This window comes from Agelaius phoeniceus, chromosome 22, assembly GCF_051311805.1.
Source record: "Agelaius phoeniceus isolate bAgePho1 chromosome 22, bAgePho1.hap1, whole genome shotgun sequence".
Taxonomy (NCBI): Eukaryota; Metazoa; Chordata; class Aves; order Passeriformes; family Icteridae; genus Agelaius; species Agelaius phoeniceus.
Window position 1 is genome coordinate 8397789 of NC_135286.1, and position 69927 is coordinate 8467715.

A 69927-nucleotide genomic window follows, 5' to 3' on the forward strand; every position below is an offset into this window, starting at 1 on the left:
TTTAGTTTTGGAGAAAATCAGCCAAGTTTGCCAATTTCCCACAGGGAACGATGCAGATGGCCAGGTCGAGCAACCTCAAACTGACCCCATTTTCCATGGGGAAAATGAAGTCACGTCTCCAGGGTCTGGGAATCAATGAAAGGTGGCTTTTGGTGCTCAAAGGACTTGCAGATTACTTCTCACTGGGAGCTTTATATTTTGAGAAATGCAGCAAAGATTTCAAATTTCTTGCTGGACCCGACACTATTGCTCAGGGCGAGAGGCCAGAAATGGAGGCCATTTTCCATGGGGAAAATGAAGTCATTGGCCCAGGGTCTGGGTATCAGATGAAAGGTGGCATCTGGGACCTTAAGGACTTGCAGGGTCCTCGTTGCCAGCAGCTTTAGTTTTGGAGAAAATCAGCCAAGTTTGCCAATTTCCCACAGGGAATGATGCCGATGGCCAGGCCGAGTGTCCTCAAACTGAACCAATTTTCCATGGGGAAAATGAAGTCATGTCCCCAGGGTCTGGGTATCAATGAAAGGTGGCTTTTGGGCCTCTAAGGACTTGCAAGCTCCTAGTTGCTGCCAGCTTTAGTTGTGGAGGAATCCAGCCAAGGTTTAAAATTTCTCACTGGGCACTGCCCTGTTGGCCAGGGCACGTGGCTGCAAAGAGTTGCCATTTTGCATGGGAAAAAGAAGTTCCTTTCCCCAGGGTCTGAGTGTCAGATGAAAGGTGGCCTTTGGGGCTCTAAGGACTTGCAGGGTACTACTTACTGGCTATAGTAGAGGAAATGTATTGTATTTGAATATCTGTATAGAGGCTTTGCCCCAGAGCTCCGGGTTGTCCTTGATGGGCTGCAGCTGGGACCATTGAAGAGAACTGGGATAAAAGGGGGCGGGTTAGCCATTCAGGGAGAGCCTTGAAGGAGCCCTGAACTGGGAAAGAACAGCATGCAGAAGAAAGCGTTTGTGCTGTGAAGATCTGCAGCCATAAGAACACACCGAGGAGGTATGGACTTTAGAAATCTGATAACAGCATTATGGGACTCTAGAGAAATAGAACAATAACAAGTGGCAGCAGCTTTAGATTTGGAGAAATCCAGCAACGATTGCAAATTTCTTGCTGGGCCCCACCCTGTTGGTCAGGGTGAGAGGCCAGAAATGGAGGCCATTTTCCATGGGCAAAATGAAGTCATTGGCCCAGGGTCTGCGTATCAGGTGAAAGGTGGCTTTTGGGGCTCTAAGGACTGGCAGCGTCCTCGTTGCTGGCAGCTTTCCTTTTGGAAGAATCCAGCACAGTTTGCAAATTTCTCGCTTGACACTGCCCTGCCTGCCAGGCCAAATGGCCAAAATTGAAGGCCATTTTCCATGGGAAAAATGTCCTTCACCCAGGGTCTCAGTAATATGTTCAAGGTGGCCTTTGAGGCTCTAAGTATTTACAGGGTCCAGGTTGCTGCCAGCTTTTCTTTTGGAAAAATCCAGCAGAGATTGCGTCATTCTAGCTTGGCTCCCCACTTTCTGCCAGGGTGAGGGGCTGCAAACGGAGGCCATTTCCCATGGGAAGAAGAAGTCCTATCCCAAGGGCCTGGGTGTCAGATGAAAGGTGGCCTTTGGGGCTTTAAGGACTTGCAGGGCACTTCTTACTGGCACCTTTAGATTTGGAGAAATCCATCAAAGATTGAAAATATATTGCTAGGCCCCACCCTCTTGGTCAGGGCGAGAGGCGTCAAATGCAGGCCATTTTCCATGGGCAAAATGAAGTCATTGGCCCAGGGTCTGGGTATCAGATGAAAGGTGGCATCTGGGGCTCTAAGGACTTGCAGGGTCCTCGTTGCCAGCAGCTTTAGTTTTGGAGAAAATCAGCCAAGTTTGCCAATTTCCCACAGGGAACGATGCAGATGGCCAGGGCAAGTGGCCTCAAACTGACCCCATTTTCCATGGGGAAAATGAAGTCACGTCTCCAGGTTCTGGGAAAAAATGAAAGGTGCCTTTTGGAGCACTAAGGACTTGCAGGGTCCTCGTTGCCAGCATCTTTAGTTTTGGAGAAAATCATCCAAGTTTGCCAATTTCCCACAGGGAACGATGCAGATGGCCAGGGCAAGTGGCCCCAGACTGACCCCATTTTCCATGGGGAAAATGAAGTCACGTCTCCAGGGTCTGGGAATCAATGAAAGGTGGCTTTTGGAGCTCTAAGAACTTGCAAGCTCTTAGTTGTTGGCACTTTTAGTTGTGTAGAAATCCAGCAAAGATTGCAAATTTCTTGCTGGGCACCACCCTATCGGTCAGGGCGAGTGGCCCAAAATGGAGGCCATGTTCCATGGGGAAAATGAAGTCATTGGCCCAGGGTCTGGGTATCAGATGAAAGGTGGCATCTGGGACCTTAAGGACTTGCAGGGTCCTCGTTGCCAGCAGCTTTAGTTTTGGAGAAAATCAGCCAAGTTTGCCACTTTCCCACAGGGAACGATGCAGATGGCCAGGCCGAGTGGCCTCAAACTGACCCCATTTTCCATGGGGAAAAGAAGTCCTTTTCCAGAGTCTGGGTATCAATGAAAGGTGGCCTTTGGGGATCTAAGGACTTGCAAGCTCCTTGTTGCCGGCAGCTTTAGTTGTGGAAGAATGCAGCCAAGTTTTAAAATTTCTCACTGGGCATTGCCCTGTTGGCCAGGGCACACGGCTGCAAATGGTTGCCATTTTGCATGGGAAAAAGAAGTCATTTCCCCAGGGTCTGAGTGTCAGATGAAAGGTGGCCTTTGGGGCTCTAAGGAGTTGCAGCGTCCTAGTTGCTGGCAGCTTTCCTTTTGGAAGAATCCAGCACAGTTTGCAAATTTCTCGCTTGACACTGCCCTGCCTGCCAGGCCAAATGGCCAAAATTGAAGGCCATTTTCCATGGGAAAAATGTCCTTCACCCAGGGTCTCAGTAATATGTTCAAGGTGGCCTTTGAGGCTCTAAGTATTTACAGGGTCCAGGTTGCTGCCAGCTTTTCTTTTGGAAAAATCCAGCAGAGATTGCGTCATTCTAGCTTGGCTCCCCACTTTCTGCCAGGGTGAGGGGCTGCAAACGGAGGCCATTTGCCATGGGAAAAAGAAGTCCTATCCCCAGGCTCTGGGTGTCAGATGAAAGGTGGCCTTTGGGGCTTTGAGGACTTGCAGGGTACTTCTTACTGGCACCTTTAGATTTGGAGAAATCCAGCAAAGATTGCAAATATATTGCTGGGCCCCACCCTCTTGGTCAGGGCGAGAGGCGTCAAATGCAGGCCATTTTCCATGGGGAAAATGAAGTCATTGGCCCAGGGTCTGGGTATCAGATGAAAGGTGGCATCTGGGACCTTAAGGACTTGCAGGGTCCTCGTTGCCAGCAGCTTTAGTTTTGGAGAAAATCAGCCAAGTTTGCCAATTTCCCACAGGGAACGATGCAGATGGCCAGGTCGAGCAACCTCAAACTGACCCCATTTTCCATGGGGAAAATGAAGTCACGTCTCCAGGGTCTGGGAATCAATGAAAGGTGGCTTTTGGTGCTCAAAGGACTTGCAGATTACTTCTCACTGGGAGCTTTATATTTTGAGAAATGCAGCAAAGATTTCAAATTTCTTGCTGGACCCGACACTATTGCTCAGGGCGAGAGGCCAGAAATGGAGGCCATTTTCCATGGGGAAAATGAAGTCATTGGCCCAGGGTCTGGGTATCAGATGAAAGGTGGCATCTGGGACCTTAAGGAGTTGCAGGGTCCTCGTTGCCAGCAGCTTTAGTTTTGGAGAAAATCAGCCAAGTTTGCCAATTTCCCACAGGGAATGATGCCGATGGCCAGGCCGAGTGTCCTCAAACTGAACCAATTTTCCATGGGGAAAATGAAGTCATGTCCCCAGGGTCTGGGTATCAATGAAAGGTGGCTTTTGGGCCTCTAAGGACTTGCAAGCTCCTAGTTGCTGCCAGCTTTAGTTGTGGAGGAATCCAGCCAAGGTTTAAAATTTCTCACTGGGCACTGCCCTGTTGGCCAGGGCACGTGGCTGCAAAGAGTTGCCATTTTGCATGGGAAAAAGAAGTTCCTTTCCCCAGGGTCTGAGTGTCAGATGAAAGGTGGCCTTTGGGGCTCTAAGGACTTGCAGGGTACTACTTACTGGCTATAGTAGAGGAAATGTATTGTATTTGAATATCTGTATAGAGGCTTTGCCCCAGAGCTCCGGGTTGTCCTTGATGGGCTGCAGCTGGGACCATTGAAGAGAACTGGGATAAAAGGGGGCGGGTTAGCCATTCAGGGAGAGCCTTGAAGGAGCCCTGAACTGGGAAAGAACAGCATGCAGAAGAAAGCGTCTGTGCTGTGAAGATCTGCAGCCATAAGAACACACCGAGGAGGTATGGACTTTAGAAATCTGATAACAGCATTATGGGACTCTAGAGAAATAGAACAATAACAAGTGGCAGCAGCTTTAGATTTGGAGAAATCCAGCAACGATTGCAAATTTCTTGCTGGGCCCCACCCTGTTGGTCAGGGTGAGAGGCCAGAAATGGAGGCCATTTTCCATGGGCAAAATGAAGTCATTGGCCCAGGGTCTGCGTATCAGGTGAAAGGTGGCTTTTGGGGCTCTAAGGACTGGCAGCGTCCTCGTTGCTGGCAGCTTTCCTTTTGGAAGAATCCAGCACAGTTTGCAAATTTCTCGCTTGACACTGCCCTGCCTGCCAGGCCAAATGGCCAAAATTGAAGGCCATTTTCCATGGGAAAAATGTCCTTCACCCAGGGTCTCAGTAATATGTTCAAGGTGGCCTTTGAGGCTCTAAGTATTTACAGGGTCCAGGTTGCTGCCAGCTTTTCTTTTGGAAAAATCCAGCAGAGATTGCGTCATTCTAGCTTGGCTCCCCACTTTCTGCCAGGGTGAGGGGCTGCAAACGGAGGCCATTTCCCATGGGAAAAAGAAGTCCTATCCCAAGGGCCTGGGTGTCAGATGAAAGGTGGCCTTTGGGGCTTTGAGGACTTGCAGGGCACTTCTTACTGGCACCTTTAGATTTGGAGAAATCCATCAAAGATTGAAAATATATTGCTAGGCCCCACCCTCTTGGTCAGGGCGAGAGGCGTCAAATGCAGGCCATTTTCCATGGGCAAAATGAAGTCATTGGCCCAGGGTCTGGGTATCAGATGAAAGGTGGCATCTGGGGCTCTAAGGACTTGCAGGGTCCTCGTTGCCAGCAGCTTTAGTTTTGGAGAAAATCAGCCAAGTTTGCCAATTTCCCACAGGGAACGATGCAGATGGCCAGGGCAAGTGGCCTCAAACTGACCCCATTTTCCATGGGGAAAATGAAGTCACGTCTCCAGGTTCTGGGAAAAAATGAAAGGTGCCTTTTGGAGCACTAAGGACTTGCAGGGTCCTCGTTGCCAGCATCTTTAGTTTTGGAGAAAATCATCCAAGTTTGCCACTTTCCCACAGGGAACGATGCAGATGGCCAGGGCAAGTGGCCCCAGACTGACCCCATTTTCCATGGGGAAAATGAAGTCACGTCTCCAGGGTCTGGGAATCAATGAAAGGTGGCTTTTGGAGCTCTAAGAACTTGCAAGCTCTTAGTTGTTGGCACTTTTAGTTGTGTAGAAATCCAGCAAAGATTGCAAATTTCTTGCTGGGCACCACCCTATCGGTCAGGGCGAGTGGCCCAAAATGGAGGCCATGTTCCATGGGGAAAATGAAGTCATTGGCCCAGGGTCTGGGTATCAGATGAAAGGTGGCATCTGGGACCTTAAGGACTTGCAGGGTCCTCGTTGCCAGCAGCTTTAGTTTTGGAGAAAATCAGCCAAGTTTGCCACTTTCCCACAGGGAACGATGCAGATGGCCAGGCCGAGTGGCCTCAAACTGACCCCATTTTCCATGGGGAAAAGAAGTCCTTTTCCAGAGTCTGGGTATCAATGAAAGGTGGCCTTTGGGGATCTAAGGACTTGCAAGCTCCTTGTTGCCGGCAGCTTTAGTTGTGGAAGAATGCAGCCAAGTTTTAAAATTTCTCACTGGGCATTGCCCTGTTGGCCAGGGCACATGGCTGCAAATGGTTGCCATTTTCCATGGGAAAAAGAAGTCATTTCCCAGGGTCTGAGTGTCAGATGAAAGGTGGCCTTTGGGGCTCTAAGGAGTTGCAGCGTCCTAGTTGCTGGCAGCTTTCCTTTTGGAAGAATCCAGCACAGTTTGCAAATTTCTCGCTTGACACTGCCCTGCCTGCCAGGCCAAATGGCCAAAATTGAAGGCCATTTTCCATGGGAAAAATGTCCTTCACCCAGGGTCTCAGTAATATGTTCAAGGTGGCCTTTGAGGCTCTAAGTATTTACAGGGTCCAGGTTGCTGCCAGCTTTTCTTTTGGAAAAATCCAGCAGAGATTGCGTCATTCTAGCTTGGCTCCCCACTTTCTGCCAGGGTGAGGGGCTGCAAACGGAGGCCATTTCCCATGGGAAGAAGAAGTCCTATCCCCAGGCTCTGGGTGTCAGATGAAAGGTGGCCTTTGGGGCTTTGAGGACTTGCAGGGTACTTCTTACTGGCACCTTTAGATTTGGAGAAATCCAGCAAAGATTGCAAATATATTGCTGGGCCCCACCCTCTTGGTCAGGGCGAGAGGCGTCAAATGCAGGCCATTTTCCATGGGGAAAATGAAGTCATTGGCCCAGGGTCTGGGTATCAGATGAAAGGTGGCATCTGGGGCTCTAAGGACTTGCAGGGTCCTCGTTGCCAGCAGCTTTAGTTTTGGAGAAAATCAGCCAAGTTTGCCAATTTCCCACAGGGAATGATGCAGATGGCCAGGTCGAGCAACCTCAAACTGACCCCATTTTCATGGGGAAAATGAAGTCACGTCTCCAGGGTCTAGGAATCAATGAAAGGTGGCTTTTGGTGCTCAAAGGACTTGCAGATTACTTCTCACTGGGAGCTTTATATTTTGAGAAATGCAGCAAAGATTTCAAATTTCTTGCTGCACCCGACACTATTGCTCAGGGCGAGAGGCCAGAAATGGAGGCCATTTTCCATGGGGAAAATGAAGTCATTGGCCCAGGGTCTGGGTATCAGATGAAAGGTGGCATCTGGGACCTTAAGGAGTTGCAGGGTCCTCGTTGCCAGCAGCTTTAGTTTTGGAGAAAATCAGCCAAGTTTGCCAATTTCCCACAGGGAATGATGCCGATGGCCAGGCCGAGTGTCCTCAAACTGAACCAATTTTCCATGGGGAAAATGAAGTCATGTCCCCAGGGTCTGGGTATCAATGAAAGGTGGCTTTTGGGCCTCTAAGGACTTGCAAGCTCCTAGTTGCTGCCAGCTTTAGTTGTGGAGGAATCCAGCCAAGGTTTAAAATTTCTCACTGGGCACTGCCCTGTTGGCCAGGGCACGTGGCTGCAAAGAGTTGCCATTTTGCATGGGAAAAAGAAGTTCCTTTCCCCAGGGTCTGAGTGTCAGATGAAAGGTGGCCTTTGGGGCTCTAAGGACTTGCAGGGTACTACTTACTGGCTATAGTAGAGGAAATGTATTGTATTTGAATATCTGTATAGAGGCTTTGCCCCAGAGCTCCGGGTTGTCCTTGATGGGCTGCAGCTGGGACCATTGAAGAGAACTGGGATAAAAGGGGGCGGGTTAGCCATTCAGGGAGAGCCTTGAAGGAGCCCTGAACTGGGAAAGAACAGCATGCAGAAGAAAGCGTCTGTGCTGTGAAGATCTGCAGCCATAAGAACACACCGAGGAGGTATGGACTTTAGAAATCTGATAACAGCATTATGGGACTCTAGAGAAATAGAACAATAACAAGTGGCAGCAGCTTTAGATTTGGAGAAATCCAGCAACGATTGCAAATTTCTTGCTGGGCCCCACCCTGTTGGTCAGGGTGAGAGGCCAGAAATGGAGGCCATTTTCCATGGGCAAAATGAAGTCATTGGCCCAGGGTCTGCGTATCAGGTGAAAGGTGGCTTTTGGGGCTCTAAGGACTGGCAGCGTCCTCGTTGCTGGCAGCTTTCCTTTTGGAAGAATCCAGCACAGTTTGCAAATTTCTCGCTTGACACTGCCCTGCCTGCCAGGCCAAATGGCCAAAATTGAAGGCCATTTTCCATGGGAAAAATGTCCTTCACCCAGGGTCTCAGTAATATGTTCAAGGTGGCCTTTGAGGCTCTAAGTATTTACAGGGTCCAGGTTGCTGCCAGCTTTTCTTTTGGAAAAATCCAGCAGAGATTGCGTCATTCTAGCTTGGCTCCCCACTTTCTGCCAGGGTGAGGGGCTGCAAACGGAGGCCATTTCCCATGGGAAAAAGAAGTCCTATCCCAAGGGCCTGGGTGTCAGATGAAAGGTGGCCTTTGGGGCTTTAAGGACTTGCAGGGCACTTCTTACTGGCACCTTTAGATTTGGAGAAATCCATCAAAGATTGCAAATATATTGCTAGGCCCCACCCTCTTGGTCAGGGCGAGAGGCGTCAAATGCAGGCCATTTTCCATGGGCAAAATGAAGTCATTGGCCCAGGGTCTGGGTATCAGATGAAAGGTGGCATCTGGGGCTCTAAGGACTTGCAGGGTCCTCGTTGCCAGCAGCTTTAGTTTTGGAGAAAATCAGCCAAGTTTGCCAATTTCCCACAGGGAACGATGCAGATGGCCAGGGCAAGTGGCCTCAAACTGACCCCATTTTCCATGGGGAAAATGAAGTCACGTCTCCAGGTTCTGGGAAAAAATGAAAGGTGCCTTTTGGAGCACTAAGGACTTGCAGGGTCCTCGTTGCCAGCATCTTTAGTTTTGGAGAAAATCATCCAAGTTTGCCACTTTCCCACAGGGAACGATGCAGATGGCCAGGGCAAGTGGCCCCAGACTGACCCCATTTTCCATGGGGAAAATGAAGTCACGTCTCCAGGGTCTGGGAATCAATGAAAGGTGGCTTTTGGAGCTCTAAGAACTTGCAAGCTCTTAGTTGTTGGCACTTTTAGTTGTGTAGAAATCCAGCAAAGATTGCAAATTTCTTGCTGGGCACCACCCTATCGGTCAGGGCGAGTGGCCCAAAATGGAGGCCATGTTCCATGGGGAAAATGAAGTCATTGGCCCAGGGTCTGGGTATCAGATGAAAGGTGGCATCTGGGACCTTAAGGACTTGCAGGGTCCTCGTTGCCAGCAGCTTTAGTTTTGGAGAAAATCAGCCAAGTTTGCCACTTTCCCACAGGGAACGATGCAGATGGCCAGGCCGAGTGGCCTCAAACTGACCCCATTTTCCATGGGGAAAAGAAGTCCTTTTCCAGAGTCTGGGTATCAATGAAAGGTGGCCTTTGGGGATCTAAGGACTTGCAAGCTCCTTGTTGCCGGCAGCTTTAGTTGTGGAAGAATGCAGCCAAGTTTTAAAATTTCTCACTGGGCATTGCCCTGTTGGCCAGGGCACATGGCTGCAAATGGTTGCCATTTTCCATGGGAAAAAGAAGTCATTTCCCAGGGTCTGAGTGTCAGATGAAAGGTGGCCTTTGGGGCTCTAAGGAGTTGCAGCGTCCTAGTTGCTGGCAGCTTTCCTTTTGGAAGAATCCAGCACAGTTTGCAAATTTCTCGCTTGACACTGCCCTGCCTGCCAGGCCAAATGGCCAAAATTGAAGGCCATTTTCCATGGGAAAAATGTCCTTCACCCAGGGTCTCAGTAATATGTTCAAGGTGGCCTTTGAGGCTCTAAGTATTTACAGGGTCCAGGTTGCTGCCAGCTTTTCTTTTGGAAAAATCCAGCAGAGATTGCGTCATTCTAGCTTGGCTCCCCACTTTCTGCCAGGGTGAGGGGCTGCAAACGGAGGCCATTTCCCATGGGAAAAAGAAGTCCTATCCCCAGGCTCTGGGTGTCAGATGAAAGGTGGCCTTTGGGGCTTTGAGGACTTGCAGGGTACTTCTTACTGGCACCTTTAGATTTGGAGAAATCCAGCAAAGATTGCAAATATATTGCTGGGCCCCACCCTCTTGGTCAGGGCGAGAGGCGTCAAATGCAGGCCATTTTCCATGGGGAAAATGAAGTCATTGGCCCAGGGTCTGGGTATCAGATGAAAGGTGGCATCTGGGGCTCTAAGGACTTGCAGGGTCCTCGTTGCCAGCAGCTTTAGTTTTGGAGAAAATCAGCCAAGTTTGCCAATTTCCCACAGGGAATGATGCAGATGGCCAGGTCGAGCAACCTCAAACTGACCCCATTTTCCATGGGGAAAATGAAGTCACGTCTCCAGGGTCTAGGAATCAATGAAAGGTGGCTTTTGGTGCTCAAAGGACTTGCAGATTACTTCTCACTGGGAGCTTTATATTTTGAGAAATGCAGCAAAGATTTCAAATTTCTTGCTGCACCCGACACTATTGCTCAGGGCGAGAGGCCAGAAATGGAGGCCATTTTCCATGGGGAAAATGAAGTCATTGGCCCAGGGTCTGGGTATCAGATGAAAGGTGGCATCTGGGACCTTAAGGAGTTGCAGGGTCCTCGTTGCCAGCAGCTTTAGTTTTGGAGAAAATCAGCCAAGTTTGCCAATTTCCCACAGGGAATGATGCCGATGGCCAGGCCGAGTGTCCTCAAACTGAACCAATTTTCCATGGGGAAAATGAAGTCATGTCCCCAGGGTCTGGGTATCAATGAAAGGTGGCTTTTGGGCCTCTAAGGACTTGCAAGCTCCTAGTTGCTGCCAGCTTTAGTTGTGGAGGAATCCAGCCAAGGTTTAAAATTTCTCACTGGGCACTGCCCTGTTGGCCAGGGCACGTGGCTGCAAAGAGTTGCCATTTTGCATGGGAAAAAGAAGTTCCTTTCCCCAGGGTCTGAGTGTCAGATGAAAGGTGGCCTTTGGGGCTCTAAGGACTTGCAGGGTACTACTTACTGGCTATAGTAGAGGAAATGTATTGTATTTGAATATCTGTATAGAGGCTTTGCCCCAGAGCTCCGGGTTGTCCTTGATGGGCTGCAGCTGGGACCATTGAAGAGAACTGGGATAAAAGGGGGCGGGTTAGCCATTCAGGGAGAGCCTTGAAGGAGCCCTGAACTGGGAAAGAACAGCATGCAGAAGAAAGCGTCTGTGCTGTGAAGATCTGCAGCCATAAGAACACACCGAGGAGGTATGGACTTTAGAAATCTGATAACAGCATTATGGGACTCTAGAGAAATAGAACAATAACAAGTGGCAGCAGCTTTAGATTTGGAGAAATCCAGCAACGATTGCAAATTTCTTGCTGGGCCCCACCCTGTTGGTCAGGGTGAGAGGCCAGAAATGGAGGCCATTTTCCATGGGCAAAATGAAGTCATTGGCCCAGGGTCTGCGTATCAGGTGAAAGGTGGCTTTTGGGGCTCTAAGGACTGGCAGCGTCCTCGTTGCTGGCAGCTTTCCTTTTGGAAGAATCCAGCACAGTTTGCAAATTTCTCGCTTGACACTGCCCTGCCTGCCAGGCCAAATGGCCAAAATTGAAGGCCATTTTCCATGGGAAAAATGTCCTTCACCCAGGGTCTCAGTAATATGTTCAAGGTGGCCTTTGAGGCTCTAAGTATTTACAGGGTCCAGGTTGCTGCCAGCTTTTCTTTTGGAAAAATCCAGCAGAGATTGCGTCATTCTAGCTTGGCTCCCCACTTTCTGCCAGGGTGAGGGGCTGCAAACGGAGGCCATTTCCCATGGGAAAAAGAAGTCCTATCCCAAGGGCCTGGGTGTCAGATGAAAGGTGGCCTTTGGGGCTTTAAGGACTTGCAGGGCACTTCTTACTGGCACCTTTAGATTTGGAGAAATCCATCAAAGATTGCAAATATATTGCTAGGCCCCACCCTCTTGGTCAGGGCGAGAGGCGTCAAATGCAGGCCATTTTCCATGGGGAAAATGAAGTCATTGGCCCAGGGTCTGGGTATCAGATGAAAGGTGGCATCTGGGGCTCTAAGGACTTGCAGGGTCCTCGTTGCCAGCAGCTTTAGTTTTGGAGAAAATCAGCCAAGTTTGCCAATTTCCCACAGGGAACGATGCAGATGGCCAGGGCAAGTGGCCTCAAACTGACCCCATTTTCCATGGGGAAAATGAAGTCACGTCTCCAGGTTCTGGGAAAAAATGAAAGGTGGCTTTTGGAGCACTAAGGACTTGCAGGGTCCTCGTTGCCAGCATCTTTAGTTTTGGAGAAAATCATCCAAGTTTGCCAATTTCCCACAGGGAACGATGCAGATGGCCAGGGCAAGTGGCCCCAGACTGACCCCATTTTCCATGGGGAAAATGAAGTCACGTCTCCAGGGTCTGGGAATCAATGAAAGGTGGCTTTTGGAGCTCTAAGAACTTGCAAGCTCTTAGTTGTTGGCACTTTTAGTTGTGTAGAAATCCAGCAAAGATTGCAAATTTCTTGCTGGGCACCACCCTATCGGTCAGGGCGAGTGGCCCAAAATGGAGGCCATGTTCCATGGGGAAAATGAAGTCATTGGCCCAGGGTCTGGGTATCAGATGAAAGGTGGCATCTGGGACCTTAAGGACTTGCAGGGTCCTCGTTGCCAGCAGCTTTAGTTTTGGAGAAAATCAGCCAAGTTTGCCACTTTCCCACAGGGAACGATGCAGATGGCCAGGCCGAGTGGCCTCAAACTGACCCCATTTTCCATGGGGAAAAGAAGTCCTTTTCCAGAGTCTGGGTATCAATGAAAGGTGGCCTTTGGGGATCTAAGGACTTGCAAGCTCCTTGTTGCCGGCAGCTTTAGTTGTGGAAGAATGCAGCCAAGTTTTAAAATTTCTTACTGGGCATTGCCCTGTTGGCCAGGGCACATGGCTGCAAATGGTTGCCATTTTGCATGGGAAAAAGAAGTCATTTCCCCAGGGTCTGAGTGTCAGATGAAAGGTGGCCTTTGGGGCTCTAAGGAGTTGCAGCGTCCTAGTTGCTGGCAGCTTTCCTTTTGGAAGAATCCAGCACAGTTTGCAAATTTCTCGCTTGACACTGCCCTGCCTGCCAGGCCAAATGGCCAAAATTGAAGGCCATTTTCCATGGGAAAAATGTCCTTCACCCAGGGTCTCAGTAATATGTTCAAGGTGGCCTTTGAGGCTCTAAGTATTTACAGGGTCCAGGTTGCTGCCAGCTTTTCTTTTGGAAAAATCCAGCAGAGATTGCGTCATTCTAGCTTGGCTCCCCACTTTCTGCCAGGGTGAGGGGCTGCAAACGGAGGCCATTTCCCATGGGAAAAAGAAGTCCTATCCCAAGGGCCTGGGTGTCAGATGAAAGGTGGCCTTTGGGGCTTTAAGGACTTGCAGGGCACTTCTTACTGGCACCTTTAGATTTGGAGAAATCCATCAAAGATTGAAAATATATTGCTAGGCCCCACCCTCTTGGTCAGGGCGAGAGGCGTCAAATGCAGGCCATTTTCCATGGGGAAAATGAAGTCATTGGCCCAGGGTCTGGGTATCAGATGAAAGGTGGCATCTGGGGCTCTAAGGACTTGCAGGGTCCTCGTTGCCAGCAGCTTTAGTTTTGGAGAAAATCAGCCAAGTTTGCCAATTTCCCACAGGGAACGATGCAGATGGCCAGGTGAAGCAACCTCAAACTGACCCCATTTTCCATGGGGAAAATGAAGTCACGTCTCCAGGGTCTGGGAATCAATGAAAGGTGGCTTTTGGTGCTCAAAGGACTTGCAGATTACTTCTCACTGGGAGCTTTATATTTTGAGAAATGCAGCAAAGATTTCAAATTTCTTGCTGCACCCGACACTATTGCTCAGGGCGAGAGGCCAGAAATGGAGGCCATTTTCCATGGGGAAAATGAAGTCATTGGCCCAGGGTCTGGGTATCAGATGAAAGGTGGCATCTGGGACCTTAAGGACTTGCAGGGTCCTCGTTGCCAGCAGCTTTAGTTTTGGAGAAAATCAGCCAAGTTTGCCAATTTCCCACAGGGAATGATGCCGATGGCCAGGCCGAGTGTCCTCAAACTGAACCAATTTTCCATGGGGAAAATGAAGTCATGTCCCCAGGGTCTGGGTATCAATGAAAGGTGGCTTTTGGGCCTCTAAGGACTTGCAAGCTCCTAGTTGCTGCCAGCTTTAGTTGTGGAGGAATCCAGCCAAGGTTTAAAATTTCTCACTGGGCACTGCCCTGTTGGCCAGGGCACGTGGCTGCAAAGAGTTGCCATTTTGCATGGGAAAAAGAAGTTCCTTTCCCCAGGGTCTGAGTGTCAGATGAAAGGTGGCCTTTGGGGCTCTAAGGACTTGCAGGGTACTACTTACTGGCTATAGTAGAGGAAATGTATTGTATTTGAATATCTGTATAGAGGCTTTGCCCCAGAGCTCCGGGTTGTCCTTGATGGGCTGCAGCTGGGACCATTGAAGAGAACTGGGATAAAAGGGGGCGGGTTAGCCATTCAGGGAGAGCCTTGAAGGAGCCCTGAACTGGGAAAGAACAGCATGCAGAAGAAAGCGTCTGTGCTGTGAAGATCTGCAGCCATAAGAACACACCGAGGAGGTATGGACTTTAGAAATCTGATAACAGCATTATGGGACTCTAGAGAAATAGAACAATAACAAGTGGCAGCAGCTTTAGATTTGGAGAAATCCAGCAACGATTGCAAATTTCTTGCTGGGCCCCACCCTGTTGGTCAGGGTGAGAGGCCAGAAATGGAGGCCATTTTCCATGGGCAAAATGAAGTCATTGGCCCAGGGTCTGCGTATCAGGTGAAAGGTGGCTTTTGGGGCTCTAAGGACTGGCAGCGTCCTCGTTGCTGGCAGCTTTCCTTTTGGAAGAATCCAGCACAGTTTGCAAATTTCTCGCTTGACACTGCCCTGCCTGCCAGGCCAAATGGCCAAAATTGAAGGCCATTTTCCATGGGAAAAATGTCCTTCACCCAGGGTCTCAGTAATATGTTCAAGGTGGCCTTTGAGGCTCTAAGTATTTACAGGGTCCAGGTTGCTGCCAGCTTTTCTTTTGGAAAAATCCAGCAGAGATTGCGTCATTCTAGCTTGGCTCCCCACTTTCTGCCAGGGTGAGGGGCTGCAAACGGAGGCCATTTCCCATGGGAAAAAGAAGTCCTATCCCAAGGGCCTGGGTGTCAGATGAAAGGTGGCCTTTGGGGCTTTAAGGACTTGCAGGGCACTTCTTACTGGCACCTTTAGATTTGGAGAAATCCATCAAAGATTGAAAATATATTGCTAGGCCCCACCCTCTTGGTCAGGGCGAGAGGCGTCAAATGCAGGCCATTTTCCATGGGCAAAATGAAGTCATTGGCCCAGGGTCTGGGTATCAGATGAAAGGTGGCATCTGGGGCTCTAAGGACTTGCAGGGTCCTCGTTGCCAGCAGCTTTAGTTTTGGAGAAAATCAGCCAAGTTTGCCAATTTCCCACAGGGAACGATGCAGATGGCCAGGGCAAGTGGCCTCAAACTGACCCCATTTTCCATGGGGAAAATGAAGTCACGTCTCCAGGTTCTGGGAAAAAATGAAAGGTGCCTTTTGGAGCACTAAGGACTTGCAGGGTCCTCGTTGCCAGCATCTTTAGTTTTGGAGAAAATCATCCAAGTTTGCCAATTTCCCACAGGGAACGATGCAGATGGCCAGGGCAAGTGGCCCCAGACTGACCCCATTTTCCATGGGGAAAATGAAGTCACGTCTCCAGGGTCTGGGAATCAATGAAAGGTGGCTTTTGGAGCTCTAAGAACTTGCAAGCTCTTAGTTGTTGGCACTTTTAGTTGTGTAGAAATCCAGCAAAGATTGCAAATTTCTTGCTGGGCACCACCCTATCGGTCAGGGCGAGTGGCCCAAAATGGAGGCCATGTTCCATGGGGAAAATGAAGTCATTGGCCCAGGGTCTGGGTATCAGATGAAAGGTGGCATCTGGGACCTTAAGGACTTGCAGGGTCCTCGTTGCCAGCAGCTTTAGTTTTGGAGAAAATCAGCCAAGTTTGCCACTTTCCCACAGGGAACGATGCAGATGGCCAGGCCGAGTGGCCTCAAACTGACCCCATTTTCCATGGGGAAAAGAAGTCCTTTTCCAGAGTCTGGGTATCAATGAAAGGTGGCCTTTGGGGATCTAAGGACTTGCAAGCTCCTTGTTGCCGGCAGCTTTAGTTGTGGAAGAATGCAGCCAAGTTTTAAAATTTCTCACTGGGCATTGCCCTGTTGGCCAGGGCACATGGCTGCAAATGGTTGCCATTTTGCATGGGAAAAAGAAGTCATTTCCCCAGGGTCTGAGTGTCAGATGAAAGGTGGCCTTTGGGGCTCTAAGGAGTTGCAGCGTCCTAGTTGCTGGCAGCTTTCCTTTTGGAAGAATCCAGCACAGTTTGCAAATTTCTCGCTTGACACTGCCCTGCCTGCCAGGCCAAATGGCCAAAATTGAAGGCCATTTTCCATGGGAAAAATGTCCTTCACCCAGGGTCTCAGTAATATGTTCAAGGTGGCCTTTGAGGCTCTAAGTATTTACAGGGTCCAGGTTGCTGCCAGCTTTTCTTTTGGAAAAATCCAGCAGAGATTGCGTCATTCTAGCTTGGCTCCCCACTTTCTGCCAGGGTGAGGGGCTGCAAACGGAGGCCATTTCCCATGGGAAAAAGAAGTCCTATCCCCAGGCTCTGGGTGTCAGATGAAAGGTGGCCTTTGGGGCTTTGAGGACTTGCAGGGTACTTCTTACTGGCACCTTTAGATTTGGAGAAATCCAGCAAAGATTGCAAATATATTGCTGGGCCCCACCCTCTTGGTCAGGGCGAGAGGCGTCAAATGCAGGCCATTTTCCATGGGGAAAATGAAGTCATTGGCCCAGGGTCTGGGTATCAGATGAAAGGTGGCATCTGGGACCTTAAGGACTTGCAGGGTCCTCGTTGCCAGCAGCTTTAGTTTTGGAGAAAATCAGCCAAGTTTGCCAATTTCCCACAGGGAATGATGCAGATGGCCAGGTCGAGCAACCTCAAACTGACCCCATTTTCCATGGGGAAAATGAAGTCACGTCTCCAGGGTCTAGGAATCAATGAAAGGTGGCTTTTGGTGCTCAAAGGACTTGCAGATTACTTCTCACTGGGAGCTTTATATTTTGAGAAATGCAGCAAAGATTTCAAATTTCTTGCTGGACCCGACACTATTGCTCAGGGCGAGAGGCCAGAAATGGAGGCCATTTTCCATGGGGAAAATGAAGTCATTGGCCCAGGGTCTGGGTATCAGATGAAAGGTGGCATCTGGGACCTTAAGGACTTGCAGGGTCCTCGTTGCCAGCAGCTTTAGTTTTGGAGAAAATCAGCCAAGTTTGCCAATTTCCCACAGGGAATGATGCCGATGGCCAGGCCGAGTGTCCTCAAACTGAACCAATTTTCCATGGGGAAAATGAAGTCATGTCCCCAGGGTCTGGGTATCAATGAAAGGTGGCTTTTGGGCCTCTAAGGACTTGCAAGCTCCTAGTTGCTGCCAGCTTTAGTTGTGGAGGAATCCAGCCAAGGTTTAAAATTTCTCACTGGGCACTGCCCTGTTGGCCAGGGCACGTGGCTGCAAAGAGTTGCCATTTTGCATGGGAAAAAGAAGTTCCTTTCCCCAGGGTCTGAGTGTCAGATGAAAGGTGGCCTTTGGGGCTCTAAGGACTTGCAGGGTACTACTTACTGGCTATAGTAGAGGAAATGTATTGTATTTGAATATCTGTATAGAGGCTTTGCCCCAGAGCTCCGGGTTGTCCTTGATGGGCTGCAGCTGGGACCATTGAAGAGAACTGGGATAAAAGGGGGCGGGTTAGCCATTCAGGGAGAGCCTTGAAGGAGCCCTGAACTGGGAAAGAACAGCATGCAGAAGAAAGCGTCTGTGCTGTGAAGATCTGCAGCCATAAGAACACACCGAGGAGGTATGGACTTTAGAAATCTGATAACAGCATTATGGGACTCTAGAGAAATAGAACAATAACAAGTGGCAGCAGCTTTAGATTTGGAGAAATCCAGCAACGATTGCAAATTTCTTGCTGGGCCCCACCCTGTTGGTCAGGGTGAGAGGCCAGAAATGGAGGCCATTTTCCATGGGCAAAATGAAGTCATTGGCCCAGGGTCTGCGTATCAGGTGAAAGGTGGCTTTTGGGGCTCTAAGGACTGGCAGCGTCCTCGTTGCTGGCAGCTTTCCTTTTGGAAGAATCCAGCACAGTTTGCAAATTTCTCGCTTGACACTGCCCTGCCTGCCAGGCCAAATGGCCAAAATTGAAGGCCATTTTCCATGGGAAAAATGTCCTTCACCCAGGGTCTCAGTAATATGTTCAAGGTGGCCTTTGAGGCTCTAAGTATTTACAGGGTCCAGGTTGCTGCCAGCTTTTCTTTTGGAAAAATCCAGCAGAGATTGCGTCATTCTAGCTTGGCTCCCCACTTTCTGCCAGGGTGAGGGGCTGCAAACGGAGGCCATTTCCCATGGGAAAAAGAAGTCCTATCCCAAGGGCCTGGGTGTCAGATGAAAGGTGGCCTTTGGGGCTTTAAGGACTTGCAGGGCACTTCTTACTGGCACCTTTAGATTTGGAGAAATCCATCAAAGATTGAAAATATATTGCTAGGCCCCACCCTCTTGGTCAGGGCGAGAGGCGTCAAATGCAGGCCATTTTCCATGGGCAAAATGAAGTCATTGGCCCAGGGTCTGGGTATCAGATGAAAGGTGGCATCTGGGGCTCTAAGGACTTGCAGGGTCCTCGTTGCCAGCAGCTTTAGTTTTGGAGAAAATCAGCCAAGTTTGCCAATTTCCCACAGGGAACGATGCAGATGGCCAGGGCAAGTGGCCTCAAACTGACCCCATTTTCCATGGGGAAAATGAAGTCACGTCTCCAGGTTCTGGGAAAAAATGAAAGGTGCCTTTTGGAGCACTAAGGACTTGCAGGGTCCTCGTTGCCAGCATCTTTAGTTTTGGAGAAAATCATCCAAGTTTGCCAATTTCCCACAGGGAACGATGCAGATGGCCAGGGCAAGTGGCCCCAGACTGACCCCATTTTCCATGGGGAAAATGAAGTCACGTCTCCAGGGTCTGGGAATCAATGAAAGGTGGCTTTTGGAGCTCTAAGAACTTGCAAGCTCTTAGTTGTTGGCACTTTTAGTTGTGTAGAAATCCAGCAAAGATTGCAAATTTCTTGCTGGGCACCACCCTATCGGTCAGGGCGAGTGGCCCAAAATGGAGGCCATGTTCCATGGGGAAAATGAAGTCATTGGCCCAGGGTCTGGGTATCAGATGAAAGGTGGCATCTGGGACCTTAAGGACTTGCAGGGTCCTCGTTGCCAGCAGCTTTAGTTTTGGAGAAAATCAGCCAAGTTTGCCACTTTCCCACAGGGAACGATGCAGATGGCCAGGCCGAGTGGCCTCAAACTGACCCCATTTTCCATGGGGAAAAGAAGTCCTTTTCCAGAGTCTGGGTATCAATGAAAGGTGGCCTTTGGGGATCTAAGGACTTGCAAGCTCCTTGTTGCCGGCAGCTTTAGTTGTGGAAGAATGCAGCCAAGTTTTAAAATTTCTCACTGGGCATTGCCCTGTTGGCCAGGGCACATGGCTGCAAATGGTTGCCATTTTGCATGGGAAAAAGAAGTCATTTCCCCAGGGTCTGAGTGTCAGATGAAAGGTGGCCTTTGGGGCTCTAAGGAGTTGCAGCGTCCTAGTTGCTGGCAGCTTTCCTTTTGGAAGAATCCAGCACAGTTTGCAAATTTCTCGCTTGACACTGCCCTGCCTGCCAGGCCAAATGGCCAAAATTGAAGGCCATTTTCCATGGGAAAAATGTCCTTCACCCAGGGTCTCAGTAATATGTTCAAGGTGGCCTTTGAGGCTCTAAGTATTTACAGGGTCCAGGTTGCTGCCAGCTTTTCTTTTGGAAAAATCCAGCAGAGATTGCGTCATTCTAGCTTGGCTCCCCACTTTCTGCCAGGGTGAGGGGCTGCAAACGGAGGCCATTTCCCATGGGAAGAAGAAGTCCTATCCCCAGGCTCTGGGTGTCAGATGAAAGGTGGCCTTTGGGGCTTTGAGGACTTGCAGGGTACTTCTTACTGGCACCTTTAGATTTGGAGAAATCCAGCAAAGATTGCATCATTCTAGCTAGGCTCCCACTTTCTGCCAGGGTGAGTGGCTGCCAAGGGAGGCCATTTGCCATGGGAAAAAGAAGTCCTTTCCCCAGGGTCTGGGTGTCAGATGAAAGGTGGCCTTTGGGGTTCTGAGGACTTGTAGGGTACTACTTACTGGCTAGAGTAGAGGAAATGGATTCTATTTGAATATCTGTCTAGAGGCTTTGCCCCACAGGTCCTGGTTGTCCTTGATGGGCTGCAGCTGTGAGCATTGAAGAGAACTGGGATAAAAGGGGGCGGCTTAGCCATTCAGGGAGAGCCTTGAAGGAGCCCTGAACTGGGAAAGAACAGCATGCAGAAGAAAGCGTCTGTGCTGTGATGATCTGCAGCCATAAGAACACACCGAGGAGGTATGGACTTTAGCAATCTGAGAACAGCATGATGGGACTCTAGAGAAATAGAACAACAACAAGTGGCAGCTTTAGATTTGGAGCAATCCAGCAAAGCTTGCAAATTTCTTGCTGGGCACCACCCTCTTGGTCAGGGCGAGTGGCCAGAAATGGAGGCCATTTTCCATGGGGAAAACGAAGTCATTGGCCCAGGCTCTGGGTGTCAGATGAAAGGTGGCATCTGGGGCTCTAAGGACTTGCAGGGTCCTAGTTGCTGGCAGCTTTCGTTCTGGAAGGATCCAGCAGAGTTTGTAGATTCCTGGCTTGGCACTGCCCTGCCTGCCAGGCCAAGTGGCCACAAATGAAGACCATTTTCCATGGGAAAAAGATGTCCTTTCCCCAGGGTCTCAGTAATATGTTCAAGGTGGCGTTTGAGGCTCTAAGTACTTCCAGGGCCCTAGTTGCTGCCAGCTTTTCTTTTGGAAAAATCCAGCAACGATTGCATCATTCTAGCTAGGCTCCCACTTTCTGCCAGGGTGAGTGGCTGCCAAGGGAGGCCATTTGCCATGGGAAAAAGAAGTCCTTTCCCCAGGGTCTGGGTGTCAGATGAAAGGTGGCCTTTGGGGTTCTGAGGACTTGTAGGGTACTACTTACTGGCTAGAGTAGAGGAAATGGATTCTATTTGAATATCTGTCTAGAGGCTTTGCCCCACAGGTCCTGGTTGTCCTTGATGGGCTGCAGCTGTGAGCATTGAAGAGAACTGGGATAAAAGGGGGCGGCTTAGCCATTCAGGGAGAGCCTTGAAGGAGCCCTGAACTGGGAAAGAACAGCATGCAGAAGAAAGCGTCTGTGCTGTGAAGATCTGCAGCCATAAGAACACACCGAGGAGGTATGGACTTTAGCAAGCTGAGAACAGCATTATGGGACTCTAGAGAAATAGAACAACAACAAGTGGCAGCTTTAGATTTGGAGCAATCCAGCAAAGCTTGCAAATTTCTTGCTGGGCACCACCCTCTTGGTCAGGGCGAGTGGACAGAAATGGAGGCCATTTTCCATGGGGAAAACGAAGTCATTTACCCAGGCTCTAGGTGTCAGATGACAGGTGGCATCTGGGGCTCTAAGGACTTGCAGGGTCCTAGTTGCTGGCAGCTTTCGTTCTTGAAGGATCCAGCAGAGTTTGTAGATTCCTGGCTTGGCACTGCCCTGCCTGCCAGGCCAAGTGGCCACAAATGAAGGCCATTTTCCATGGGAAAAAGAAGTCCTTTCCCCAGGGTCTCAGGAATATGTTCAAGGTGGCGTTTGAGGCTCTAAGTACTTCCAGGGCCCTAGTTGCTGCCAGCTTTTCTTTTGGAAAAATCCAGCAACGATTGCATCATTCTAGCTAGGCTCCCACTTTCTGCCAGGGTGAGTGGCTGCCAAGGGAGGCCATTTGCCATGGGAAAAAGAAGTCCTTTCCCCAGGGTCTGGGTGTCAGATGAAAGGTGGCCTTTGGGGTTCTGAGGACTTGTAGGGTAGTACTTACTGGCTAGAGTAGAGGAAATGGATTCTATTTGAATATCTGTCTAGAGGCTTTGCCCCACAGGTCCTGGTTGTCCTTGATGGGCTGCAGCTGTGAGCATTGAAGAGAACTGGGATAAAAGGGGGCGGCTTAGCCATTCAGGGAGAGCCTTGAAGGAGCCCTGAACTGGGAAAGAACAGCATGCAGAAGAAAGCGTCTGTGCTGTGAAGATCTGCAGCCATAAGAACACACCGAGGAGGTATGGACTTTAGCAATCTGAGAACAGCATGATGGGACTCTAGAGAAATAGAACAACAACAAGTGGCAGCTTTAGATTTGGAGCAATCCAGCAAAGCTTGCAAATTTCTTGCTGGGCACCACCCTGTTGGTCAGGGCGAGTGGCCAGAAATGGAGGCCATTTTCCATGGGGAAAACGAAGTCATTGGCCCAGGCTCTGGGTGTCAGATGACAGGTGGCATCTGGGGCTCTAAGGACTTGCAGGGTCCTAGTTGCTGGCAGCTTTCGTTCTGGAAGGATCCAGCAGAGTTTGTAGATTCCTGGCTTGGCACTGCCCTGCCTGCCAGGCCAAGTGGCCACAAATGAAGGCCATTTTCCATGGGAAAAAGATGTCCTTTCCCCAGGGTCTCAGGAATATGTTCAAGGTGGCGTTTGAGGCTCTAAGTACTTCCAGGGCCCTAGTTGCTGCCAGCTTTTCTTTTGGAAAAATCCAGCAACGATTGCATCATTCTAGCTAGGCTCCCACTTTCTGCCAGGGTGAGTGGCTGCCAAGGGAGGCCATTTGCCATGGGAAAAAGAAGTCCTTTCCCCAGGGTCTGGGTGTCAGATGAAAGGTGGCCTTTGGGGTTCTGAGGACTTGTAGGGTAGTACTTACTGGCTAGAGTAGAGGAAATGGATTCTATTTGAATATCTGTCTAGAGGCTTTGCCCCACAGGTCCTGGTTGTCCTTGATGGGCTGCAGCTGTGAGCATTGAAGAGAACTGGGATAAAAGGGGGCGGCTTAGCCATTCAGGGAGAGCCTTGAAGGAGCCCTGAACTGGGAAAGAACAGCATGCAGAAGAAAGCGTCTGTGCTGTGATGATCTGCAGCCATAAGAACACACCGAGGAGGTATGGACTTTAGCAATCTGAGAACAGCATGATGGGACTCTAGAGAAATAGAACAACAACAAGTGGCAGCTTTAGATTTGGAGCAATCCAGCAAAGCTTGCAAATTTCTTGCTGGGCACCACCCTCTTGGTCAGGGCGAGTGGCCAGAAATGGAGGCCATTTTCCATGGGGAAAACGAAGTCATTGGCCCAGGCTCTGGGTGTCAGATGAAAGGTGGCATCTGGGGCTCTAAGGACTTGCAGGGTCCTAGTTGCTGGCAGCTTTCGTTCTGGAAGGATCCAGCAGAGTTTGTAGATTCCTGGCTTGGCACTGCCCTGCCTGCCAGGCCAAGTGGCCACAAATGAAGACCATTTTCCATGGGAAAAAGATGTCCTTTCCCCAGGGTCTCAGTAATATGTTCAAGGTGGCATTTGAGGCTCTAAGTACTTCCAGGGCCCTAGTTGCTGCCAGCTTTTCTTTTGGAAAAATCCAGCAACGATTGCATCATTCTAGCTAGGCTCCCACTTTCTGCCAGGGTGAGTGGCTGCCAAGGGAGGCCATTTGCCATGGGAAAAAGAAGTCCTTTCCCCAGGGTCTGGGTGTCAGATGAAAGGTGGCCTTTGGGGTTCTGAGGACTTGTAGGGTACTACTTACTGGCTAGAGTAGAGGAAATGGATTCTATTTGAATATCTGTCTAGAGGCTTTGCCCCACAGGTCCTGGTTGTCCTTGATGGGCTGCAGCTGTGAGCATTGAAGAGAACTGGGATAAAAGGGGGCGGCTTAGCCATTCAGGGAGAGCCTTGAAGGAGCCCTGAACTGGGAAAGAACAGCATGCAGAAGAAAGCGTCTGTGCTGTGAAGATCTGCAGCCATAAGAACACAACGAGGAGGTATGGACTTTAGCAAGCTGAGAACAGCATTATGGGACTCTAGAGAAATAGAACAACAACAAGTGGCAGCTTTAGATTTGGAGCAATCCAGCAAAGCTTGCAAATTTCTTGCTGGGCACCACCCTCTTGGTCAGGGCGAGTGGACAGAAATGGAGGCCATTTTCCATGGGGAAAACGAAGTCATTTACCCAGGCTCTAGGTGTCAGATGACAGGTGGCATCTGGGGCTCTAAGGACTTGCAGGGTCCTAGTTGCTGGCAGCTTTCGTTCTTGAAGGATCCAGCAGAGTTTGTAGATTCCTGGCTTGGCACTGCCCTGCCTGCCAGGCCAAGTGGCCACAAATGAAGGCCATTTTCCATGGGAAAAAGAAGTCCTTTCCCCAGGGTCTCAGGAATATGTTCAAGGTGGCGTTTGAGGCTCTAAGTACTTCCAGGGCCCTAGTTGCTGCCAGCTTTTCTTTTGGAAAAATCCAGCAACGATTGCATCATTCTAGCTAGGCTCCCACTTTCTGCCAGGGTGAGTGGCTGCCAAGGGAGGCCATTTGCCATGGGAAAAAGAAGTCCTTTCCCCAGGGTCTGGGTGTCAGATGAAAGGTGGCCTTTGGGGTTCTGAGGACTTGTAGGGTAGTACTTACTGGCTAGAGGAGAGGAAATGGATTCTATTTGAATATCTGTCTAGAGGCTTTGCCCCACAGGTCCTGGTTGTCCTTGATGGGCTGCAGCTGTGAGCATTGAAGAGAACTGGGATAAAAGGGGGCGGCTTAGCCATTCAGGGAGAGCCTTGAAGGAGCCCTGAACTGGGAAAGAACAGCATGCAGAAGAAAGCGTCTGTGCTGTGAAGATCTGCAGCCATAAGAACACACCGAGGAGGTATGGACTTTAGCAATCTGAGAACAGCATGATGGGACTCTAGAGAAATAGAACAACAACAAGTGGCAGCTTTAGATTTGGAGCAATCCAGCAAAGCTTGCAAATTTCTTGCTGGGCACCACCCTGTTGGTCAGGGCGAGTGGCCAGAAATGGAGGCCATTTTCCATGGGGAAAACGAAGTCATTGGCCCAGGCTCTGGGTGTCAGATGACAGGTGGCATCTGGGGCTCTAAGGACTTGCAGGGTCCTAGTTGCTGGCAGCTTTCGTTCTGGAAGGATCCAGCAGAGTTTGTAGATTCCTGGCTTGGCACTGCCCTGCCTGCCAGGCCAAGTGGCCACAAATGAAGGCCATTTTCCATGGGAAAAAGATGTCCTTTCCCCAGGGTCTCAGGAATATGTTCAAGGTGGCGTTTGAGGCTCTAAGTACTTCCAGGGCCCTAGTTGCTGCCAGCTTTTCTTTTGGAAAAATCCAGCAACGATTGCATCATTCTAGCTAGGCTCCCACTTTCTGCCAGGGTGAGTGGCTGCCAAGGGAGGCCATTTGCCATGGGAAAAAGAAGTCCTTTCCCCAGGGTCTGGGTGTCAGATGAAAGGTGGCCTTTGGGGTTCTGAGGACTTGTAGGGTAGTACTTACTGGCTAGAGTAGAGGAAATGGATTCTATTTGAATATCTGTCTAGAGGCTTTGCCCCACAGGTCCTGGTTGTCCTTGATGGGCTGCAGCTGTGAGCATTGAAGAGAACTGGGATAAAAGGGGGCGGCTTAGCCATTCAGGGAGAGCCTTGAAGGAGCCCTGAACTGGGAAAGAACAGCATGCAGAAGAAAGCGTCTGTGCTGTGATGATCTGCAGCCATAAGAACACACCGAGGAGGTATGGACTTTAGCAATCTGAGAACAGCATGATGGGACTCTAGAGAAATAGAACAACAACAAGTGGCAGCTTTAGATTTGGAGCAATCCAGCAAAGCTTGCAAATTTCTTGCTGGGCACCACCCTCTTGGTCAGGGCGAGTGGCCAGAAATGGAGGCCATTTTCCATGGGGAAAACGAAGTCATTGGCCCAGGCTCTGGGTGTCAGATGAAAGGTGGCATCTGGGGCTCTAAGGACTTGCAGGGTCCTAGTTGCTGGCAGCTTTCGTTCTGGAAGGATCCAGCAGAGTTTGTAGATTCCTGGCTTGGCACTGCCCTGCCTGCCAGGCCAAGTGGCCACAAATGAAGACCATTTTCCATGGGAAAAAGATGTCCTTTCCCCAGGGTCTCAGTAATATGTTCAAGGTGGCGTTTGAGGCTCTAAGTACTTCCAGGGCCCTAGTTGCTGGCAGCTTTTCTTTTGGAAAAATCCAGCAACGATTGCATCATTCTAGCTAGGCTCCCACTTTCTGCCAGGGTGAGTGGCTGCCAAGGGAGGCCATTTGCCATGGGAAAAAGAAGTCCTTTCCCCAGGGTCTGGGTGTCAGATGAAAGGTGGCCTTTGGGGTTCTGAGGACTTGTAGGGTACTACTTACTGGCTAGAGTAGAGGAAATGGATTCTATTTGAATATCTGTCTAGAGGCTTTGCCCCACAGGTCCTGGTTGTCCTTGATGGGCTGCAGCTGTGAGCATTGAAGAGAACTGGGATAAAAGGGGGCGGCTTAGCCATTCAGGGAGAGCCTTGAAGGAGCCCTGAACTGGGAAAGAACAGCATGCAGAAGAAAGCGTCTGTGCTGTGAAGATCTGCAACCATAAGAACACACCGAGGAGGTATGGACTTTAGCAATCTGAGAACAGCATTATGGGACTCTAGAGAAATAGAACAACAACAAGTGGCAGCTTTAGATTTGGAGCAATCCAGCAAAGCTTGCAAATTTCTTGCTGGGCACCACCCTCTTGGTCAGGGTGAGAGGCCAGAAATGGAGGCCATTTTCCATGGGGAAAACGAAGTCATTGGCCCAGGCTCTGGGTGTCAGATGACAGGTGGCGTCTGGGGCTCTAAGGACTTGCAGGGTCCTAGTTGCTGGCAGCTTTCGTTCTTGAAGGATCCAGCAGAGTTTGTAGATTCCTGGCTTGGCACTGCCCTGCCTGCCAGGCCAAGTGGCCACAAATGAAGGCCATTTTCCATGGGAAAAAGATGTCCTTTCCCCAGGGTCTCAGGAATATGTTCAAGGTGGCGTTTGAGGCTCTAAGTACTTCCAGGGCCCTAGTTGCTGCCAGCTTTTCTTTTGGAAAAATCCAGCAACAATCGCATCATTCTAGCTAGGCTCCCACTTTCTGCCAGGGTGAGTGGCTGCCAAGGGAGGCCATTTGCCATGGGAAAAAGAATTCCTTTCCCCAGGGTCTGGGTGTCAGATGAAAGGTGGCCTTTGTGGTTCTGAGGACTTGTAGGGTAGTACTTACTGGCTAGAGTAGAGGAAATGGATTCTATTTGAATATCTGTCTAGAGGCTTTGCCCCACAGGTCCTGGTTGTCCTTGATGGGCTGCAGCTGTGAGCATTGAAGAGAACAGGGATAAAAGGGGGCGGCGTAGCCATTCAGGGAGAGCCTTGAAGGAGCCCTGAACTGGGAAAGAACAGCATGCAGAAGAAAGCGTCTGTGCTGTGAAGATCTGCAGCCATAAGAACACACCGAGGAGGTATGGACTTTAGCAAGCTGAGAACAGCATTATGGGACTCTAGAGAAATAGAACAACAACAAGTGGCAGCTTTAGATTTGGAGCAATCCAGCAAAGCTTGCAAATTTCTTGCTGGGCACCACCCTCTTGGTCAGGGCGAGTGGACAGAAATGGAGGCCATTTTCCATGGGGAAAACGAAGTCATTGGCCCAGGCTCTGGGTGTCAGATGACAGGTGGCATCTGGGGCTCTAAGGACTTGCAGGGTCCTAGTTGCTGGCAGCTTTCGTTCTTGAAGGATCCAGCAGAGTTTGTAGATTCCTGGCTTGGCACTGCCCTGCCTGCCAGGCCAAGTGGCCACAAATGAAGGCCATTTTCCATGGGAAAAAGAAGTCCTTTCCCCAGGGTCTCAGGAATATGTTCAAGGTGGCGTTTGAGGCTCTAAGTACTTCCAGGGCCCTAGTTGCTGCCAGCTTTTCTTTTGGAAAAATCCAGCAACGATTGCATCATTCTAGCTAGGCTCCCACTTTCTGCCAGGGTGAGTGGCTGCCAAGGGAGGCCATTTGCCATGGGAAAAAGAAGTCCTTTCCCCAGGGTCTGGGTGTCAGATGAAAGGTGGCCTTTGGGGTTCTGAGGACTTGTAGGGTACTACTTACTGGCTAGAGTAGAGGAAATGGATTCTATTTGAATATTTGTCTAGAGGCTTTGCCCCACAGGTCCTGGTTGTCCTTGATGGGCTGCAGCTGTGAGCATTGAAGAGAACTGGGATAAAAGGGGGCGGCGTAGCCATTCAGGGAGAGCCTTGAAGGAGCCCTGAACTGGGAAAGAACAGCATGCAGAAGAAAGCGTCTGTGCTGTGAAGATCTGCAGCCATAAGAACACACCGAGGAGGTATGGACTTTAGCAAGCTGAGAACAGCATGATGGGACTCTAGAGAAATAGAACAACAACAAGTGGCAGCTTTAGATTTGGAGCAATCCAGCAAAGCTTGCAAATTTCTTGCTGGGCACCAGCCTCTTGGTCAGGGCGAGTGGCCAGAAATGGAGGCCATTTTCCATGGGCAAAACGAAGTCATTGGCCCAGGCTCTGGGTGTCAGATGACAGGTGGCATCTGGGGCTCTAAGGACTTGCAGGGTCCTAGTTGCTGGCAGCTTTCGTTCTTGAAGGATCCAGCAGAGTTTGTAGATTCCTGGCTTGGCACTGCCCTGCCTGCCAGGCCAAGTGGCCACAAATGAAGGCCATTTGCCATGGGAAAAAGAAGTCCTTTCCCCAGGGTCTCAGGAATATGTTCAAGGTGGCGTTTGAGGCTCTAAGTACTTCCAGGGCCCTAGTTGCTGCCAGCTTTTCTTTTGGAAAAATCCAGCAACGATTGCATCATTCTAGCTAGGCTCCCACTTTCTGCCAGGGTGAGTGGCTGCCAAGGGAGGCCATTTGCCATGGGAAAAAGAAGTCCTTTCCCCAGGGTCTGGGTGTCAGATGAAAGGTGGCCTTTGGGGTTCTGAGGACTTGTAGGGTAGTACTTACTGGCTAGAGTAGAGGAAATGGATTCTATTTGAATATCTGTCTAGAGGCTTTGCCCCACAGGTCCTGGTTGTCCTTGATGGGCTGCAGCTGTGAGCATTGAAGAGAACTGGGATAAAAGGGGGCGGCGTAGCCATTCAGGGAGAGCCTTGAAGGAGCCCTGAACTGGGAAAGAACAGCATGCAGAAGAAAGCGTCTGTGCTGTGAAGATCTGCAGCCATAAGAACACACCGAGGAGGTATGGACTTTAGCAATCTGAGAACAGCATGATGGGACTCTAGAGAAATAGAACAACAACAAGTGGCAGCTTTCGATTTGGAGCAATCCAGCAAAGCTTGCAAATTTCTTGCTGGGCACCACCCTCTTGGTCAGGGCGAGTGGCCAGAAATGGAGGCCATTTTCCATGGGGAAAACGAAGTCATTGGCCCAGGCTCTGGGTGTCAGATGACAGGTGGCGTCTGGGGCTCTAAGGACTTGCAGGGTCCTAGTTGCTGGCAGCTTTCGTTCTGGAAGGATCCAGCAGAGTTTGTAGATTCCTGGCTTGGCACTGCCCTGCCTGCCAGGCCAAGTGGCCACAAATGAAGGCCATTTTCCATGGGAAAAAGATGTCCTTTCCCCAGGGTCTCAGGAATATGTTCAAGGTGGCGTTTGAGGCTCTAAGTACTTCCAGGGCCCTAGTTGCTGCCAGCTTTTCTTTTGGAAAAATCCAGCAACGATTGCATCATTCTAGCTAGGCTCCCACTTTCTGCCAGGGTGAGTGGCTGCCAAGGGAGGCCATTTGCCATGGGAAAAAGAAGTCCTTTCCCCAGGGTCTGGGTGTCAGATGAAAGGTGGCCTTTGGGGTTCTGAGGACTTGTAGGGTAGTACTTACTGGCTAGAGTAGAGGAAATGGATTCTATTTGAATATCTGTCTAGAGGCTTTGCCCCACAGGTCCTGGTTGTCCTTGATGGGCTGCAGCTGTGAGCATTGAAGAGAACTGGGATAAAAGGGGGCGGCTTAGCCATTCAGGGAGAGCCTTGAAGGAGCCCTGAACTGGGAAAGAACAGCATGCAGAAGAAAGCGTCTGTGCTGTGATGATCTGCAGCCATAAGAACACACCGAGGAGGTATGGACTTTAGCAATCTGAGAACAGCATGATGGGACTCTAGAGAAATAGAACAACAACAAGTGGCAGCTTTAGATTTGGAGCAATCCAGCAAAGCTTGCAAATTTCTTGCTGGGCACCACCCTCTTGGTCAGGGCGAGTGGCCAGAAATGGAGGCCATTTTCCATGGGGAAAACGAAGTCATTGGCCCAGGCTCTGGGTGTCAGATGAAAGGTGGCATCTGGGGCTCTAAGGACTTGCAGGGTCCTAGTTGCTGGCAGCTTTCGTTCTGGAAGGATCCAGCAGAGTTTGTAGATTCCTGGCTTGGCACTGCCCTGCCTGCCAGGCCAAGTGGCCACAAATGAAGACCATTTTCCATGGGAAAAAGATGTCCTTTCCCCAGGGTCTCAGTAATATGTTCAAGGTGGCATTTGAGGCTCTAAGTACTTCCAGGGCCCTAGTTGCTGCCAGCTTTTCTTTTGGAAAAATCCAGCAACGATTGCATCATTCTAGCTAGGCTCCCACTTTCTGCCAGGGTGAGTGGCTGCCAAGGGAGGCCATTTGCCATGGGAAAAAGAAGTCCTTTCCCCAGGGTCTGGGTGTCAGATGAAAGGTGGCCTTTGGGGTTCTGAGGACTTGTAGGGTACTACTTACTGGCTAGAGTAGAGGAAATGGATTCTATTTGAATATCTGTCTAGAGGCTTTGCCCCACAGGTCCTGGTTGTCCTTGATGGGCTGCAGCTGTGAGCATTGAAGAGAACTGGGATAAAAGGGGGCGGCTTAGCCATTCAGGGAGAGCCTTGAAGGAGCCCTGAACTGGGAAAGAACAGCATGCAGAAGAAAGCGTCTGTGCTGTGAAGATCTGCAGCCATAAGAACACACCGAGGAGGTATGGACTTTAGCAAGCTGAGAACAGCATTATGGGACTCTAGAGAAATAGAACAACAACAAGTGGCAGCTTTAGATTTGGAGCAATCCAGCAAAGCTTGCAAATTTCTTGCTGGGCACCACCCTCTTGGTCAGGGCGAGTGGACAGAAATGGAGGCCATTTTCCATGGGGAAAACGAAGTCATTTACCCAGGCTCTAGGTGTCAGATGACAGGTGGCATCTGGGGCTCTAAGGACTTGCAGGGTCCTAGTTGCTGGCAGCTTTCGTTCTTGAAGGATCCAGCAGAGTTTGTAGATTCCTGGCTTGGCACTGCCCTGCCTGCCAGGCCAAGTGGCCACAAATGAAGGCCATTTTCCATGGGAAAAAGAAGTCCTTTCCCCAGGGTCTCAGGAATATGTTCAAGGTGGCGTTTGAGGCTCTAAGTACTTCCAGGGCCCTAGTTGCTGCCAGCTTTTCTTTTGGAAAAATCCAGCAACGATTGCATCATTCTAGCTAGGCTCCCACTTTCTGCCAGGGTGAGTGGCTGCCAAGGGAGGCCATTTGCCATGGGAAAAAGAAGTCCTTTCCCCAGGGTCTGGGTGTCAGATGAAAGGTGGCCTTTGGGGTTCTGAGGACTTGTAGGGTAGTACTTACTGGCTAGAGGAGAGGAAATGGATTCTATTTGAATATCTGTCTAGAGGCTTTGCCCCACAGGTCCTGGTTGTCCTTGATGGGCTGCAGCTGTGAGCATTGAAGAGAACTGGGATAAAAGGGGGCGGCTTAGCCATTCAGGGAGAGCCTTGAAGGAGCCCTGAACTGGGAAAGAACAGCATGCAGAAGAAAGCGTCTGTGCTGTGAAGATCTGCAGCCATAAGAACACACCGAGGAGGTATGGACTTTAGCAATCTGAGAACAGCATGATGGGACTCTAGAGAAATAGAACAACAACAAGTGGCAGCTTTAGATTTGGAGCAATCCAGCAAAGCTTGCAAATTTCTTGCTGGGCACCACCCTGTTGGTCAGGGCGAGTGGCCAGAAATGGAGGCCATTTTCCATGGGGAAAACGAAGTCATTGGCCCAGGCTCTGGGTGTCAGATGACAGGTGGCATCTGGGGCTCTAAGGACTTGCAGGGTCCTAGTTGCTGGCAGCTTTCGTTCTGGAAGGATCCAGCAGAGTTTGTAGATTCCTGGCTTGGCACTGCCCTGCCTGCCAGGCCAAGTGGCCACAAATGAAGGCCATTTTCCATGGGAAAAAGATGTCCTTTCCCCAGGGTCTCAGGAATATGTTCAAGGTGGCGTTTGAGGCTCTAAGTACTTCCAGGGCCCTAGTTGCTGCCAGCTTTTCTTTTGGAAAAATCCAGCAACGATTGCATCATTCTAGCTAGGCTCCCACTTTCTGCCAGGGTGAGTGGCTGCCAAGGGAGGCCATTTGCCATGGGAAAAAGAAGTCCTTTCCCCAGGGTCTGGGTGTCAGATGAAAGGTGGCCTTTGGGGTTCTGAGGACTTGTAGGGTAGTACTTACTGGCTAGAGTAGAGGAAATGGATTCTATTTGAATATCTGTCTAGAGGCTTTGCCCCACAGGTCCTGGTTGTCCTTGATGGGCTGCAGCTGTGAGCATTGAAGAGAACTGGGATAAAAGGGGGCGGCTTAGCCATTCAGGGAGAGCCTTGAAGGAGCCCTGAACTGGGAAAGAACAGCATGCAGAAGAAAGCGTCTGTGCTGTGATGATCTGCAGCCATAAGAACACACCGAGGAGGTATGGACTTTAGCAATCTGAGAACAGCATGATGGGACTCTAGAGAAATAGAACAACAACAAGTGGCAGCTTTAGATTTGGAGCAATCCAGCAAAGCTTGCAAATTTCTTGCTGGGCACCACCCTCTTGGTCAGGGCGAGTGGCCAGAAATGGAGGCCATTTTCCATGGGGAAAACGAAGTCATTGGCCCAGGCTCTGGGTGTCAGATGAAAGGTGGCATCTGGGGCTCTAAGGACTTGCAGGGTCCTAGTTGCTGGCAGCTTTCGTTCTGGAAGGATCCAGCAGAGTTTGTAGATTCCTGGCTTGGCACTGCCCTGCCTGCCAGGCCAAGTGGCCACAAATGAAGACCATTTTCCATGGGAAAAAGATGTCCTTTCCCCAGGGTCTCAGTAATATGTTCAAGGTGGCGTTTGAGGCTCTAAGTACTTCCAGGGCCCTAGTTGCTGGCAGCTTTTCTTTTGGAAAAATCCAGCAACGATTGCATCATTCTAGCTAGGCTCCCACTTTCTGCCAGGGTGAGTGGCTGCCAAGGGAGGCCATTTGCCATGGGAAAAAGAAGTCCTTTCCCCAGGGTCTGGGTGTCAGATGAAAGGTGGCCTTTGGGGTTCTGAGGACTTGTAGGGTACTACTTACTGGCTAGAGTAGAGGAAATGGATTCTATTTGAATATCTGTCTAGAGGCTTTGCCCCACAGGTCCTGGTTGTCCTTGATGGGCTGCAGCTGTGAGCATTGAAGAGAACTGGGATAAAAGGGGGCGGCTTAGCCATTCAGGGAGAGCCTTGAAGGAGCCCTGAACTGGGAAAGAACAGCATGCAGAAGAAAGCGTCTGTGCTGTGAAGATCTGCAACCATAAGAACACACCGAGGAGGTATGGACTTTAGCAATCTGAGAACAGCATTATGGGACTCTAGAGAAATAGAACAACAACAAGTGGCAGCTTTAGATTTGGAGCAATCCAGCAAAGCTTGCAAATTTCTTGCTGGGCACCACCCTCTTGGTCAGGGTGAGAGGCCAGAAATGGAGGCCATTTTCCATGGGGAAAACGAAGTCATTGGCCCAGGCTCTGGGTGTCAGATGACAGGTGGCGTCTGGGGCTCTAAGGACTTGCAGGGTCCTAGTTGCTGGCAGCTTTCGTTCTGGAAGGATCCAGCAGAGTTTGTAGATTCCTGGCTTGGCACTGCCCTGCCTGCCAGGCCAAGTGGCCACAAATGAAGGCCATTTTCCATGGGAAAAAGATGTCCTTTCCCCAGGGTCTCAGGAATATGTTCAAGGTGGCGTTTGAGGCTCTAAGTACTTCCAGGGCCCTAGTTGCTGCCAGCTTTTCTTTTGGAAAAATCCAGCAACAATCGCATCATTCTAGCTAGGCTCCCACTTTCTGCCAGGGTGAGTGGCTGCCAAGGGAGGCCATTTGCCATGGGAAAAAGAATTCCTTTCCCCAGGGTCTGGGTGTCAGATGAAAGGTGGCCTTTGTGGTTCTGAGGACTTGTAGGGTAGTACTTACTGGCTAGAGTAGAGGAAATGGATTCTATTTGAATATCTGTCTAGAGGCTTTGCCCCACAGGTCCTGGTTGTCCTTGATGGGCTGCAGCTGTGAGCATTGAAGAGAACAGGGATAAAAGGGGGCGGCGTAGCCATTCAGGGAGAGCCTTGAAGGAGCCCTGAACTGGGAAAGAACAGCATGCAGAAGAAAGCGTCTGTGCTGTGAAGATCTGCAGCCATAAGAACACACCGAGGAGGTATGGACTTTAGCAAGCTGAGAACAGCATTATGGGACTCTAGAGAAATAGAACAACAACAAGTGGCAGCTTTAGATTTGGAGCAATCCAGCAAAGCTTGCAAATTTCTTGCTGGGCACCACCCTCTTGGTCAGGGCGAGTGGACAGAAATGGAGGCCATTTTCCATGGGGAAAACGAAGTCATTGGCCCAGGCTCTGGGTGTCAGATGACAGGTGGCATCTGGGGCTCTAAGGACTTGCAGGGTCCTAGTTGCTGGCAGCTTTCGTTCTTGAAGGATCCAGCAGAGTTTGTAGATTCCTGGCTTGGCACTGCCCTGCCTGCCAGGCCAAGTGGCCACAAATGAAGGCCATTTTCCATGGGAAAAAGAAGTCCTTTCCCCAGGGTCTCAGGAATATGTTCAAGGTGGCGTTTGAGGCTCTAAGTACTTCCAGGGCCCTAGTTGCTGCCAGCTTTTCTTTTGGAAAAATCCAGCAACGATTGCATCATTCTAGCTAGGCTCCCACTTTCTGCCAGGGTGAGTGGCTGCCAAGGGAGGCCATTTGCCATGGGAAAAAGAAGTCCTTTCCCCAGGGTCTGGGTGTCAGATGAAAGGTGGCCTTTGGGGTTCTGAGGACTTGTAGGGTACTACTTACTGGCTAGAGTAGAGGAAATGGATTCTATTTGAATATTTGTCTAGAGGCTTTGCCCCACAGGTCCTGGTTGTCCTTGATGGGCTGCAGCTGTGAGCATTGAAGAGAACTGGGATAAAAGGGGGCGGCGTAGCCATTCAGGGAGAGCCTTGAAGGAGCCCTGAACTGGGAAAGAACAGCATGCAGAAGAAAGCGTCTGTGCTGTGAAGATCTGCAGCCATAAGAACACACCGAGGAGGTATGGACTTTAGCAAGCTGAGAACAGCATGATGGGACTCTAGAGAAATAGAACAACAACAAGTGGCAGCTTTAGATTTGGAGCAATCCAGCAAAGCTTGCAAATTTCTTGCTGGGCACCAGCCTCTTGGTCAGGGCGAGTGGCCAGAAATGGAGGCCATTTTCCATGGGCAAAACGAAGTCATTGGCCCAGGCTCTGGGTGTCAGATGACAGGTGGCATCTGGGGCTCTAAGGACTTGCAGGGTCCTAGTTGCTGGCAGCTTTCGTTCTTGAAGGATCCAGCAGAGTTTGTAGATTCCTGGCTTGGCACTGCCCTGCCTGCCAGGCCAAGTGGCCACAAATGAAGGCCATTTGCCATGGGAAAAAGAAGTCCTTTCCCCAGGGTCTCAGGAATATGTTCAAGGTGGCGTTTGAGGCTCTAAGTACTTCCAGGGCCCTAGTTGCTGCCAGCTTTTCTTTTGGAAAAATCCAGCAACGATTGCATCATTCTAGCTAGGCTCCCACTTTCTGCCAGGGTGAGTGGCTGCCAAGGGAGGCCATTTGCCATGGGAAAAAGAAGTCCTTTCCCCAGGGTCTGGGTGTCAGATGAAAGGTGGCCTTTGGGGTTCTGAGGACTTGTAGGGTAGTACTTACTGGCTAGAGTAGAGGAAATGGATTCTATTTGAATATCTGTCTAGAGGCTTTGCCCCACAGGTCCTGGTTGTCCTTGATGGGCTGCAGCTGTGAGCATTGAAGAGAACTGGGATAAAAGGGGGCGGCGTAGCCATTCAGGGAGAGCCTTGAAGGAGCCCTGAACTGGGAAAGAACAGCATGCAGAAGAAAGCGTCTGTGCTGTGAAGATCTGCAGCCATAAGAACACACCGAGGAGGTATGGACTTTAGCAATCTGAGAACAGCATGATGGGACTCTAGAGAAATAGAACAACAACAAGTGGCAGCTTTCGATTTGGAGCAATCCAGCAAAGCTTGCAAATTTCTTGCTGGGCACCACCCTCTTGGTCAGGGCGAGTGGCCAGAAATGGAGGCCATTTTCCATGGGGAAAACGAAGTCATTGGCCCAGGCTCTGGGTGTCAGATGACAGGTGGCGTCTGGGGCTCTAAGGACTTGCAGGGTCCTAGTTGCTGGCAGCTTTCGTTCTGGAAGGATCCAGCAGAGTTTGTAGATTCCTGGCTTGGCACTGCCCTGCCTGCCAGGCCAAGTGGCCACAAATGAAGGCCATTTTCCATGGGAAAAAGATGTCCTTTCCCCAGGGTCTCAGGAATATGTTCAAGGTGGCGTTTGAGGCTCTAAGTACTTCCAGGGCCCTAGTTGCTGCCAGCTTTTCTTTTGGAAAAATCCAGCAACGATTGCATCATTCTAGCTAGGCTCCCACTTTCTGCCAGGGTGAGTGGCTGCCAAGGGAGGCCATTTGCCATGGGAAAAAGAAGTCCTTTCCCCAGGGTCTGGGTGTCAGATGAAAGGTGGCCTTTGGGGTTCTGAGGACTTGTAGGGTAGTACTTACTGGCTAGAGTAGAGGAAATGGATTCTATTTGAATATCTGTCTAGAGGCTTTGCCCCACAGGTCCTGGTTTTCCTTGATGGGCTGCAGCTGTGAGCATTGAAGAGAACTGGGATAAAAGGGGGCGGCGTAGCCATTCAGGGAGAGCCTTGAAGGAGCCCTGAACTGGGAAAGAACAGCATGCAGAAGAAAGCGTCTGTGCTGTGAAGATCTGCAGCCATAAGAACACACCGAGGAGGTATGGACTTTAGCAATCTGAGAACAGCATGATGGGACTCTAGAGAAATAGAACAACAACAAGTGGCAGCTTTAGATTTGGAGCAATCCAGCAAAGCTTGCAAATTTCTTGCTGGGCACCACCCTCTTGGTCAGGGTGAGAGGCCAGAAATGGAGGCCATTTTCCATGGGCAAAACGAAGTCATTGGCCCAGGCTCTGGGTGTCAGATGACAGGTGGCGTCTGGGGCTCTAAGGACTTGCAGGGTCCTAGTTGCTGGCAGCTTTCGTTCTGGAAGGATCCAGCAGAGTTTGTAGATTCCTGGCTTGGCACTGCCCTGCCTGCCAGGCCAAGTGGCCACAAATGAAGGCCATTTTCCATGGGAAAAACGAAGTCCTTTCCCCAGGGTCTCAGGAATATGTTCAAGGTGGCGTTTGAGGCTCTAAGTACTTCCAGGGCCCTAGTTGCTGCCAGCTTTTCTTTTGGAAAAATCCAGCAACGATTGCATCATTCTAGCTAGGCTCCCACTTTCTGCCAGGGTGAGTGGCTGCCAAGGGAGGCCATTTGCCATGGGAAAAAGAAGTCCTTTCCCCAGGGTCTGGGTGTCAGATGAAAGGTGGCCTTTGGGGTTCTGAGGACATGTAGGGTAGTACTTACTGGCTAGAGTAGAGGAAATGGATTCTATTTGAATATCTGTCTAGAGGCTTTGCCCCACAGGTCCTGGTTGTCCTTGATGGGCTGCAGCTGTGAGCATTGAAGAGAACTGGGATAAAAGGGGGCGGCGTAGCCATTCAGGGAGAGCCTTGAAGGAGCCCTGAACTGGGAAAGAACAGCATGCAGAAGAAAGCGTCTGTGCTGTGAAGATCTGCAGCCATAAGAACACACCGAGGATGTATGGACTTTAGCAATCTGAGAACAGCATGATGGGACTCTAGAGAAATAGAACAACAACAAGTGGCAGCTTTAGATTTGGAGCAATCCAGCAAAGCTTGCAAATTTCTTGCTGGGCACCAGCCTCTTGGTCAGGGCGAGTGGCCAGAAATGGAGGCCATTTTCCATGGGGAAAACGAAGTCATTGGCCCAGGCTCTGGGTGTCAGATGACAGGTGGCATCTGGGGCTGTAAGGACTTGCAGGGTCCTAGTTGCTGGCAGCTTTCGTTCTTGAAGGATCCAGCAGAGTTTGTAGATTCCTGGCTTGGCACTGCCCTGCCTGCCAGGCCAAGTGGCCACAAATGAAGGCCATTTGCCATGGGAAAAAGAAGTCCTTTCCCCAGGGTCTCAGGAATATGTTCAAGGTGGCGTTTGAGGCTCTAAGTACTTCCAGGGCCCTAGTTGCTGCCAGCTTTTCTTTTGGAAAAATCCAGCAACGATTGCATCATTCTAGCTAGGCTCCCACTTTCTGCCAGGGTGAGTGGCTGCCAAGGGAGGCCATTTGCCATGGGAAAAAGAAGTCCTTTCCCCAGGGTCTGGGTGTCAGATGAAAGGTGGCCTTTGGGGTTCTGAGGACTTGTAGGGTAGTACTTACTGGCTAGAGTAGAGGAAATGGATTCTATTTGAATATCTGTCTAGAGGCTTTGCCCCACAGGTCCTGGTTTTCCTTGATGGGCTGCAGCTGTGAGCATTGAAGAGAACTGGGATAAAAGGGGGCGGCGTAGCCATTCAGGGAGAGCCTTGAAGGAGCCCTGAACTGGGAAAGAACAGCATGCAGAAGAAAGCGTCTGTGCTGTGAAGATCTGCAGCCATAAGAACACACCGAGGAGGTATGGACTTTAGCAATCTGAGAACAGCATGATGGGACTCTAGAGAAATAGAACAACAACAAGTGGCAGCTTTAGATTTGGAGCAATCCAGCAAAGCTTGCAAATTTCTTGCTGGGCACCACCCTCTTGGTCAGGGTGAGAGGCCAGAAATGGAGGCCATTTTCCATGGGGAAAACGAAGTCATTGGCCCAGGCTCTGGGTGTCAGATGACAGGTGGCGTCTGGGGCTCTAAGGACTTGCAGGGTCCTAGTTGCTGGCAGCTTTCGTTCTGGAAGGATCCAGCAGAGTTTGTAGATTCCTGGCTTGGCACTGCCCTGCCTGCCAGGCCAAGTGGCCACAAATGAAGGCCATTTTCCATGGGAAAAACGAAGTCCTTTCCCCAGGGTCTCAGGAATATGTTCAAGGTGGCGTTTGAGGCTCTAAGTACTTCCAGGGCCCTAGTTGCTGCCAGCTTTTCTTTTGGAAAAATCCAGCAACGATTGCATCATTCTAGCTAGGCTCCCACTTTCTGCCAGGGTGAGTGGCTGCCAAGGGAGGCCATTTGCCATGGGAAAAAGAAGTCCTTTCCCCAGGGTCTGGGTGTCAGATGAAAGGTGGCCTTTGGGGTTCTGAGGACTTGTAGGGTACTACTTACTGGCTAGAGTAGAGGAAATGGATTCTATTTGAATATCTGTCTAGAGGCTTTGCCCCACAGGTCCTGGTTGTCCTTGATGGGCTGCAGCTGTGAGCATTGAAGAGAACTGGGATAAAAGGGGGCGGCGTAGCCATTCAGGGAGAGCCTTGAAGGAGCCCTGAACTGGGAAAGAACAGCATGCAGAAGAAAGCGTCTGTGCTGTGAAGATCTGCAGCCATAAGAACACACCGAGGAGGTATGGACTTTAGCAATCTGAGAACAGCATGATGGGACTCTAGAGAAATAGAACAACAACAAGTGGCAGCTTTAGATTTGGAGCAATCCAGCAAAGCTTGCAAATTTCTTGCTGGGCACCAGCCTCTTGGTCAGGGCGAGTGGCCAGAAATGGAGGCCATTTTCCATGGGGAAAACGAAGTCATTGGCCCAGGCTCTGGGTGTCAGATGACAGGTGGCATCTGGGGCTGTAAGGACTTGCAGGGTCCTAGTTGCTGGCAGCTTTCGTTCTTGAAGGATCCAGCAGAGTTTGTAGATTCCTGGCTTGGCACTGCCCTGCCTGCCAGGCCAAGTGGCCACAAATGAAGGCCATTTGCCATGGGAAAAAGAAGTCCTTTCCCCAGGGTCTCAGGAATATGTTCAAGGTGGCGTTTGAGGCTCTAAGTACTTCCAGGGCCCTAGTTGCTGCCAGCTTTTCTTTTGGAAAAATCCAGCAACGATTGCATCATTCTAGCTAGGCTCCCACTTTCTGCCAGGGTGAGTGGCTGCCAAGGGAGGCCATTTGCCATGGGAAAAAGAAGTCCTTTCCCCAGGGTCTGGGTGTCAGATGAAAGGTGGCCTTTGGGGTTCTGAGGACTTGTAGGGTAGTACTTACTGGCTAGAGTAGAGGAAATGGATTCTATTTGAATATTTGTCTAGAGGCTTTGCCCCACAGGTCCTGGTTGTCCTTGATGGGCTGCAGCTGTGAGCATTGAAGAGAACTGGGATAAAAGGGGGCGGCGTAGCCATTCAGGGAGAGCCTTGAAGGAGCCCTGAACTGGGAAAGAACAGCATGCAGAAGAAAGCGTCTGTGCTGTGAAGATCTGCAGCCATAAGAACACACCGAGGAGGTATGGACTTTAGCAAGCTGAGAACAGCATGATGGGACTCTAGAGAAATAGAACAACAACAAGTGGCAGCTTTAGATTTGGAGCAATCCAGCAAAGCTTGCAAATTTCTTGCTGGGCACCACCCTCTTGGTCAGGGTGAGAGGCCAGAAATGGAGGCCATTTTCCATGGGCAAAACGAAGTCATTGGCCCAGGCTCTGGGTGTCAGATGACAGGTGGCGTCTGGGGCTCTAAGGACTTGCAGGGTCCTAGTTGCTGGCAGCTTTCGTTCTGGAAGGATCCAGCAGAGTTTGTAGATTCCTGGCTTGGCACTGCCCTGCCTGCCAGGCCAAGTGGCCACAAATGAAGGCCATTTTCCATGGGAAAAAGATGTCCTTTCCCCAGGGTCTCAGGAATATGTTCAAGGTGGCGTTTGAGGCTCTAAGTACTTCCAGGGCCCTAGTTGCTGCCAGCTTTTCTTTTGGAAAAATCCAGCAACGATTGCATCATTCTAGCTAGGCTCCCACTTTCTGCCAGGGTGAGTGGCTGCCAAGGGAGGCCATTTGCCATGGGAAAAAGAAGTCCTTTCCCCAGGGTCTGGGTGTCAGATGAAAGGTGGCCTTTGGGGTTCTGAGGACATGTAGGGTAGTACTTACTGGCTAGAGTAGAGGAAATGGATTCTATTTGAATATCTGTCTAGAGGCTTTGCCCCACAGGTCCTGGTTGTCCTTGATGGGCTGCAGCTGTGAGCATTGAAGAGAACTGGGATAAAAGGGGGCGGCGTAGCCATTCAGGGAGAGCCTTGAAGGAGCCCTGAACTGGGAAAGAACAGCATGCAGAAGAAAGCGTCTGTGCTGTGAAGATCTGCAGCCATAAGAACACACCGAGGAGGTATGGACTTTAGCAATCTGAGAACAGCATGATGGGACTCTAGAGAAATAGAACAACAACAAGTGGCAGCTTTAGATTTGGAGCAATCCAGCAAAGCTTGCAAATTTCTTGCTGGGCACCAGCCTCTTGGTCAGGGCGAGTGGCCAGAAATGGAGGCCATTTTCCATGGGGAAAACGAAGTCATTGGCCCAGGCTCTGGGTGTCAGATGACAGGTGGCATCTGGGGCTGTAAGGACTTGCAGGGTCCTAGTTGCTGGCAGCTTTCGTTCTTGAAGGATCCAGCAGAGTTTGTAGATTCCTGGCTTGGCACTGCCCTGCCTGCCAGGCCAAGTGGCCACAAATGAAGGCCATTTGCCATGGGAAAAAGAAGTCCTTTCCCCAGGGTCTCAGGAATATGTTCAAGGTGGCGTTTGAGGCTCTAAGTACTTCCAGGGCCCTAGTTGCTGCCAGCTTTTCTTTTGGAAAAATCCAGCAACGATTGCATCATTCTAGCTAGGCTCCCACTTTCTGCCAGGGTGAGTGGCTGCCAAGGGAGGCCATTTGCCATGGGAAAAAGAAGTCCTTTCCCCAGGGTCTGGGTGTCAGATGAAAGGTGGCCTTTGGGGTTCTGAGGACTTGTAGGGTAGTACTTACTGGCTAGAGTAGAGGAAATGGATTCTATTTGAATATCTGTCTAGAGGCTTTGCCCCACAGGTCCTGGTTGTCCTTGATGGGCTGCAGCTGTGAGCATTGAAGAGAACTGGGATAAAAGGGGGCGGCGTAGCCATTCAGGGAGAGCCTTGAAGGAGCCCTGAACTGGGAAAGAACAGCATGCAGAAGAAAGCGTCTGTGCTGTGAAGATCTGCAGCCATAAGAACACACCGAGGAGGTATGGACTTTAGCAATCTGAGAACAGCATGATGGGACTCTAGAGAAATAGAACAACAACAAGTGGCAGCTTTCGATTTGGAGCAATCCAGCAAAGCTTGCAAATTTCTTGCTGGGCACCACCCTCTTGGTCAGGGCGAGTGGCCAGAAATGGAGGCCATTTTCCATGGGGAAAACGAAGTCATTGGCCCAGGCTCTGGGTGTCAGATGACAGGTGGCGTCTGGGGCTCTAAGGACTTGCAGGGTCCTAGTTGCTGGCAGCTTTCGTTCTGGAAGGATCCAGCAGAGTTTGTAGATTCCTGGCTTGGCACTGCCCTGCCTGCCAGGCCAAGTGGCCACAAATGAAGGCCATTTTCCATGGGAAAAAGATGTCCTTTCCCCAGGGTCTCAGGAATATGTTCAAGGTGGCGTTTGAGGCTCTAAGTACTTCCAGGGCCCTAGTTGCTGCCAGCTTTTCTTTTGGAAAAATCCAGCAACGATTGCATCATTCTAGCTAGGCTCCCACTTTCTGCCAGGGTGAGTGGCTGCCAAGGGAGGCCATTTGCCATGGGAAAAAGAAGTCCTTTCCCCAGGGTCTGGGTGTCAGATGAAAGGTGGCCTTTGGGGTTCTGAGGACTTGTAGGGTAGTACTTACTGGCTAGAGTAGAGGAAATGGATTCTATTTGAATATCTGTCTAGAGGCTTTGCCCCACAGGTCCTGGTTTTCCTTGATGGGCTGCAGCTGTGAGCATTGAAGAGAACTGGGATAAAAGGGGGCGGCGTAGCCATTCAGGGAGAGCCTTGAAGGAGCCCTGAACTGGGAAAGAACAGCATGCAGAAGAAAGCGTCTGTGCTGTGAAGATCTGCAGCCATAAGAACACACCGAGGAGGTATGGACTTTAGCAATCTGAGAACAGCATGATGGGACTCTAGAGAAATAGAACAACAACAAGTGGCAGCTTTAGATTTGGAGCAATCCAGCAAAGCTTGCAAATTTCTTGCTGGGCACCACCCTCTTGGTCAGGGCGAGAGGCCAGAAATGGAGGCCATTTTCCATGGGCAAAACGAAGTCATTGGCCCAGGCTCTGGGTGTCAGATGACAGGTGGCGTCTGGGGCTCTAAGGACTTGCAGGGTCCTAGTTGCTGGCAGCTTTCGTTCTGGAAGGATCCAGCAGAGTTTGTAGATTCCTGGCTTGGCACTGCCCTGCCTGCCAGGCCAAGTGGCCACAAATGAAGGCCATTTTCCATGGGAAAAACGAAGTCCTTTCCCCAGGGTCTCAGGAATATGTTCAAGGTGGCGTTTGAGGCTCTAAGTACTTCCAGGGCCCTAGTTGCTGCCAGCTTTTCTTTTGGAAAAATCCAGCAACGATTGCATCATTCTAGCTAGGCTCCCACTTTCTGCCAGGGTGAGTGGCTGCCAAGGGAGGCCATTTGCCATGGGAAAAAGAAGTCCTTTCCCCAGGGTCTGGGTGTCAGATGAAAGGTGGCCTTTGGGGTTCTGAGGACATGTAGGGTAGTACTTACTGGCTAGAGTAGAGGAAATGGATTCTATTTGAATATCTGTCTAGAGGCTTTGCCCCACAGGTCCTGGTTGTCCTTGATGGGCTGCAGCTGTGAGCATTGAAGAGAACTGGGATAAAAGGGGGCGGCGTAGCCATTCAGGGAGAGCCTTGAAGGAGCCCTGAACTGGGAAAGAACAGCATGCAGAAGAAAGCATCTGTGCTGTGAAGATCTGCAGCCATAAGAACACACCGAGGAGGTATGGACTTTAGCAATCTGAGAACAGCATGATGGGACTCTAGAGAAATAGAACAACAACAAGTGGCAGCTTTAGATTTGGAGCAATCCAGCAAAGCTTGCAAATTTCTTGCTGGGCACCAGCCTCTTGGTCAGGGCGAGTGGCCAGAAATGGAGGCCATTTTCCATGGGGAAAACGAAGTCATTGGCCCAGGCTCTGGGTGTCAGATGACAGGTGGCATCTGGGGCTGTAAGGACTTGCAGGGTCCTAGTTGCTGGCAGCTTTCGTTCTTGAAGGATCCAGCAGAGTTTGTAGATTCCTGGCTTGGCACTGCCCTGCCTGCCAGGCCAAGTGGCCACAAATGAAGGCCATTTTCCATGGGAAAAACGAAGTCCTTTCCCCAGGGTCTCAGGAATATGTTCAAGGTGGCGTTTGAGGCTCTAAGTACTTCCAGGGCCCTAGTTGCTGCCAGCTTTTCTTTTGGAAAAATCCAGCAACGATTGCATCATTCTAGCTAGGCTCCCACTTTCTGCCAGGGTGAGTGGCTGCCAAGGGAGGCCATTTGCCATGGGAAAAAGAAGTCCTTTCCCCAGGGTCTGGGTGTCAGATGAAAGGTGGCCTTTGGGGTTCTGAGGACTTGTAGGGTAGTACTTACTGGCTAGAGTAGAGGAAATGGATTCTATTTGAATATCTGTCTAGAGGCTTTGCCCCACAGGTCCTGGTTGTCCTTGATGGGCTGCAGCTGTGAGCATTGAAGAGAACTGGGATAAAAGGGGGCGGCGTAGCCATTCAGGGAGAGCCTTGAAGGAGCCCTGAACTGGGAAAGAACAGCATGCAGAAGAAAGCGTCTGTGCTGTGAAGATCTGCAGCCATAAGAACACACCGAGGAGGTATGGACTTTAGCAATCTGAGAACAGCATGATGGGACTCTAGAGAAATAGAACAACAACAAGTGGCAGCTTTCGATTTGGAGCAATCCAGCAAAGCTTGCAAATTTCTTGCTGGGCACCACCCTCTTGGTCAGGGCGAGTGGCCAGAAATGGAGGCCATTTTCCATGGGGAAAACGAAGTCATTGGCCCAGGCTCTGGGTGTCAGATGACAGGTGGCGTCTGGGGCTCTAAGGACTTGCAGGGTCCTAGTTGCTGGCAGCTTTCGTTCTGGAAGGATCCAGCAGAGTTTGTAGATTCCTGGCTTGGCACTGCCCTGCCTGCCAGGCCAAGTGGCCACAAATGAAGGCCATTTTCCATGGGAAAAAGATGTCCTTTCCCCAGGGTCTCAGGAATATGTTCAAGGTGGCGTTTGAGGCTCTAAGTACTTCCAGGGCCCTAGTTGCTGCCAGCTTTTCTTTTGGAAAAATCCAGCAACGATTGCATCATTCTAGCTAGGCTCCCACTTTCTGCCAGGGTGAGTGGCTGCCAAGGGAGGCCATTTGCCATGGGAAAAAGAAGTCCTTTCCCCAGGGTCTGGGTGTCAGATGAAAGGTGGCCTTTGGGGTTCTGAGGACTTGTAGGGTAGTACTTACTGGCTAGAGTAGAGGAAATGGATTCTATTTGAATATCTGTCTAGAGGCTTTGCCCCACAGGTCCTGGTTTTCCTTGATGGGCTGCAGCTGTGAGCATTGAAGAGAACTGGGATAAAAGGGGGCGGCGTAGCCATTCAGGGAGAGCCTTGAAGGAGCCCTGAACTGGGAAAGAACAGCATGCAGAAGAAAGCGTCTGTGCTGTGAAGATCTGCAGCCATAAGAACACACCGAGGAGGTATGGACTTTAGCAATCTGAGAACAGCATGATGGGACTCTAGAGAAATAGAACAACAACAAGTGGCAGCTTTAGATTTGGAGCAATCCAGCAAAGCTTGCAAATTTCTTGCTGGGCACCACCCTCTTGGTCAGGGCGAGTGGCCAGAAATGGAGGCCATTTTCCATGGGGAAAACGAAGTCATTGGCCCAGGCTCTGGGTGTCAGATGACAGGTGGCATCTGGGGCTCTAAGGACTTGCAGGGTCCTAGTTGCTGGCAGCTTTCGTTCTGGAAGGATCCAGCAGAGTTTGTAGATTCCTGGCTTGGCACTGCCCTGCCTGCCAGGCCAAGTGGCCACAAATGAAGGCCATTTTCCATGGGAAAAAGAAGTCCTTTCCCCAGGGTCTCAGGAATATGTTCAAGGTGGCGTTTGAGGCTCTAAGTACTTCCAGGGCCCTAGTTGCTGCCAGCTTTTCTTTTGGAAAAATCCAGCAACGATTGCATCATTCTAGCTAGGCTCCCACTTTCTGCCAGGGTGAGTGGCTGCCAAGGGAGGCCATTTGCCATGGGAAAAAGAAGTCCTTTCCCCAGGGTCTGGGTGTCAGATGAAAGGTGGCCTTTGGGGTTCTGAGGACTTGTAGGGTACTACTTACTGGCTAGAGTAGAGGAAATGGATTCTATTTGAATATCTGTCTAGAGGCTTTGCCCCACAGGTCCTGGTTGTCCTTGATGGGCTGCAGCTGTGAGCATTGAAGAGAACTGGGATAAAAGGGGGCGGCTTAGCCATTCAGGGAGAGCCTTGAAGGAGCCCTGAACTGGGAAAGAACAGCATGCAGAAGAAAGCGTCTGTGCTGTGAAGATCTGCAGCCATAAGAACACACCGAGGAGGTATGGACTTTAGCAATCTGAGAACAGCATGATGGGACTCTAGAGAAATAGAACAACAACAAGTGGCAGCTTTAGATTTGGAGCAATCCAGCAAAGCTTGCAAATTTCTTGCTGGGCACCACCCTCTTGGTCAGGGCGAGTGGCCAGAAATGGAGGCCATTTTCCATGGGGAAAACGAAGTCATTGGCCCAGGCTCTGGGTGTCAGATGACAGGTGGCATCTGGGGCTCTAAGGACTTGCAGGGTCCTAGTTGCTGGCAGCTTTCGTTCTGGAAGGATCCAGCAGAGTTTGTAGATTCCTGGCTTGGCACTGCCCTGCCTGCCAGGCCAAGTGGCCACAAATGAAGGCCATTTTCCATGGGAAAAAGATGTCCTTTCCCCAGGGTCTCAGTAATATGTTCAAGGTGGCGTTTGAGGCTCTAAGTACTTCCAGGGCCCTAGTTGCTGCCAGCTTTTCTTTTGGAAAAATCCAGCAACGATTGCATCATTCTAGCTAGGCTCCCACTTTCTGCCAGGGTGAGTGGCTGCCAAGGGAGGCCATTTGCCATGGGAAAAAGAAGTCCTTTCCCCAGGGTCTGGGTGTCAGATGAAAGGTGGCCTTTGGGGTTCTGAGGACTTGTAGGGTAGTACTTACTGGCTAGAGTAGAGGAAATGGATTCTATTTGAATATCTGTCTAGAGGCTTTGCCCCACAGGTCCTGGTTGTCCTTGATGGGCTGCAGCTGTGAGCATTGAAGAGAACTGGGATAAAAGGGGGCGGCGTAGCCATTCAGGGAGAGCCTTGAAGGAGCCCTGAACTGGGAAAGAACAGCATGCAGAAGAAAGCGTCTGTGCTGTGAAGATCTGCAACCATAAGAACACACCGAGGAGGTATGGACTTTAGCAATCTGAGAACAGCATGATGGGACTCTAGAGAAATAGAACAACAACAAGTGGCAGCTTTAGATTTGGAGCAATCCAGCAAAGCTTGCAAATTTCTTGCTGGGCACCACCCTCTTGGTCAGGGTGAGAGGCCAGAAATGGAGGCCATTTTCCATGGGGAAAACGAAGTCATTGGCCCAGGCTCTGGGTGTCAGATGACAGGTGGCGTCTGGGGCTCTAAGGACTTGCAGGGTCCTAGTTGCTGGCAGCTTTCGTTCTGGAAGGATCCAGCAGAGTTTGTAGATTCCTGGCTTGGCACTGCCCTGCCTGCCAGGCCAAGTGGCCACAAATGAAGGCCATTTTCCATGGGAAAAAGATGTCCTTTCCCCAGGGTCTCAGGAATATGTTCAAGGTGGCGTTTGAGGCTCTAAGTACTTCCAGGGCCCTAGTTGCTGCCAGCTTTTCTTTTGGAAAAATCCAGCAACGATCGCATCATTCTAGCTAGGCTCCCACTTTCTGCCAGGGTGAGTGGCTGCCAAGGGAGGCCATTTGCCATGGGAAAAAGAATTCCTTTCCCCAGGGTCTGGGTGTCAGATGAAAGGTGGCCTTTGGGGTTCTGAGGACTTGTAGGGTAGTACTTACTGGCTAGAGTAGAGGAAATGGATTCTATTTGAATATCTGTCTAGAGGCTTTGCCCCACAGGTCCTGGTTGTCCTTGATGGGCTGCAGCTGTGAGCATTGAAGAGAACAGGGATAAAAGGGGGCGGCGTAGCCATTCAGGGAGAGCCTTGAAGGAGCCCTGAACTGGGAAAGAACAGCATGCAGAAGAAAGCATCTGTGCTGTGAAGATCTGCAGCCATAAGAACACACCGAGGAGGTATGGACTTTAGCAAGCTGAGAACAGCATGATGGGACTCTAGAGAAATAGAACAACAACAAGTGGCAGCTTTAGATTTGGAGCAATCCAGCAAAGCTTGCAAATTTCTTGCTGGGCACCACCCTCTTGGTCAGGGCGAGTGGACAGAAATGGAGGCCATTTTCCATGGGGAAAACGAAGTCATTGGCCCAGGCTCTGGGTGTCAGATGACAGGTGGCATCTGGGGCTGTAAGGACTTGCAGGGTCCTAGTTGCTGGCAGCTTTCGTTCTGGAAGGATCCAGCAGAGTTTGTAGATTCCTGGCTTGGCACTGCCCTGCCTGCCAGGCCAAGTGGCCACAAATGAAGGCCATTTTCCATGGGAAAAAGAAGTCCTTTCCCCAGGGTCTCAGGAATATGTTCAAGGTGGCGTTTGAGGCTCTAAGTACTTCCAGGGCCCTAGTTGCTGCCAGCTTTTCTTTTGGAAAAATCCAGCAACGATTGCATCATTCTAGCTAGGCTCCCACTTTCTGCCAGGGTGAGTGGCTGCCAAGGGAGGCCATTTGCCATGGGAAAAAGAAGTCCTTTCCCCAGGGTCTGGGTGTCAGATGAAAGGTGGCCTTTGGGGTTCTGAGGACTTGTAGGGTAGTACTTACTGGCTAGAGGAGAGGAAATGGATTCTATTTGAATATCTGTCTAGAGGCTTTGCCCCACAGGTCCTGGTTGTCCTTGATGGGCTGCAGCTGTGAGCATTGAAGAGAACTGGGATAAAAGGGGGCGGCTTAGCCATTCAGGGAGAGCCTTGAAGGAGCCCTGAACTGGGAAAGAACAGCATGCAGAAGAAAGCGTCTGTGCTGTGAAGATCTGAAGCCATAAGAACACACCGAGGAGGTATGGACTTTAGCAATCTGAGAACAGCATGATGGGACTCTAGAGAAATAGAACAACAACAAGTGGCAGCTTTAGATTTGGAGCAATCCAGCAAAGCTTGCAAATTTCTTGCTGGGCACCACCCTCTTGGTCAGGGCGAGTGGCCAGAAATGGAGGCCATTTTCCATGGGGAAAACGAAGTCATTGGCCCAGGCTCTGGGTGTCAGATGACAGGTGGCATCTGGGGCTCTAAGGACTTGCAGGGTCCTAGTTGCTGGCAGCTTTCGTTCTGGAAGGATCCAGCAGAGTTTGTAGATTCCTGGCTTGGCACTGCCCTGCCTGCCAGGCCAAGTGGCCACAAATGAAGGCCATTTTCCATGGGAAAAAGATGTCCTTTCCCCAGGGTCTCAGTAATATGTTCAAGGTGGCGTTTGAGGCTCTAAGTACTTCCAGGGCCCTAGTTGCTGCCAGCTTTTCTTTTGGAAAAATCCAGCAACGATTGCATCATTCTAGCTAGGCTCCCACTTTCTGCCAGGGTGAGTGGCTGCCAAGGGAGGCCATTTGCCATGGGAAAAAGAAGTCCTTTCCCCAGGGTCTGGGTGTCAGATGAAAGGTGGCCTTTGGGGTTCTGAGGACTTGTAGGGTAGTACTTACTGGCTAGAGTAGAGGAAATGGATTCTATTTGAATATCTGTCTAGAGGCTTTGCCCCACAGGTCCTGGTTGTCCTTGATGGGCTGCAGCTGTGAGCATTGAAGAGAACTGGGATAAAAGGGGGCGGCGTAGCCATTCAGGGAGAGCCTTGAAGGAGCCCTGAACTGGGAAAGAACAGCATGCAGAAGAAAGCGTCTGTGCTGTGATGATCTGCAGCCATAAGAACACACCGAGGAGGTATGGACTTTAGCAATCTGAGAACAGCATGATGGGACTCTAGAGAAATAGAACAACAACAAGTGGCAGCTTTAGATTTGGAGCAATCCAGCAAAGCTTGCAAATTTCTTGCTGGGCACCACCCTCTTGGTCAGGGCGAGTGGCCAGAAATGGAGGCCATTTTCCATGGGGAAAACGAAGTCATTGGCCCAGGCTCTGGGTGTCAGATGAAAGGTGGCATCTGGGGCTCTAAGGACTTGCAGGGTCCTAGTTGCTGGCAGCTTTCGTTCTGGAAGGATCCAGCAGAGTTTGTAGATTCCTGGCTTGGCACTGCCCTGCCTGCCAGGCCAAGTGGCCACAAATGAAGACCATTTTCCATGGGAAAAAGATGTCCTTTCCCCAGGGTCTCAGTAATATGTTCAAGGTGGCGTTTGAGGCTCTAAGTACTTCCAGGGCCCTAGTTGCTGCCAGCTTTTCTTTTGGAAAAATCCAGCAACGATTGCATCATTCTAGCTAGGCTCCCACTTTCTGCCAGGGTGAGTGGCTGCCAAGGGAGGCCATTTGCCATGGGAAAAAGAAGTCCTTTCCCCAGGGTCTGGGTGTCAGATGAAAGGTGGCCTTTGGGGTTCTGAGGACTTGTAGGGTACTACTTACTGGCTAGAGTAGAGGAAATGGATTCTATTTGAATATCTGTCTAGAGGCTTTGCCCCACAGGTCCTGGTTGTCCTTGATGGGCTGCAGCTGTGAGCATTGAAGAGAACTGGGATAAAAGGGGGCGGCTTAGCCATTCAGGGAGAGCCTTGAAGGAGCCCTGAACTGGGAAAGAACAGCATGCAGAAGAAAGCGTCTGTGCTGTGAAGATCTGCAACCAAAAGAACACACCGAGGAGGTATGGACTTTAGCAATCTGAGAACAGCATGATGGGACTCTAGAGAAATAGAACAACAACAAGTGGCAGCTTTAGATTTGGAGCAATCCAGCAAAGCTTGCAAATTTCTTGCTGGGCACCACCCTCTTGGTCAGGGTGAGAGGCCAGAAATGGAGGCCATTTTCCATGGGGAAAACGAAGTCATTGGCCCAGGCTCTGGGTGTCAGATGACAGGTGGCGTCTGGGGCTCTAAGGACTTGCAGGGTCCTAGTTGCTGGCAGCTTTCGTTCTGGAAGGATCCAGCAGAGTTTGTAGATTCCTGGCTTGGCACTGCCCTGCCTGCCAGGCCAAGTGGCCACAAATGAAGGCCATTTTCCATGGGAAAAAGATGTCCTTTCCCCAGGGTCTCAGGAATATGTTCAAGGTGGCGTTTGAGGCTCTAAGTACTTCCAGGGCCCTAGTTGCTGCCAGCTTTTCTTTTGGAAAAATCCAGCAACGATCGCATCATTCTAGCTAGGCTCCCACTTTCTGCCAGGGTGAGTGGCTGCCAAGGGAGGCCATTTGCCATGGGAAAAAGAATTCCTTTCCCCAGGGTCTGGGTGTCAGATGAAAGGTGGCCTTTGGGGTTCTGAGGACTTGTAGGGTAGTACTTACTGGCTAGAGGAGAGGAAATGGATTCTATTTGAATATCTGTCTAGAGGCTTTGCCCCACAGGTCCTGGTTTTCCTTGATGGGCTGCAGCTGTGAGCATTGAAGAGAACTGGGATAAAAGGGGGCGGCTTAGCCATTCAGGGAGAGCCTTGAAGGAGCCCTGAACTGGGAAAGAACAGCATGCAGAAGAAAGCGTCTGTGCTGTGAAGATCTGCAGCCATAAGAACACACCGAGGAGGTATGGACTTTAGCAATCTGAGAACAGCATGATGGGACTCTAGAGAAATAGAACAACAACAAGTGGCAGCTTTAGATTTGGAGCAATCCAGCAAAGCTTGCAAATTTCTTGCTGGGCACCACCCTCTTGGTCAGGGCGAGAGGCCAGAAATGGAGGCCATTTTCCATGGGCAAAACGAAGTCATTGGCCCAGGCTCTGGGTGTCAGATGACAGGTGGCGTCTGGGGCTCTAAGGACTTGCAGGGTCCTAGTTGCTGGCAGCTTTCGTTCTGGAAGGATCCAGCAGAGTTTGTAGATTCCTGGCTTGGCACTGCCCTGCCTGCCAGGCCAAGTGGCCACAAATGAAGGCCATTTTCCATGGGAAAAACGAAGTCCTTTCCCCAGGGTCTCAGGAATATGTTCAAGGTGGCGTTTGAGGCTCTAAGTACTTCCAGGGCCCTAGTTGCTGCCAGCTTTTCTTTTGGAAAAATCCAGCAACGATTGCATCATTCTAGCTAGGCTCCCACTTTCTGCCAGGGTGAGTGGCTGCCAAGGGAGGCCATTTGCCATGGGAAAAAGAAGTCCTTTCCCCAGGGTCTGGGTGTCAGATGAAAGGTGGCCTTTGGGGTTCTGAGGACTTGTAGGGTAGTACTTACTGGCTAGAGTAGAGGAAATGGATTCTATTTGAATATCTGTCTAGAGGCTTTGCCCCACAGGTCCTGGTTGTCCTTGATGGGCTGCAGCTGTGAGCATTGAAGAGAACTGGGATAAAAGGGGGCGGCGTAGCCATTCAGGGAGAGCCTTGAAGGAGCCCTGAACTGGGAAAGAACAGCATGCAGAAGAAAGCGTCTGTGCTGTGAAGATCTGCAGCCATAAGAACACACCGAGGAGGTATGGACTTTAGCAATCTGAGAACAGCATGATGGGACTCTAGAGAAATAGAACAACAACAAGTGGCAGCTTTCGATTTGGAGCAATCCAGCAAAGCTTGCAAATTTCTTGCTGGGCACCACCCTCTTGGTCAGGGCGAGTGGCCAGAAATGGAGGCCATTTTCCATGGGGAAAACGAAGTCATTGGCCCAGGCTCTGGGTGTCAGATGACAGGTGGCGTCTGGGGCTCTAAGGACTTGCAGGGTCCTAGTTGCTGGCAGCTTTCGTTCTGGAAGGATCCAGCAGAGTTTGTAGATTCCTGGCTTGGCACTGCCCTGCCTGCCAGGCCAAGTGGCCACAAATGAAGGCCATTTTCCATGGGAAAAAGATGTCCTTTCCCCAGGGTCTCAGGAATATGTTCAAGGTGGCGTTTGAGGCTCTAAGTACTTCCAGGGCCCTAGTTGCTGCCAGCTTTTCTTTTGGAAAAATCCAGCAACGATTGCATCATTCTAGCTAGGCTCCCACTTTCTGCCAGGGTGAGTGGCTGCCAAGGGAGGCCATTTGCCATGGGAAAAAGAAGTCCTTTCCCCAGGGTCTGGGTGTCAGATGAAAGGTGGCCTTTGGGGTTCTGAGGACTTGTAGGGTAGTACTTACTGGCTAGAGTAGAGGAAATGGATTCTATTTGAATATCTGTCTAGAGGCTTTGCCCCACAGGTCCTGGTTTTCCTTGATGGGCTGCAGCTGTGAGCATTGAAGAGAACTGGGATAAAAGGGGGCGGCGTAGCCATTCAGGGAGAGCCTTGAAGGAGCCCTGAACTGGGAAAGAACAGCATGCAGAAGAAAGCGTCTGTGCTGTGAAGATCTGCAGCCATAAGAACACACCGAGGAGGTATGGACTTTAGCAATCTGAGAACAGCATGATGGGACTCTAGAGAAATAGAACAACAACAAGTGGCAGCTTTAGATTTGGAGCAATCCAGCAAAGCTTGCAAATTTCTTGCTGGGCACCACCCTCTTGGTCAGGGCGAGTGGCCAGAAATGGAGGCCATTTTCCATGGGGAAAACGAAGTCATTGGCCCAGGCTCTGGGTGTCAGATGACAGGTGGCATCTGGGGCTGTAAGGACTTGCAGGGTCCTAGTTGCTGGCAGCTTTCGTTCTGGAAGGATCCAGCAGAGTTTGTAGATTCCTGGCTTGGCACTGCCCTGCCTGCCAGGCCAAGTGGCCACAAATGAAGGCCATTTTCCATGGGAAAAAGAAGTCCTTTCCCCAGGGTCTCAGGAATATGTTCAAGGTGGCGTTTGAGGCTCTAAGTACTTCCAGGGCCCTAGTTGCTGCCAGCTTTTCTTTTGGAAAAATCCAGCAACGATTGCATCATTCTAGCTAGGCTCCCACTTTCTGCCAGGGTGAGTGGCTGCCAAGGGAGGCCATTTGCCATGGGAAAAAGAAGTCCTTTCCCCAGGGTCTGGGTGTCAGATGAAAGGTGGCCTTTGGGGTTCTGAGGACTTGTAGGGTACTACTTACTGGCTAGAGTAGAGGAAATGGATTCTATTTGAATATCTGTCTAGAGGCTTTGCCCCACAGGTCCTGGTTGTCCTTGATGGGCTGCAGCTGTGAGCATTGAAGAGAACTGGGATAAAAGGGGGCGGCTTAGCCATTCAGGGAGAGCCTTGAAGGAGCCCTGAACTGGGAAAGAACAGCATGCAGAAGAAAGCGTCTGTGCTGTGAAGATCTGCAGCCATAAGAACACACCGAGGAGGTATGGACTTTAGCAATCTGAGAACAGCATGATGGGACTCTAGAGAAATAGAACAACAACAAGTGGCAGCTTTAGATTTGGAGCAATCCAGCAAAGCTTGCAAATTTCTTGCTGGGCACCACCCTCTTGGTCAGGGCGAGTGGCCAGAAATGGAGGCCATTTTCCATGGGGAAAACGAAGTCATTGGCCCAGGCTCTGGGTGTCAGATGACAGGTGGCATCTGGGGCTCTAAGGACTTGCAGGGTCCTAGTTGCTGGCAGCTTTCGTTCTGGAAGGATCCAGCAGAGTTTGTAGATTCCTGGCTTGGCACTGCCCTGCCTGCCAGGCCAAGTGGCCACAAATGAAGGCCATTTTCCATGGGAAAAAGATGTCCTTTCCCCAGGGTCTCAGTAATATGTTCAAGGTGGCGTTTGAGGCTCTAAGTACTTCCAGGGCCCTAGTTGCTGCCAGCTTTTCTTTTGGAAAAATCCAGCAACGATTGCATCATTCTAGCTAGGCTCCCACTTTCTGCCAGGGTGAGTGGCTGCCAAGGGAGGCCATTTGCCATGGGAAAAAGAAGTCCTTTCCCCAGGGTCTGGGTGTCAGATGAAAGGTGGCCTTTGGGGTTCTGAGGACTTGTAGGGTAGTACTTACTGGCTAGAGTAGAGGAAATGGATTCTATTTGAATATCTGTCTAGAGGCTTTGCCCCACAGGTCCTGGTTGTCCTTGATGGGCTGCAGCTGTGAGCATTGAAGAGAACTGGGATAAAAGGGGGCGGCTTAGCCATTCAGGGAGAGCCTTGAAGGAGCCCTGAACTGGGAAAGAACAGCATGCAGAAGAAAGCGTCTGTGCTGTGAAGATCTGCAACCATAAGAACACACCGAGGAGGTATGGACTTTAGCAAGCTGAGAACAGCATTATGGGACTCTAGAGAAATAGAACAACAACAAGTGGCAGCTTTAGATTTGGAGCAATCCAGCAAAGCTTGCAAATTTCTTGCTGGGCACCACCCTCTTGGTCAGGGTGAGAGGCCAGAAATGGAGGCCATTTTCCATGGGGAAAACGAAGTCATTGGCCCAGGCTCTGGGTGTCAGATGACAGGTGGCGTCTGGGGCTCTAAGGACTTGCAGGGTCCTAGTTGCTGGCAGCTTTCGTTCTGGAAGGATCCAGCAGAGTTTGTAGATTCCTGGCTTGGCACTGCCCTGCCTGCCAGGCCAAGTGGCCACAAATGAAGGCCATTTTCCATGGGAAAAAGATGTCCTTTCCCCAGGGTCTCAGGAATATGTTCAAGGTGGCGTTTGAGGCTCTAAGTACTTCCAGGGCCCTAGTTGCTGCCAGCTTTTCTTTTGGAAAAATCCAGCAACGATCGCATCATTCTAGCTAGGCTCCCACTTTCTGCCAGGGTGAGTGGCTGCCAAGGGAGGCCATTTGCCATGGGAAAAAGAAGTCCTTTCCCCAGGGTCTGGGTGTCAGATGAAAGGTGGCCTTTGGGGTTCTGAGGACTTGTAGGGTAGTACTTACTGGCTAGAGTAGAGGAAATGGATTCTATTTGAATATCTGTCTAGAGGCTTTGCCCCACAGGTCCTGGTTGTCCTTGATGGGCTGCAGCTGTGAGCATTGAAGAGAACAGGGATAAAAGGGGGCGGCGTAGCCATTCAGGGAGAGCCTTGAAGGAGCCCTGAACTGGGAAAGAACAGCATGCAGAAGAAAGCATCTGTGCTGTGAAGATCTGCAGCCATAAGAACACACCGAGGAGGTATGGACTTTAGCAAGCTGAGAACAGCATGATGGGACTCTAGAGAAATAGAACAACAACAAGTGGCAGCTTTAGATTTGGAGCAATCCAGCAAAGCTTGCAAATTTCTTGCTGGGCACCACCCTCTTGGTCAGGGCGAGTGGACAGAAATGGAGGCCATTTTCCATGGGGAAAACGAAGTCATTGGCCCAGGCTCTGGGTGTCAGATGACAGGTGGCATCTGGGGCTCTAAGGACTTGCAGGGTCCTAGTTGCTGGCAGCTTTCGTTCTGGAAGGATCCAGCAGAGTTTGTAGATTCCTGGCTTGGCACTGCCCTGCCTGCCAGGCCAAGTGGCCACAAATGAAGGCCATTTTCCATGGGAAAAAGAAGTCCTTTCCCCAGGGTCTCAGGAATATGTTCAAGGTGGCGTTTGAGGCTCTAAGTACTTCCAGGGCCCTAGTTGCTGCCAGCTTTTCTTTTGGAAAAATCCAGCAACGATTGCATCATTCTAGCTAGGCTCCCACTTTCTGCCAGGGTGAGTGGCTGCCAAGGGAGGCCATTTGCCATGGGAAAAAGAAGTCCTTTCCCCAGGGTCTGGGTGTCAGATGAAAGGTGGCCTTTGGGGTTCTGAGGACTTGTAGGGTAGTACTTACTGGCTAGAGGAGAGGAAATGGATTCTATTTGAATATCTGTCTAGAGGCTTTGCCCCACAGGTCCTGGTTGTCCTTGATGGGCTGCAGCTGTGAGCATTGAAGAGAACTGGGATAAAAGGGGGCGGCTTAGCCATTCAGGGAGAGCCTTGAAGGAGCCCTGAACTGGGAAAGAACAGCATGCAGAAGAAAGCGTCTGTGCTGTGAAGATCTGAAGCCATAAGAACACACCGAGGAGGTATGGACTTTAGCAATCTGAGAACAGCATGATGGGACTCTAGAGAAATAGAACAACAACAAGTGGCAGCTTTAGATTTGGAGCAATCCAGCAAAGCTTGCAAATTTCTTGCTGGGCACCACCCTCTTGGTCAGGGCGAGTGGCCAGAAATGGAGGCCATTTTCCATGGGGAAAACGAAGTCATTGGCCCAGGCTCTGGGTGTCAGATGACAGGTGGCATCTGGGGCTCTAAGGACTTGCAGGGTCCTAGTTGCTGGCAGCTTTCGTTCTGGAAGGATCCAGCAGAGTTTGTAGATTCCTGGCTTGGCACTGCCCTGCCTGCCAGGCCAAGTGGCCACAAATGAAGGCCATTTTCCATGGGAAAAAGATGTCCTTTCCCCAGGGTCTCAGTAATATGTTCAAGGTGGCGTTTGAGGCTCTAAGTACTTCCAGGGCCCTAGTTGCTGCCAGCTTTTCTTTTGGAAAAATCCAGCAACGATTGCATCATTCTAGCTAGGCTCCCACTTTCTGCCAGGGTGAGTGGCTGCCAAGGGAGGCCATTTGCCATGGGAAAAAGAAGTCCTTTCCCCAGGGTCTGGGTGTCAGATGAAAGGTGGCCTTTGGGGTTCTGAGGACTTGTAGGGTAGTACTTACTGGCTAGAGTAGAGGAAATGGATTCTATTTGAATATCTGTCTAGAGGCTTTGCCCCACAGGTCCTGGTTGTCCTTGATGGGCTGCAGCTGTGAGCATTGAAGAGAACTGGGATAAAAGGGGGCGGCGTAGCCATTCAGGGAGAGCCTTGAAGGAGCCCTGAACTGGGAAAGAACAGCATGCAGAAGAAAGCGTCTGTGCTGTGATGATCTGCAGCCATAAGAACACACCGAGGAGGTATGGACTTTAGCAATCTGAGAACAGCATGATGGGACTCTAGAGAAATAGAACAACAACAAGTGGCAGCTTTAGATTTGGAGCAATCCAGCAAAGCTTGCAAATTTCTTGCTGGGCACCACCCTCTTGGTCAGGGCGAGTGGCCAGAAATGGAGGCCATTTTCCATGGGGAAAACGAAGTCATTGGCCCAGGCTCTGGGTGTCAGATGAAAGGTGGCATCTGGGGCTCTAAGGACTTGCAGGGTCCTAGTTGCTGGCAGCTTTCGTTCTGGAAGGATCCAGCAGAGTTTGTAGATTCCTGGCTTGGCACTGCCCTGCCTGCCAGGCCAAGTGGCCACAAATGAAGACCATTTTCCATGGGAAAAAGATGTCCTTTCCCCAGGGTCTCAGTAATATGTTCAAGGTGGCGTTTGAGGCTCTAAGTACTTCCAGGGCCCTAGTTGCTGCCAGCTTTTCTTTTGGAAAAATCCAGCAACGATTGCATCATTCTAGCTAGGCTCCCACTTTCTGCCAGGGTGAGTGGCTGCCAAGGGAGGCCATTTGCCATGGGAAAAAGAAGTCCTTTCCCCAGGGTCTGGGTGTCAGATGAAAGGTGGCCTTTGGGGTTCTGAGGACTTGTAGGGTACTACTTACTGGCTAGAGTAGAGGAAATGGATTCTATTTGAATATCTGTCTAGAGGCTTTGCCCCACAGGTCCTGGTTGTCCTTGATGGGCTGCAGCTGTGAGCATTGAAGAGAACTGGGATAAAAGGGGGCGGCTTAGCCATTCAGGGAGAGCCTTGAAGGAGCCCTGAACTGGGAAAGAACAGCATGCAGAAGAAAGCGTCTGTGCTGTGAAGATCTGCAACCAAAAGAACACACCGAGGAGGTATGGACTTTAGCAATCTGAGAACAGCATTATGGGACTCTAGAGAAATAGAACAACAACAAGTGGCAGCTTTAGATTTGGAGCAATCCAGCAAAGCTTGCAAATTTCTTGCTGGGCACCACCCTCTTGGTCAGGGTGAGAGGCCAGAAATGGAGGCCATTTTCCATGGGGAAAACGAAGTCATTGGCCCAGGCTCTGGGTGTCAGATGACAGGTGGCGTCTGGGGCTCTAAGGACTTGCAGGGTCCTAGTTGCTGGCAGCTTTCGTTCTGGAAGGATCCAGCAGAGTTTGTAGATTCCTGGCTTGGCACTGCCCTGCCTGCCAGGCCAAGTGGCCACAAATGAAGGCCATTTTCCATGGGAAAAAGATGTCCTTTCCCCAGGGTCTCAGGAATATGTTCAAGGTGGCGTTTGAGGCTCTAAGTACTTCCAGGGCCCTAGTTGCTGCCAGCTTTTCTTTTGGAAAAATCCAGCAACGATCGCATCATTCTAGCTAGGCTCCCACTTTCTGCCAGGGTGAGTGGCTGCCAAGGGAGGCCATTTGCCATGGGAAAAAGAATTCCTTTCCCCAGGGTCTGGGTGTCAGATGAAAGGTGGCCTTTGGGGTTCTGAGGACTTGTAGGGTAGTACTTACTGGCTAGAGTAGAGGAAATGGATTCTATTTGAATATCTGTCTAGAGGCTTTGCCCCACAGGTCCTGGTTGTCCTTGATGGGCTGCAGCTGTGAGCATTGAAGAGAACTGGGATAAAAGGGGGCGGCTTAGCCATTCAGGGAGAGCCTTGAAGGAGCCCTGAACTGGGAAAGAACAGCATGCAGAAGAAAGCGTCTGTGCTGTGAAGATCTGCAACCATAAGAACACACCGAGGAGGTATGGACTTTAGCAATCTGAGAACAGCATTATGGGACTCTAGAGAAATAGAACAACAACAAGTGGCAGCTTTAGATTTGGAGCAATCCAGCAAAGCTTGCAAATTTCTTGCTGGGCACCACCCTCTTGGTCAGGGTGAGAGGCCAGAAATGGAGGCCATTTTCCATGGGGAAAACGAAGTCATTGGCCCAGGCTCTGGGTGTCAGATGACAGGTGGCGTCTGGGGCTCTAAGGACTTGCAGGGTCCTAGTTGCTGGCAGCTTTCGTTCTGGAAGGATCCAGCAGAGTTTGTAGATTCCTGGCTTGGCACTGCCCTGCCTGCCAGGCCACGTGGCCACAAATGAAGGCCATTTTCCATGGGAAAAAGATGTCCTTTCCCCAGGGTCTCAGGAATATGTTCAAGGTGGCGTTTGAGGCTCTAAGTACTTCCAGGGCCCTAGTTGCTGCCAGCTTTTCTTTTGGAAAAATCCAGCAACGATCGCATCATTCTAGCTAGGCTCCCACTTTCTGCCAGGGTGAGTGGCTGCCAAGGGAGGCCATTTGCCATGGGAAAAAGAATTCCTTTCCCCAGGGTCTGGGTGTCAGATGAAAGGTGGCCTTTGGGGTTCTGAGGACTTGTAGGGTAGTACTTACTGGCTAGAGTAGAGGAAATGGATTCTATTTGAATATCTGTCTAGAGGCTTTGCCCCACAGGTCCTGGTTGTCCTTGATGGGCTGCAGCTGTGAGCATTGAAGAGAACAGGGATAAAAGGGGGCGGCGTAGCCATTCAGGGAGAGCCTTGAAGGAGCCCTGAACTGGGAAAGAACAGCATGCAGAAGAAAGCATCTGTGCTGTGAAGATCTGCAGCCATAAGAACACACCGAGGAGGTATGGACTTTAGCAAGCTGAGAACAGCATGATGGGACTCTAGAGAAATAGAACAACAACAAGTGGCAGCTTTAGATTTGGAGCAATCCAGCAAAGCTTGCAAATTTCTTGCTGGGCACCACCCTCTTGGTCAGGGCGAGTGGACAGAAATGGAGGCCATTTTCCATGGGGAAAACGAAGTCATTGGCCCAGGCTCTGGGTGTCAGATGACAGGTGGCATCTGGGGCTGTAAGGACTTGCAGGGTCCTAGTTGCTGGCAGCTTTCGTTCTGGAAGGATCCAGCAGAGTTTGTAGATTCCTGGCTTGGCACTGCCCTGCCTGCCAGGCCAAGTGGCCACAAATGAAGGCCATTTTCCATGGGAAAAAGAAGTCCTTTCCCCAGGGTCTCAGGAATATGTTCAAGGTGGCGTTTGAGGCTCTAAGTACTTCCAGGGCCCTAGTTGCTGCCAGCTTTTCTTTTGGAAAAATCCAGCAACGATTGCATCATTCTAGCTAGGCTCCCACTTTCTGCCAGGGTGAGTGGCTGCCAAGGGAGGCCATTTGCCATGGGAAAAAGAAGTCCTTTCCCCAGGGTCTGGGTGTCAGATGAAAGGTGGCCTTTGGGGTTCTGAGGACTTGTAGGGTAGTACTTACTGGCTAGAGGAGAGGAAATGGATTCTATTTGAATATCTGTCTAGAGGCTTTGCCCCACAGGTCCTGGTTGTCCTTGATGGGCTGCAGCTGTGAGCATTGAAGAGAACTGGGATAAAAGGGGGCGGCTTAGCCATTCAGGGAGAGCCTTGAAGGAGCCCTGAACTGGGAAAGAACAGCATGCAGAAGAAAGCGTCTGTGCTGTGAAGATCTGAAGCCATAAGAACACACCGAGGAGGTATGGACTTTAGCAATCTGAGAACAGCATGATGGGACTCTAGAGAAATAGAACAACAACAAGTGGCAGCTTTAGATTTGGAGCAATCCAGCAAAGCTTGCAAATTTCTTGCTGGGCACCACCCTCTTGGTCAGGGCGAGTGGCCAGAAATGGAGGCCATTTTCCATGGGGAAAACGAAGTCATTGGCCCAGGCTCTGGGTGTCAGATGACAGGTGGCATCTGGGGCTCTAAGGACTTGCAGGGTCCTAGTTGCTGGCAGCTTTCGTTCTGGAAGGATCCAGCAGAGTTTGTAGATTCCTGGCTTGGCACTGCCCTGCCTGCCAGGCCAAGTGGCCACAAATGAAGGCCATTTTCCATGGGAAAAAGATGTCCTTTCCCCAGGGTCTCAGTAATATGTTCAAGGTGGCGTTTGAGGCTCTAAGTACTTCCAGGGCCCTAGTTGCTGCCAGCTTTTCTTTTGGAAAAATCCAGCAACGATTGCATCATTCTAGCTAGGCTCCCACTTTCTGCCAGGGTGAGTGGCTGCCAAGGGAGGCCATTTGCCATGGGAAAAAGAAGTCCTTTCCCCAGGGTCTGGGTGTCAGATGAAAGGTGGCCTTTGGGGTTCTGAGGACTTGTAGGGTAGTACTTACTGGCTAGAGTAGAGGAAATGGATTCTATTTGAATATCTGTCTAGAGGCTTTGCCCCACAGGTCCTGGTTGTCCTTGATGGGCTGCAGCTGTGAGCATTGAAGAGAACTGGGATAAAAGGGGGCGGCGTAGCCATTCAGGGAGAGCCTTGAAGGAGCCCTGAACTGGGAAAGAACAGCATGCAGAAGAAAGCGTCTGTGCTGTGATGATCTGCAGCCATAAGAACACACCGAGGAGGTATGGACTTTAGCAATCTGAGAACAGCATGATGGGACTCTAGAGAAATAGAACAACAACAAGTGGCAGCTTTAGATTTGGAGCAATCCAGCAAAGCTTGCAAATTTCTTGCTGGGCACCACCCTCTTGGTCAGGGCGAGTGGCCAGAAATGGAGGCCATTTTCCATGGGGAAAACGAAGTCATTGGCCCAGGCTCTGGGTGTCAGATGAAAGGTGGCATCTGGGGCTCTAAGGACTTGCAGGGTCCTAGTTGCTGGCAGCTTTCGTTCTGGAAGGATCCAGCAGAGTTTGTAGATTCCTGGCTTGGCACTGCCCTGCCTGCCAGGCCAAGTGGCCACAAATGAAGACCATTTTCCATGGGAAAAAGATGTCCTTTCCCCAGGGTCTCAGTAATATGTTCAAGGTGGCGTTTGAGGCTCTAAGTACTTCCAGGGCCCTAGTTGCTGCCAGCTTTTCTTTTGGAAAAATCCAGCAACGATTGCATCATTCTAGCTAGGCTCCCACTTTCTGCCAGGGTGAGTGGCTGCCAAGGGAGGCCATTTGCCATGGGAAAAAGAAGTCCTTTCCCCAGGGTCTGGGTGTCAGATGAAAGGTGGCCTTTGGGGTTCTGAGGACTTGTAGGGTAGTACTTACTGGCTAGAGTAGAGGAAATGGATTCTATTTGAATATCTGTCTAGAGGCTTTGCCCCACAGGTCCTGGTTGTCCTTGATGGGCTGCAGCTGTGAGCATTGAAGAGAACTGGGATAAAAGGGGGCGGCTTAGCCATTCAGGGAGAGCCTTGAAGGAGCCCTGAACTGGGAAAGAACAGCATGCAGAAGAAAGCGTCTGTGCTGTGAAGATCTGCAACCAAAAGAACACACCGAGGAGGTATGGACTTTAGCAATCTGAGAACAGCATTATGGGACTCTAGAGAAATAGAACAACAACAAGTGGCAGCTTTAGATTTGGAGCAATCCAGCAAAGCTTGCAAATTTCTTGCTGGGCACCACCCTCTTGGTCAGGGTGAGAGGCCAGAAATGGAGGCCATTTTCCATGGGGAAAACGAAGTCATTGGCCCAGGCTCTGGGTGTCAGATGACAGGTGGCGTCTGGGGCTCTAAGGACTTGCAGGGTCCTAGTTGCTGGCAGCTTTCGTTCTGGAAGGATCCAGCAGAGTTTGTAGATTCCTGGCTTGGCACTGCCCTGCCTGCCAGGCCAAGTGGCCACAAATGAAGGCCATTTTCCATGGGAAAAAGATGTCCTTTCCCCAGGGTCTCAGGAATATGTTCAAGGTGGCGTTTGAGGCTCTAAGTACTTCCAGGGCCCTAGTTGCTGCCAGCTTTTCTTTTGGAAAAATCCAGCAACGATCGCATCATTCTAGCTAGGCTCCCACTTTCTGCCAGGGTGAGTGGCTGCCAAGGGAGGCCATTTGCCATGGGAAAAAGAATTCCTTTCCCCAGGGTCTGGGTGTCAGATGAAAGGTGGCCTTTGGGGTTCTGAGGACTTGTAGGGTAGTACTTACTGGCTAGAGGAGAGGAAATGGATTCTATTTGAATATCTGTCTAGAGGCTTTGCCCCACAGGTCCTGGTTGTCCTTGATGGGCTGCAGCTGTGAGCATTGAAGAGAACTGGGATAAAAGGGGGCGGCTTAGCCATTCAGGGAGAGCCTTGAAGGAGCCCTGAACTGGGAAAGAACAGCATGCAGAAGAAAGCGTCTGTGCTGTGAAGATCTGCAACCATAAGAACACACCGAGGAGGTATGGACTTTAGCAATCTGAGAACAGCATTATGGGACTCTAGAGAAATAGAACAACAACAAGTGGCAGCTTTAGATTTGGAGCAATCCAGCAAAGCTTGCAAATTTCTTGCTGGGCACCACCCTCTTGGTCAGGGTGAGAGGCCAGAAATGGAGGCCATTTTCCATGGGGAAAACGAAGTCATTGGCCCAGGCTCTGGGTGTCAGATGACAGGTGGCGTCTGGGGCTCTAAGGACTTGCAGGGTCCTAGTTGCTGGCAGCTTTCGTTCTGGAAGGATCCAGCAGAGTTTGTAGATTCCTGGCTTGGCACTGCCCTGCCTGCCAGGCCAAGTGGCCACAAATGAAGGCCATTTTCCATGGGAAAAAGATGTCCTTTCCCCAGGGTCTCAGGAATATGTTCAAGGTGGCGTTTGAGGCTCTAAGTACTTCCAGGGCCCTAGTTGCTGCCAGCTTTTCTTTTGGAAAAATCCAGCAACGATCGCATCATTCTAGCTAGGCTCCCACTTTCTGCCAGGGTGAGTGGCTGCCAAGGGAGGCCATTTGCCATGGGAAAAAGAATTCCTTTCCCCAGGGTCTGGGTGTCAGATGAAAGGTGGCCTTTGGGGTTCTGAGGACTTGTAGGGTAGTACTTACTGGCTAGAGTAGAGGAAATGGATTCTATTTGAATATCTGTCTAGAGGCTTTGCCCCACAGGTCCTGGTTGTCCTTGATGGGCTGCAGCTGTGAGCATTGAAGAGAACAGGGATAAAAGGGGGCGGCGTAGCCATTCAGGGAGAGCCTTGAAGGAGCCCTGAACTGGGAAAGAACAGCATGCAGAAGAAAGCATCTGTGCTGTGAAGATCTGCAGCCATAAGAACACACCGAGGAGGTATGGACTTTAGCAAGCTGAGAACAGCATTATGGGACTCTAGAGAAATAGAACAACAACAAGTGGCAGCTTTAGATTTGGAGCAATCCAGCAAAGCTTGCAAATTTCTTGCTGGGCACCACCCTCTTGGTCAGGGCGAGTGGCCAGAAATGGAGGCCATTTTCCATGGGGAAAACGAAGTCATTGGCCCAGGCTCTGGGTGTCAGATGACAGGTGGCATCTGGGGCTCTAAGGACTTGCAGGGTCCTAGTTGCTGGCAGCTTTCGTTCTGGAAGGATCCAGCAGAGTTTGTAGATTCCTGGCTTGGCACTGCCCTGCCTGCCAGGCCAAGTGGCCACAAATGAAGGCCATTTTCCATGGGAAAAACGAAGTCCTTTCCCCAGGGTCTCAGGAATATGTTCAAGGTGGCGTTTGAGGCTCTAAGTACTTCCAGGGCCCTAGTTGCTGCCAGCTTTTCTTTTGGAAAAATCCAGCAACGATTGCATCATTCTAGCTAGGCTCCCACTTTCTGCCAGGGTGAGTGGCTGCCAAGGGAGGCCATTTGCCATGGGAAAAAGAAGTCCTTTCCCCAGGGTCTGGGTGTCAGATGAAAGGTGGCCTTTGGGGTTCTGAGGACTTGTAGGGTAGTACTTACTGGCTAGAGTAGAGGAAATGGATTCTATTTGAATATCTGTCTAGAGGCTTTGCCCCACAGGTCCTGGTTGTCCTTGATGGGCTGCAGCTGTGAGCATTGAAGAGAACTGGGATAAAAGGGGGCGGCTTAGCCATTCAGGGAGAGCCTTGAAGGAGCCCTGAACTGGGAAAGAACAGCATGCAGAAGAAAGCGTCTGTGCTGTGATGATCTGCAGCCATAAGAACACACCGAGGAGGTATGGACTTTAGCAATCTGAGAACAGCATGATGGGACTCTAGAGAAATAGAACAACAACAAGTGGCAGCTTTAGATTTGGAGCAATCCAGCAAAGCTTGCAAATTTCTTGCTGGGCACCACCCTCTTGGTCAGGGCGAGTGGCCAGAAATGGAGGCCATTTTCCATGGGCAAAACGAAGTCATTGGCCCAGGCTCTGGGTGTCAGATGAAAGGTGGCATCTGGGGCTCTAAGGACTTGCAGGGTCCTAGTTGCTGGCAGCTTTCGTTCTGGAAGGATCCAGCAGAGTTTGTAGATTCCTGGCTTGGCACTGCCCTGCCTGCCAGGCCAAGTGGCCACAAATGAAGGCCATTTTCCATGGGAAAAAGATGTCCTTTCCCCAGGGTCTCAGGAATATGTTCAAGGTGGCGTTTGAGGCTCTAAGTACTTCCAGGGCCCTAGTTGCTGCCAGCTTTTCTTTTGGAAAAATCCAGCAACGATTGCATCATTCTAGCTAGGCTCCCACTTTCTGCCAGGGTGAGTGGCTGCCAAGGGAGGCCATTTGCCATGGGAAAAAGAATTCCTTTCCCCAGGGTCTGGGTGTCAGATGAAAGGTGGCCTTTGGGGTTCTGAGGACTTGTAGGGTAGTACTTACTGGCTAGAGTAGAGGAAATGGATTCTATTTGAATATCTGTCTAGAGGCTTTGCCCCACAGGTCCTGGTTGTCCTTGATGGGCTGCAGCTGTGAGCATTGAAGAGAACAGGGATAAAAGGGGGCGGCGTAGCCATTCAGGGAGAGCCTTGAAGGAGCCCTGAACTGGGAAAGAACAGCATGCAGAAGAAAGCATCTGTGCTGTGAAGATCTGCAGCCATAAGAACACACCGAGGAGGTATGGACTTTAGCAAGCTGAGAACAGCATTATGGGACTCTAGAGAAATAGAACAACAACAAGTGGCAGCTTTAGATTTGGAGCAATCCAGCAAAGCTTGCAAATTTCTTGCTGGGCACCACCCTCTTGGTCAGGGCGAGTGGACAGAAATGGAGGCCATTTTCCATGGGGAAAACGAAGTCATTGGCCCAGGCTCTGGGTGTCAGATGACAGGTGGCATCTGGGGCTCTAAGGACTTGCAGGGTCCTAGTTGCTGGCAGCTTTCGTTCTGGAAGGATCCAGCAGAGTTTGTAGATTCCTGGCTTGGCACTGCCCTGCCTGCCAGGCCAAGTGGCCACAAATGAAGGCCATTTTCCATGGGAAAAACGAAGTCCTTTCCCCAGGGTCTCAGGAATATGTTCAAGGTGGCGTTTGAGGCTCTAAGTACTTCCAGGGCCCTAGTTGCTGCCAGCTTTTCTTTTGGAAAAATCCAGCAACGATTGCATCATTCTAGCTAGGCTCCCACTTTCTGCCAGGGTGAGTGGCTGCCAAGGGAGGCCATTTGCCATGGGAAAAAGAAGTCCTTTCCCCAGGGTCTGGGTGTCAGATGAAAGGTGGCCTTTGGGGTTCTGAGGACTTGTAGGGTAGTACTTACTGGCTAGAGGAGAGGAAATGGATTCTATTTGAATATCTGTCTAGAGGCTTTGCCCCACAGGTCCTGGTTGTCCTTGATGGGCTGCAGCTGTGAGCATTGAAGAGAACTGGGATAAAAGGGGGCGGCTTAGCCATTCAGGGAGAGCCTTGAAGGAGCCCTGAACTGGGAAAGAACAGCATGCAGAAGAAAGCGTCTGTGCTGTGAAGATCTGAAGCCATAAGAACACACCGAGGAGGTATGGACTTTAGCAATCTGAGAACAGCATGATGGGACTCTAGAGAAATAGAACAACAACAAGTGGCAGCTTTAGATTTGGAGCAATCCAGCAAAGCTTGCAAATTTCTTGCTGGGCACCACCCTCTTGGTCAGGGCGAGTGGCCAGAAATGGAGGCCATTTTCCATGGGGAAAACGAAGTCATTGGCCCAGGCTCTGGGTGTCAGATGACAGGTGGCATCTGGGGCTCTAAGGACTTGCAGGGTCCTAGTTGCTGGCAGCTTTCGTTCTGGAAGGATCCAGCAGAGTTTGTAGATTCCTGGCTTGGCACTGCCCTGCCTGCCAGGCCAAGTGGCCACAAATGAAGGCCATTTTCCATGGGAAAAAGATGTCCTTTCCCCAGGGTCTCAGTAATATGTTCAAGGTGGCGTTTGAGGCTCTAAGTACTTCCAGGGCCCTAGTTGCTGCCAGCTTTTCTTTTGGAAAAATCCAGCAACGATTGCATCATTCTAGCTAGGCTCCCACTTTCTGCCAGGGTGAGTGGCTGCCAAGGGAGGCCATTTGCCATGGGAAAAAGAAGTCCTTTCCCCAGGGTCTGGGTGTCAGATGAAAGGTGGCCTTTGGGGTTCTGAGGACTTGTAGGGTAGTACTTACTGGCTAGAGTAGAGGAAATGGATTCTATTTGAATATCTGTCTAGAGGCTTTGCCCCACAGGTCCTGGTTGTCCTTGATGGGCTGCAGCTGTGAGCATTGAAGAGAACTGGGATAAAAGGGGGCGGCGTAGCCATTCAGGGAGAGCCTTGAAGGAGCCCTGAACTGGGAAAGAACAGCATGCAGAAGAAAGCGTCTGTGCTGTGATGATCTGCAGCCATAAGAACACACCGAGGAGGTATGGACTTTAGCAATCTGAGAACAGCATGATGGGACTCTAGAGAAATAGAACAACAACAAGTGGCAGCTTTAGATTTGGAGCAATCCAGCAAAGCTTGCAAATTTCTTGCTGGGCACCACCCTCTTGGTCAGGGCGAGTGGCCAGAAATGGAGGCCATTTTCCATGGGGAAAACGAAGTCATTGGCCCAGGCTCTGGGTGTCAGATGAAAGGTGGCATCTGGGGCTCTAAGGACTTGCAGGGTCCTAGTTGCTGGCAGCTTTCGTTCTGGAAGGATCCAGCAGAGTTTGTAGATTCCTGGCTTGGCACTGCCCTGCCTGCCAGGCCAAGTGGCCACAAATGAAGACCATTTTCCATGGGAAAAAGATGTCCTTTCCCCAGGGTCTCAGTAATATGTTCAAGGTGGCGTTTGAGGCTCTAAGTACTTCCAGGGCCCTAGTTGCTGCCAGCTTTTCTTTTGGAAAAATCCAGCAACGATTGCATCATTCTAGCTAGGCTCCCACTTTCTGCCAGGGTGAGTGGCTGCCAAGGGAGGCCATTTGCCATGGGAAAAAGAAGTCCTTTCCCCAGGGTCTGGGTGTCAGATGAAAGGTGGCCTTTGGGGTTCTGAGGACTTGTAGGGTACTACTTACTGGCTAGAGTAGAGGAAATGGATTCTATTTGAATATCTGTCTAGAGGCTTTGCCCCACAGGTCCTGGTTGTCCTTGATGGGCTGCAGCTGTGAGCATTGAAGAGAACTGGGATAAAAGGGGGCGGCTTAGCCATTCAGGGAGAGCCTTGAAGGAGCCCTGAACTGGGAAAGAACAGCATGCAGAAGAAAGCGTCTGTGCTGTGAAGATCTGCAACCAAAAGAACACACCGAGGAGGTATGGACTTTAGCAATCTGAGAACAGCATTATGGGACTCTAGAGAAATAGAACAACAACAAGTGGCAGCTTTAGATTTGGAGCAATCCAGCAAAGCTTGCAAATTTCTTGCTGGGCACCACCCTCTTGGTCAGGGTGAGAGGCCAGAAATGGAGGCCATTTTCCATGGGGAAAACGAAGTCATTGGCCCAGGCTCTGGGTGTCAGATGACAGGTGGCGTCTGGGGCTCTAAGGACTTGCAGGGTCCTAGTTGCTGGCAGCTTTCGTTCTGGAAGGATCCAGCAGAGTTTGTAGATTCCTGGCTTGGCACTGCCCTGCCTGCCAGGCCAAGTGGCCACAAATGAAGGCCATTTTCCATGGGAAAAAGATGTCCTTTCCCCAGGGTCTCAGGAATATGTTCAAGGTGGCGTTTGAGGCTCTAAGTACTTCCAGGGCCCTAGTTGCTGCCAGCTTTTCTTTTGGAAAAATCCAGCAACGATCGCATCATTCTAGCTAGGCTCCCACTTTCTGCCAGGGTGAGTGGCTGCCAAGGGAGGCCATTTGCCATGGGAAAAAGAATTCCTTTCCCCAGGGTCTGGGTGTCAGATGAAAGGTGGCCTTTGGGGTTCTGAGGACTTGTAGGGTAGTACTTACTGGCTAGAGGAGAGGAAATGGATTCTATTTGAATATCTGTCTAGAGGCTTTGCCCCACAGGTCCTGGTTGTCCTTGATGGGCTGCAGCTGTGAGCATTGAAGAGAACTGGGATAAAAGGGGGCGGCTTAGCCATTCAGGGAGAGCCTTGAAGGAGCCCTGAACTGGGAAAGAACAGCATGCAGAAGAAAGCGTCTGTGCTGTGAAGATCTGCAACCATAAGAACACACCGAGGAGGTATGGACTTTAGCAAGCTGAGAACAGCATTATGGGACTCTAGAGAAATAGAACAACAACAAGTGGCAGCTTTAGATTTGGAGCAATCCAGCAAAGCTTGCAAATTTCTTGCTGGGCACCACCCTCTTGGTCAGGGTGAGAGGCCAGAAATGGAGGCCATTTTCCATGGGGAAAA